This window comes from Copidosoma floridanum, unplaced genomic scaffold (genome assembly GCF_036245765.1).
Source record: "Copidosoma floridanum isolate Cflo_tuat_1 unplaced genomic scaffold, Cflo_Japanese_pri ptg000028l, whole genome shotgun sequence".
NCBI lineage: Eukaryota > Metazoa > Arthropoda > Insecta > Hymenoptera > Encyrtidae > Copidosoma > Copidosoma floridanum.
The window spans coordinates 7,683,605-7,755,693 of record NW_028321905.1 but is presented as its reverse complement, the minus strand read 5'-3'; the positions used below and the strand labels follow the sequence as shown (position 1 = coordinate 7,755,693).

The 72,089-nt window shown below is 35.2% G+C and overlaps 3 protein-coding genes across 3 annotated transcripts; 2 read left to right on the top strand and 1 right to left on the bottom strand.

Annotated features, from left to right (window-relative positions):
- Positions 1-5,595: 5,595 nt before the first annotated feature.
- Positions 5,596-9,076, top strand: LOC106637989 (uncharacterized). Its single transcript, XM_089595794.1, has 7 exons — positions 5,596-5,794; positions 5,843-5,953; positions 6,041-6,372; positions 6,464-6,734; positions 6,825-7,985; positions 8,442-8,587; positions 8,687-9,076. The coding sequence occupies exons 1-7, from the start codon at positions 5,596-5,598 to the stop codon at positions 9,074-9,076; spliced, it is 2,610 nt and encodes an 869-aa protein (XP_089451920.1).
- Positions 9,077-30,343: 21,267 nt separating this feature from the next.
- On the top strand, positions 30,344-37,718 carry LOC149373745 (uncharacterized). The gene is made up of 3 exons (XM_089595793.1): positions 30,344-30,578; positions 36,005-36,655; positions 37,633-37,718. The coding sequence occupies exons 1-3, from the start codon at positions 30,344-30,346 to the stop codon at positions 37,716-37,718; spliced, it is 972 nt and encodes a 323-aa protein (XP_089451919.1).
- Positions 37,719-51,065: 13,347 nt separating this feature from the next.
- On the bottom strand, positions 51,066-53,076 carry LOC149373744 (uncharacterized). The gene is made up of 2 exons (XM_089595792.1): positions 51,279-53,076; positions 51,066-51,205 (listed from the first exon to the last, which is right to left on the bottom strand). The coding sequence occupies exons 1-2, from the start codon at positions 53,074-53,076 to the stop codon at positions 51,066-51,068; spliced, it is 1,938 nt and encodes a 645-aa protein (XP_089451918.1).
- Positions 53,077-72,089: the final 19,013 nt, after the last annotated feature.

Sequence of the window (72,089 nt, the reverse complement as noted above, 5' to 3'; positions counted from 1 at the left end):
CTGTGGCACGAATCACACTTTTTGATGGACCCATCACATCGCAAAGAGGAGATTGCAAACGCTTGTAGCATTTTTTGGAGCATCTGTGATCCTCGATACGCCAATAAATCTTATTGCACGGTATACCGTATCCTCAACTAGTATAGATATTAAATTGCAATTTAGTAGATGCAAACTACTAATAGAACAGAAGTTTTATACATTACTAAGGAGGCTCTTTATTCAAACATATGTATTTTTTAGAATCAATTAATATTGTGGTATATTGGGATATGCATCAAGTAAAACAATATTATAATATGAAAGCCGATTTCATGATGTAAGAAATATTTGTGTTAATAATTGTGCTATACTTGATAAAAAAACTCGCTGCCAAGTTATTGGCAAAAAGCTTTTTTATTTTTTGTTTTAGTGACTTCATTTTGTCAGCTTATTTTATTGTATGTATAATGTTGTTATCAAATTATAAAAGTATGGAACAAAATCATCAATACCTAACATTACTCACCCACATAATTTGTTTTGAGTTCTACCATACTTGTTCTTTCATAGAAAATTTTTACAATCTAAGAGTTTCTGTCATAGGATATCCTTCAACAAAATAAATAATTCTTTAAAGTCGATTAAATCTTAATGATAACAAAACAATAGTCGAAACTTTAATGAGATGTAATACTTACTTAGCTTTACTCTACATGGTAATTGTAAAACCCACTAAGATTTTTTACAAGATTGTCACTTAATACGTACACTGTTACACTACTACGCACAAGTATAGTTTTGCTACAAGCGTTAAATTTATTCTTGGCGCTTATCAATTTAACGCTTGCAGAAAAGTTGTACTTGTGCGTAGTAGTGTAACAGTGTGCGTATTAAGTGATAATCTTGTAAATAATCTTAATAGCTCTATTGAAAATAACCACGTGGTTTTACCACGTGGTAAACCACATAGTTTTACCACGTGGTTTACCACGTAGTTTTTGTCTCAAATTGACCACATAGTTTTTACAACCAGGTGGTTTTTTAAAACCACGTGGTTTTTTTACCAAGAAGCTCGATAGTTTTCATAAATATTACCTTTTTCTTCCTAGTTCCATTGATGAATTTTTTTCTTGTCTTGTTATATACTATCGTAATTAATACTTTTACAAACAGTTTTCTGAGTGATTTCTGTATATGGAGGCTCTTCCGCTCCAGCTTGCTCTATGGAGAGAGGGTGATTGCGCACTGCGCATGCGGCGAACTCCCGAAAATATGAAAGCCTTGGTGCCTATCACCCAATAACTCGAGTTGCTTACTGGCCTCTCTCTTAAAAAATAAAATATTCGTTACAAACTCAAGCGCCTATCACCCGATGACCTAGGGCGCTTACTGGCCACTCTGTTAAATAAATAACTATCAATAAATAACACAAGCACCTATCACCCAATGACTCAAGTTGCTTACTGGCCTCTCCCTTAAAAAATCAAATATTTGTTACAAACACAAGCACCTATCACCCGAAGACCTAGTGCGCTTACTGGCCACTCTGTTAAGTAAATAATTATCAATAACACAATCGCCTATCACCTCATGACCTGGGGCACTTACTGGCAATTCTGTTAAATAAATAATTAATCATAACCCATGCGCCTATGACTTTATGACCCGAGGTGCTTACTGGCAACTACGTTAAATAAAAAATTATAAATGAAACAAGCGCCTATCACTTAGTAACTTAGAACACTTACTAGCAACTCTGTTAAATAAATGATTATTGATAACACAAGCGCCTATCACCTCATGACCCAGGGAGCTTACGGGAAACTCTGCTAAATAGATAATTATTTATTAATAACACAAGCGCCTATCACCTTATGACCCAAGGCGCTTAATGACCACTCTTTTAAATAAATAATTAATAATAAATAACACAAGCGCCTATCACCTGATGACCTAGGGCGCTTACTGGCCACTCTGCTAATAATTAATTATTCAAATAACACAAGCAACTATCACCTCATGACTCGGGGCGCTTACTGGCAAAGTAGTTAAGGTGGCTCCAGTGGCCTCAATGTTAAAATTATAAATAACCCAACCTAGGTTAATGAAATTGAATTATATTCTTTGAATTCCCATCTTTCTATTCGTATAAAAAAAATTAAGGTTGACGATGAAAATTGTAAAAAAATAATGCTTACAAACTCGTAGTTTTAAGACGGGTTGGATAGGAAATGAGAGCTTACGCGATATACAACCTACTGCTGCACTTATATAAATAACCCGTACGGTGTAAAAAACATACTATCTTATATATATACTATTACGCAGTTTTCGATGACATGAGAAAAGTGTCTTGTTATCAAACAAAATCTTTAAATATTTGGAGACTAAGTATACAGTTGCAAGTGCAAGTCAGCTCTCAGCTGTCTGCATTCTGCAGAGTACATATATATAGGTATAACTACTCTTAAACTTAGGAGCGTACCGTAACAGTTCATCAATCAGGGCACCATAAAACTTTTTTGTTTTATTATATTAACTCACTAAAGTAACAGATAAAATGTAGAATATGGCTTACAACAGTCTCTACAATAATTTTATACCATATTTTGAAGAAAATAATGATTAATTTTTAGTCTTCCCATTTTGATACGGCACTAGGCGCTGGAGCCACCTTAAATAAATATGTTCATTTATGAATTTAAGTATCACTGGCAAGTGTCTTTGCGCTGTTGCTGCGAGTTTTCTTCTAATTTAACTCGCGGATTTTGCTGTGCGAGAGGTAGGGGGTCACACTCCCGCAAGGAGTGCGTATTTAATACACTTGTGCGAGTGTGTCTGTTCCCCCTTCCCGCGTATTGTATAAAACATTTGATGAGGCTTGCCGCGAGTAGGTCTGGCTCGAGCAGCACGCTTGCGGGACTCCCCTTGTCCAGACTTCGAGCGAAGTAGACGTACCTACGCAACAGCAATTATACTCAAGCAAGCAGTATAACGCAGCAAAGTCGTTTTTTGAGCTAAAGATGTGCCCAAGCAGCAGCAACACCGCAGAGATTTACTACTCCACGCTGGATTTGTAATTTTAAGTATCCTTATCTCTTAAATGCCTAAACAATAGAGGCAGCATTCACCTAGATAAGAACTGCACAAACGGCTAGCTACTCGTCGTGTCAAGGCAGTGATCTTGTTGAAGCGCTGTAAGTTTTATCTGCACGATCGACTCGCTATTCGTTAAATCAGCAGACAAATTTGAAGCGTAGACAGCTTACTTTGTGAAGCTAATCTAGTCTGAATTTCGAGTATTCTTTGATAGCGTCGCGATATTCTATTATCTCAGAAATTATTGTTAATCTCTTTCTCTTTGGTAAATATATTTGTTGATTGTATAAAGTAAAACAATTTTGTAAATTCTTTACTACACTTCGCAGAAGCTCAAATTTATTCTAAAAAATTAGACAACAAATTTTTACTGTCATTAATTCGGCAGCAGTCCGAATTTGCCCTGGGTTTTTCCATTCGAGGCTTTCGAAGCTTCTTGAGTCTCGAGAAAAGCCCACATATATATATAAATATACATTTTGGTAGCAGAGCGTGGTCGTTTTTCTGGAAAACAGATCTATCGTTATACGCGGCCATCATCAAGGCCACCGTGACGTTATCGAGCACGCAATAGTCTAAAATAAATCGCCACCATCGGAGAGAGAGAGAAAGAGAGAGAGGCATTTGGAGCGCACAAGAAAAGCTATCACCGTCTCCTGTTTGTGAGGATCTTCGTTCCAGTGACCAGGCTTTTTCCCTTCTTCGCAACCTTTACAGCCCCAAGTCAAGCTCGATTTTCGCAGGCCTGTATTCTTCGGTGTTGGACGAGACCAAGTAAAGGGGGAGAGTCGATTGGGACAGTAAGCCTGTGTATACATCGATTTTTTCAAAACAAATCAGCGATTGCTAACGCTACGTTGCTATACTACATAGTATTGAGTACCGTCCTATTCTCTTGAATTAGTCATCATGGAAGAGATTTTAAAATCTCAGCTCAGCGGGTACAAACATATCGTGAATTTTTTTGTAAATTCAACGGAAAAGGCAGGTGCAGGGGCACAAACTGCAGATCATTTCAATACGCGTCTAGAGTTGCTCGAGAGATATTGGTCAAGGTTTGAGGAAGGACACGATGATTTGCTCAAGTTCGAGGATCAATTGAAAGATAGAGAGTATTTTCGCAACGATCTCTATACTTCGGCCGAAGTTGAGTATTCGAGCGCGCGTGCTAGATCACGTGGTGACCTAGCAGAGCTAAATCCGCAACCCCCTCAACAGAACCCACCAGCTTCACAGCATTTTGTACAAAATTTTAACGCGTCTTCTTCTCGATTAACACTCTCAAGCATTTCGTTACCCACGTTCTCCGGCAGCCTAGGAGAATGGGAGAGCTTTAAACAGCGATTTTGCTCGCTAATTAAGGATAAGGTCGATATCCCGCGAGTAGAAAGACTACAACATTTGCTTAACGCAGTTCAAGGTCAAGCGGCGCACCGTTGAAAAGGTCTTGACGCGATTGAAACGAATTTTGATGTAGCGTGGGACAAGCTAGTACGGCGTCCGCAAATTCGCCTTTTTAATACTCTCGAGAACTTGATACAGCTACCGTTAGTCAAAGCTCGCAATGTTCAGGACTTGAATGATATGATATGGACCAAGTCAAGGAAGCTGTTTGAGCGCTTCGTGCCTGACTTGCCCCATTGAGCACTATGATAACTGGTTCGTGCATTGCATTATTAGAAAGCTCGATGTAAACTCTCGAGAAGCGTGGGAGGTTTCGCAGAGTGCAGTTGACGGTTTCTCAAATTATGACGTGTTATTACGTTTTTTAGAGAAGCGTATTCAAACGTTAGAGCAAGCACGCGCTACAACCGAGACCTGTGAATCGCGTGGCAAGAAAGCGAATAATTCGGCTTTTCGTTTTTCTAATCGTGTGACAGCCAATAATGCCCAGACTGTTGAGTTAACAGACTCGAAGTCCGGCCCTTCATGCAATCTTTGTAGAAACAATCACTGGCTGCATTATTGTAGTTAGTTTAATGCTAAAACGCCTTCTCAACGTTTAGAGTTCTGCAAAAAGGCAAAACTTTGTCTTAATTGTTTTAAGAAAGGGCATTTCGCTGACAAATGCACCTCAAAGCATCGGTGTTTTACATGCCGGGCAGCGCATCATAATAAGCTTCATCTGGCTATTTTCAAATTCAGGATTCAAGCAATCGTGGCTTTCCAAAATCGAATAATAATAATAATGCCACACAGATCACTGGCACTGCTGCTACTTCTGCTGATTCAGGCGGTGAAATCGCATCACATAGTGCCTCTGTAGGAGCAACGATACTTCTGGCAACAGCCCGCGTTATAGTTGCCAATTCGGCCGGTTAATCTCTAGAAGTTCGCGCATTAATCGATCCCTGTGCAGAAAAATTATTTATTTCAAAGCGCACGGTGAATTTTCTTAAGCTTGATTCCGAGAAAACTTCGCTTTCGGTGATCGGTGTCGGAGCAGAGACTTCTTCTAGATGCTATTCTATTGCTCATGGTATCCTAAGGACGAACAAAAAACAAAATTTTGCAATGGCTTTTTCGGCTTTAGTTCCTAACGAGCTTACTAGGTGCTTGCCAAAGCAAAAGCTCACGCGAGGGAATTGGCCGCATGTCGAGGGCCTAGATCTAGCAGATCCAGACTATACTGATCCTGCAAAAATCGATGTAATTTTAGGGGCTGATGTTTATCCAGCTTTAATTATGGAAGGTTTGGTCAGGGGTCTGGCAGGTACTCCACTAGCTCAGCAATCGGTATTCGGTTGATTGCTAACTGGAGCTATCGATTCTGGTAATCCGCAAAGCTCGTCGATTCGCGCGTTTCACACGCACACGGAACCTTCGCTATCTCAACTTGTCTCAAGATTTTGGGAGATAGAAGAAGTTCCTCGTAAGTCCTTGTTGACCACTGACGAAGAAAAGTGTGAGGAGCTTTTCACAAATTCGTATTCTCGCAATGAAAATGGTCGTTTTGTAGTTCGTCTACCTTTCGCTAAGAGACCTAATTTTCTTGGCTCTCGTGATATTGCTGCAGCGTGTCTGGCTCGCTCTGAGCGGCGACTGCAGCACAATTCTCAACTTGCTGAGCGCTACAAGGCTTTCATGTGCGAGTATATTGAGCTGCAGCACATGGAGTCTGTTTCGGTATCACAAATCAACAGGCCCAGTTTTTATATGCCTCATCATGCAGTAGTAAGGCCCGACAATATAGAAAAAATCCACGTAGTCTTCGACGCGTCGCAAAAATCTCGCAATGGGATCGGCCTTAATGATTTGCTCTTGCCTGGCCCAAAGTTGCAGACCGATATCGCAATAGTCTTAACACTTTGGAGGCAATTAAGATATGTGCTTACTTCTGACGTTATCCGGATGTTTAGGCAAATACTGGCACATCCCAAAGATGCGGATTGGCAGTGAATTCTCTGGCGAGGATAGCAATCAGCCGTCGAAGGACTACAGATGCACCACCGTGACGTACGGCACTGCGTCTGCTCCATTTTTAGCTCTTCGCGTGATGAAGCAGCTGGCCATCGATGGAGCTGCCGACTATCCAGATGCCGCTGCAATCCTGCAACATACGCTCTATGTTGATGATCTCTTCGCCAGAGCAGACACGGTTGAAGAAGCGCTGCGACGACGTGACCAGCTGATTGCTCTGTTAGGGACTGCTGGTATGGCCCTTAGCAAATAGGCAGCGAATGAACCACAGCTGCTATCAGGTTTGATTTAAACGTCTACGGGTGTGGTAAATGTAAAAGCAGACGAGGTAATATCTACTCTTGGCCTTAAGTGGCTCCCCCAAGAAGATAAATTCATGTTTTCGGTCACCGAAACGCACTCACCATGCGAAGTAACAAAACGCTTAATCTTGTCTGATATTGCTCGTTTGTTCGACCCTCTAGGATGGCTAGTACCAATGATTATCGTTGCCAAAATCATTATGCAAGATTTGTGGATCGATAAGGTGGACAGGGACGCGCCTACAACGCAGTCTCTGCAAGCTCGATGGTTGCAATTCCGAGCCAATCTTTCAGACGTACCAAGGATCCAAATTCCAAGGTGGATAAACATGAAGGAGAATGACGACTGGCAGCTGCACGGATTTGCCGATGCCTCACAAAGGGCTTATGCTGCAGCAGTTTACTTAGTGGTGCCTGGGTCTACGCCTATGCTGCTTGTAGCGAAAACCAAGGTCGCGCCTACGAAGGTGCAGTCGCTGCCAAGGCTGGAGCTCTGTGCTGCTACACTGTTATCTCGACTGACTTCGTATCTCCTTAATTCGTTGCATCGTCCACTGACAGCGATCCACTGCTGGTCAGACTCACGAGTTGTACTGAAGTGGTTGAAGGATCACCCGTCCAGGTGGCAAACCTTTATTGCCAACTGTACAAGCGAGATCATCACTCGGATTCCATCAGCTATTTGGAGGCATGTGAGATCTGCTGACAACGCTGCGGACTGTGCAACGCGAGGCCTCAGTCCCGCAGACCTTGCTACATTTCGGCTCTGGTGGCACGGACCCGCTTGGCTTCCGCTACCAGAAGCAGCCTGGCCGTCATCCGTCCCTTTAAGCGCTCAAGCCATTGAGGAGACGCATGCTCTTGCAGCCAAGGAGAGGAATGACGAGGAAGCCAGTTTGGTCGCAGGTTGCATCTGTTTGCCGTCGCTGCAAAAGTTTTCTAATTTTGAGAAAATACTGCGCATCTTGGGCTACTGTGGGCGCTGGCTTCGGAAACCAGATGATAAGCCACGAGAAAGTAACAAATTCATCTCACTACGGGAGAGGGCTTTTGCCCAAAATTTTTGTTACAGAGCCATCCAGCAACAACATTATAAGGAGGAGCGAAAGAAATTGCTAGCGAATAAGCCACTTTCTAAGCGTAGTCCGCTGGCTCGTCTCAGTTCTTTTATCTGCGAACGGGGTTTGATCTAAGTGGGAGGTCGACTACATTATTCGCCGATACCTTACAACGAGAAGCATCCAATTGTGCTACCAGGGGGATGCATTCTGGTCAAATGACTCGTCAAAGAAGTGCACAAGTTAACGCTTCATGGTGGTACGCAACTTATATTGTCCCATATCTACCGCTCGCTCTGGATCACTTGAGGCCCGGCCGTAGCAGCAGGAGTCTACAGGCAATGCGTCTGCTGCTCAAGATTTGATGGCAGATGCTCTGCCCAGCAGATGGGCCCCTTGCCTGCTGACCGAACGACGCCGTCTCGTGCATTTGCCATTACCGGACTGGATTACGCAGGGCCCATCCCTGTGCTGTTTTTCAGAGGCCGAGGGGCAAAATCTACAAAAGGCTACGTCGCAACATTTATTTGTTTATTTACGCTAGCTATACACATTGAAATTGTTTCGGATTAATTCACAGATGCTTTTCTTGCAGCCTATGCACGGTTCTGCGCTCGTAGAGGGGTTTGCAAGAAGCTTTATTCGGATAACGCAACAACCTTTAAAAAAGCTGATAAGGAGCTGCAACCGCTCTTCACCAAGTCGTCACCCTTTATGGACAGCGTGGTATCAACTTTGGCTACCCAATGCACCCAATGGTCGCTCATTCCGCCACGTTCCCCACATTTCGGCGGACTTTGAGAAGCGGCGGTGCGTATTTTCAAGCACCACTTCCGTAGAGTCATCGGAGATCACTCGCTTACCTTCGAGGAGCTGTCGACGTTGGCTGTGAAAATCGAGGCATGCCTTAATTCTAGGCCACTGTGCCCCCTCAGCACAGATCCCAAAAACACAGTCGCTCTCACTCCGGCGCATTTTTTGACGGGCTCATCTTTGCTGTCATCTCCGAAGCCGTACGACGAAGCAACTCAGCCCATTTCACTCAACGACCGGTGCAGGTTTCTGGGCAACCTTAGAGACTCCTTTTGGTCACGTTGGAGAAAGGAGGTCCTACAGTTTTTGCAGCGTCAAAATAAATGGTTGGACCCAGAGCCAAACTTGCAAAAGGGGGACGTCGTTTTGTTGACGGACGAGCTCTCGCCTCCAACTCAGTAGCGCCTTGGCTTGGTCATCAAAGCACATCCGGGGGCTGACGGGCTTGTGCAAGTTGTCACTGTCAAGACGGCAACATCCACGTTCACTCGTTTAGTAGTGAAGCTTGTGAAACAACCTACTGAGCCAGAGCTTGTCAACTTTTACGACCAACTGCCGACAAAATCCGCTTCGGCTACAGAAAAAAAAAAAAATAAATAAAAATGATTGTAAAAAATCCAAAGAAGTAAGGTAGCTTTCGCGGCTAGTGTAGTTAATTGAATCTTTTGTAATTTTGTTATTTCTCTATTTTTTTTTTTTTTTTTCTTTCTTATTTACTATAATGTTTTTGTTTCTTTAGCCTCCATGCATTCTAATGCTACTCAATCTCGATAAATAACATAGGGATAGCTTCTAATCCACACATAGGATTTCCTGTCCCGTTAAAATTAAAAGCTTTTTTTTTTCTTTCCTTTTTCAATTTATTTTGATTTTTTTTGATGCTTGTTGTGTCAAGGCGGGCGATATGTTCATTAATAAATTTAAGTATCGCTGGCGAGTGTCTTTGCACTGTTGCTGCGAGATTTCTTTTAATTTAACTCGCGGATTTTGCTGTGTGAAAGGTACAGGGTCACACTCCCGCAAGGAGTGCGTACTTAATACACTTGTGCGAGTGTGTCTGTTCCCCCTTCCCGCGTATTGTATAAAACATTTCATGAGGCTTGCCGCGAGTAGGTCTGGCTCGAGCAGCACGCTTGCAAGACTCTCCCCGTCCAGACTTCGAGCGAAGTAGACGTACCTACGCAACAGCAATTATACTCAAGCAAGCAGTATAACGCAGCAAAGTCGTTTTTCGGGCTAAAGATGTGCCCAAGCAGCAGCAACACCACAGAGATTTACTACTCCACGCTGGATTTGTAATTTTTTGTACCTTTATCTCTTAAAGGCCTATTAGCCTACTACTAAGCAATAGAGGCAGCATTCAACAAGATAAGAACTGCACGAACGGCTAGCTAATCGTTGTGTCGAGGCCGTGATCTTGTTAAAGCGTTGTAAATTTTATCTGCACGATCGACTTACTATTCGTCGAATCGGCAGACAAATTTGAAGCGTAGACAGCTTGCTTTGTAAAGCTGATCTACTCTCAATTTTGAGTATTCTTTGATAGCGTCGCGATTTTTCATTATCTCAGAAATTATTGTTAATCTCTTTCTCTTTGGTTAATATATTTGTTGATTGTTTAAAGTAAAACCATTTTGTAAATCCTTTTACTACTCCTCGCAGAAGCTCAAATTTATTCCAGAAAATTAGACAACAAATTTTCACTGTCTTTATATGTATATGTATATGTGTTTAGTGAAACTGACTTATGCAGACTTTGTGTGCTATTAAGGATAAATAATATGGACAAATTATGTGGGGATTTGCATACTCATAATATTTGCCCTCTAACTTCTCTGGTCATTGGCGTATTTTCTGCTGCAAAGATTAATGATGCCAGATATTTTCACCTGGCACACATTTATACACGTCTTCTAAATGTTTTTAAACTTTGTAAGATTTTTGAGCCCCTACCCATGCTGGTACGTTTGGCACTACGTAAATTTTGTAAAACTGCTATTTCATTTGGATCTTTTTAATTGTCCCTAATCTCACGTTCTTCATCTCTTATATTCTGAATGTAGTTTCTGAAAGGTTTGTTTTCACTATTTATGGAAGATTCCTTGTTAAAACCTACGGAATTAAATATGTTTCATTTAATAGATTTTGATCCACTGAATAGAACGGTGTCCTTGTTTATGCCCTAAGTGAAGCAAAATCTTGAGATATTAAAGATGAAAGTTGTACTTTTCACATGAGCTTAAATGGCAGAACATCGAAACATCAGCTTTACAGTCATTTTCCACCTCACAATAAAAAAGCTAAGCTAACAAATTATGATGTACTTGCAGAAAAATCTCTGTTCTTCTTAATCCGGTTATACAAAATGCTGGTAATGGGGATTTTTCAAAAATATTTGCCAAGAAAGACGTAAAACTGAGATTCATGGTTATAAAGGACAGACCGTAGCAAAATACCAACACTAATGTACGTATATACGTACACGTACATAAGTAAGACTCTCCTACTTAACTAGAGCAGTACGCAAGGAAGCAACCTTAATATGGCAATAGATTTAATTGCATGTCAAGAGGACTTTATCATCGCTTTAGGTACTGATATACAACTATCGTCTTGATTGCCATTTTTATTCACCATTCCTACCATTTAACTATTTTTCTTTGTGTTACTATTTTTATTTTTTTGTTCCTTTTTTTTGCTTTTTTTTTTAATTCATACTGCATTTTATCTGCGTTTGTAATATAAAAAATAATGAAGGGATCAGACAGCTATTTTTCTTTTAATTGGATTTATTTTTATACACAGAAATACTGATTGTTGCATTTTTATTTTATACTATTGTTTAAAAAAAGGCTTCATGATAAACTCTTACTAAGCGTCATAAAAGCCGTAAGCAATACAAGAATAGTCAAAGGCACACACTCTCTCTCTCTCTCACACACACACACATATATGTATATATGGTATATATCTCCCAATATTATATAGTTGTATTGACGAAAATGAGTCTGAGCCCCCCGCTCCCCCCCACTTCCCCTCAGCAGCCCCTCGTTTTACGTAGTTATTTGCTTGTTTTAACGTCATTTTTAATCAAATTATATTGGAGTGAGCTCACTCCCGCTCCCCCCCGCTCTTCCTCGCTTCCCCTCCACCTCTTCCAAATGAAATACTTATATATCTAATGTTTTACCATCATAAATGCTGAAAAATATCCGAAATTTAGAACCTAACTCGTACCTCGTTTTTAGAGTTTTTGTAAGTCACTGATCATAGGTCACCCTCTGTCTGTTCGCTTCCCCTTACTTACTATGTGTCTCTGAAGTGCCATTATTTGCGTAACTTAATTGACCCTTACGTTTGAAATCTCTTTTTGGTCCATGTCTACTTTACCCAAATATAAAATTTTTGATTACTTGAGGACTTTATTAAGTTAAAGACAGAATTCAAAAGGAGGTATAATTAAATAGACAAATACAATTAAGCTTTTAAAACAATAATTCATTGTGTTAGCTCAATGTTGTGACATTTTATGTGTCATTTTAACCCATCTGTTCTTTTAAAACCCTTTTCACATTTTTCACATATTTGTTTTTCATGGTTTTAATGAATTAACATACGTCTGTTTTAATGTGACCATCTTTAAAGTTACATATTTTTAAAGTACTGAAAAATTTCTAGCTAAACAACATTTTTAATTTCTGATTTAATTTTGGATGCAATTTGAATAAAAATTCTTTTTGGATTCTTGCGTCTTAATAAAGCAACGTATAATTGTCCGTACGAGAATAAAGGTTTTTTAATATACAATCTTAAAGAATCAAAACTCTGTTTTTCTGATTTTTTAATAAATATAGAACATGCTAATACAAAGGGAAACTGTTTATCATAGAAGACAAAAGGTAATGATGATAAGGTGCCAGTATTCAATGTTATTCTAGGAATATAAGCTTTGCTTTTTTTTTCTTCCGTTATTATTTCTGCTTCTATATTATACTTAAATAATTTTGTTATTTTTAATGTTGTGCCTCTAAAGAGACCGTCTGATATACTTAAAGTTCTTATTAACACTACTATAGCATTTATTTTTTATTTTAATTTGTGCTATGGAAGATCCTCTCTAATATTATTTTAAAATACTATTGGAAAATTGATATTCATCTTAATTTAATTATGTTAAGTTAATCATGTGTATTATCAACTCCTTTGTGAGTCACGTATTCTGCTGTTGTGAACTAATTTTGAGCCTGCATTGATGAATACATGAGTACTGTCGTTAATTTGTCTTCTCAATCTGATAGTGGAAGGTTGGCGCACGGAGCGCGCAGGGAGCGTTAGTCCCAATATTATACATATATATATATGTTTACACGTAGTGACTTATGCGGAGTTTACGTGCTTTTAACATACATATTGATAACGTGTTAGAATTCTGCGGACGTCCACATAATTCCACTTTTGTCCTCATAATAACCCTTACATACACGTGATTATCCGCATGAGTCACTATTCATAAACACACACACACACACACACATACAAGACTGGAGCTTCGCCTCCCTGCACAATTTGCGTGCCAACCCCACAGAATATTTGAAACTTAAAAATTAAAAAACAACATATAACGACAATAAAGATAATATAGATCTCATACATATTAAAAAAAATTTAGAATTAGAAGATAAATCATGTTAATGCTTTTATTAATCTACACCAAAAAAATGAAGAATCAAACAAGACGTGTGGCACTTGGGGACTACCATGGTAAAGCTATTGCATAAGATTTTTTTTCGACCTGATATTTTCTAAACATCTGGAAAACACCACGTCAATGGTTTGCTTAAAATTACTGCATTTCTGATGTTAATAATATGTATGTATAAAGAGTACCTACTCATTTTCTTTAACCATTTTTCCATCACTTTCTTCATCAATTAATGCACTTTGTTTATGCATATTTAAAACACTTAATACACAAATTTTACGCGTACAGCTATTAACCAGCAGCTGCTATTGACTTATGTACATAAGTACACCAATGTATACATATATTCTTACATGTATACTAACGGAGTGCACACGTGATGAGTGTGGCATTATTAAGATATAATAGATACCTATACACCTATATATCTATATACCTTCTCACAAACAGCTGCCTACGCATTCATCCAATTTTAGAACAGCACCTTTCGATCCGTTCGAGCTTCATACAGTTGTACCATATACATGTACGCGTTAAGCAAATGCTCGGCCAAACTACATGGAAGGTGGAGTGGGGAGTGTTAGGTTTTGTTTTCGTTACGCAATTTCTTGATTTGGTCGCTGCGCTTAAAGCCCGTGATAAAGTCTATGCAATAACTTTAAAAAAAGACATAAATAAAGAAATACGATTTCATAAAGAAATAATGAACTCGATGTATTAACAAATAAATAATGACCAAAAAAAAAAACGTTTCATATTGCTTGCGAACAAAAAATTAATATATTTTTCAAGATGGTCCTAGGGGGTCAGGAAATACTCATTTATATATAACGTTAATTTATTTTCTTATTTCTAAAAATAAAAGAATTTTGTTTATGGCATGGACTGGCATAGCATCAATTCCGCTTATAAAGGGGATGACAAGTGATTAAACCTTTAGACTTCTTTTCGATCTTAATAGTATAAAAAGTCCCTTTTTAGAATGTGAGTCTGATAAAAAAAAAATGAAGATAAGTTAACTAAATTATTTGGCATGAGGCTTTAATGATTCCAATAAAAAACATTGGAAATAGTAGACAGATCGTAAAGAGATTCATGTTATACTAAAAAATGTTTTGGAAATAAATTTATTATCTTAAAAGGTCATTTTCGGCAGATTCTCTCAGTTATAAAAAACGGCAATAGAAAAATTGTAACTCAACCAACTAACAAATTTTTATATTTATGGAACTCATTCCGAATTTTAAGACAAGAAATTAATATTCGTTCTAACAATAAAGAATTTTCAAAATTATCATTGGAAATCGCGGAAGGGGGAATAAAAACTCTTAACATTTTTCAAAACTGGATATTAAATAATGTATGTCTGTAATTATTTTCTAATATCTATAATTGTTCGATGAATAGTGTTATACTCATATCACATAACGAGTACACCGGTTATTAAGATAATAAAATACTTTAAAAATTAGCTGGAGAAATTAAAACTAACTATAAAATAGATAACGCAGCTTATTGAGTCTTTTTTTTTAGTTTTGGAAATAAGCTTTATTAAGACCTTAAAGGCTTTTATAGCTACAGCTGCTTATTAAAGAGTTGATAAATCAGACGATAATATTTACTTATATTCTCTAGTGAAAATATTAAACAATATTCGTGACAGATTATCACCTCATAAACTAAATTTAAGAATTGGTATAATAGTGATGCTACTTAGAAATTCAAGTGCAGCAGATAGACTGTGTAATAGAACGTGTTTACGAATGACGAAATTATTATAGTATAATATAGAAGGAAAAATAGTAACTGAAGAAAAAATTGGAAATATAGTCTTTCTTCCAAAAATATCTTTAGACACAGAAAACAACTCAACATTACCTTTTATTTTGTGTCATATTTAATTTCCAAACATTGTGGCATTTGCTATGACAATAAACAAATTTCAAGGTCAAAGTTACGATAATGTAGGTTTGTATTTAAACAAAACTCTTATTTTCTTATGGTCAATTATACATTGCCTTATCGAGATGCAAAAATGAAAATCATTAATTTATTTAAGTAGAAAAAGAAAAAAATACAAAAATAGAAAATATTGTTTAGAAAGAAATTTTACATTTATAATTGACTTTACTTGATCATTCTCATAGATGAATAATAAGTCTTATTGAATCGAGAAAATTGATGGCAATTATTGAAAAGTGATTATATTTATGAATATTTCATCATTTAACAATAATGCATGACGTAATGTATTCTTTTTTTATGATGGTACTTTTTTGTCAAAAAAATTGAATCTTTAATTTTTCAGAATAAATAATCTGTAATTATTATGACAAAATTTATTGTCATTTATTAAGCTTAGCATACATGTTATGAAAAAATTATTATTTATAACTATTATTAGCAATAAGGTAAATGTGTAAATTGACAATATTTATAAATAGTCACTGATTTTCCTAACATAAAATTAGGTACTGTGAGTTCTGTCTCTTTGTGGTTATGATATAGCTGTATTAATTAGGTTATTTACTGAACCTCCATAAATTAGGGGATACTTTTACAGTTTACGTTATTAAATAAATATTGAAAGTTTTGATTTGTATATGTATCGTGTCATATATGTATATTTAAGAAATAATAAATGTTACGTTATTCTTAAATAATAATAACACAAAAAAAGTTAAATGCACTGAAAACTTTATAATTATTTATGAATCAAAACAATTTTATGATAATTATATGACAACATACTATTAATAAATATTAATACATAATTAAACATGAGTTTTATATATCATTAATCTGTATAAAGTTCATTTATTTGCCTTCTTGGTAGTGTGGAAAAATAGATGACAATTATTTTTTTTATGTTTACAAATAAAAATGGTGTTGGGGGCTATGGAGGGATCAGAGAAATGGTATGAAGGGCTGTGGGGGCTTTCAGGAAAAAAATGAAAATGTCAAATTAACAGGAAACACGGTCGAATTCGAGCTTATATATATGTGGAAGGGCTGTTGTGGGGGCTGGGGTGAGGACATGTGGAATACCCCACACAAATAGCCATATAATATAGGGATGTATATATACATATAAATGTATTCGTCAGTTTGAGGGCCTCAGATACAAGTGATGTGAGATCTCATGACACTTTGTGTACAAAAAACGGTATATACTAGCAGTATTAAAACATAAAAGTGTCGCTGATTCTGACTCTGACGAAACATTTAATAGTTTTTGTTTTTCGAAAGACGAAGAAAGTGCACTGTTATTTTCATTACAAACGATAACGAAACCAATGACAATTGGACTTGTAAAAAGAAAAATGTCTCGAGCAAGGATAAATTTTCGTTATGTCAGCTCAAATATTATAATTAAAATAGAAAGAAAGGACGAAAGTGGTGTTATTATAATGGTTTCAATGGGTGGTTATGCAGTCTCTGCATTTAAATATTCGAATAAGTGGATCGCAATAATAGTAATCAACGTCATCATCGTTATCATCATTTTGTATGGTTATCAAAGTAATTAATAAAATATTTCAATAAATTCTTTCAGTTATGTTTTGAAACTGTTCTCATTATTCTTTCTGTCAAAATGATTATAAATATATAAAAATACATATTGTATATGTTTGATCGTAATTTTATTAATAAAGAAATATGTAAAAAGTATTTTGTCTAAAAGATATTTACTTTTTCTAATTACTCATGAATACTTTGTCATTATTTTAAATAAATCAAGTTTAAGACCATTGGGATCCTCAGTTGGTATGAATACTTTATAAGGATAGAAATGCTTAATAAATATCTCTATTATTTTTGAAATCAAAATAATTTACTTATTTTTATAAGATTGACCATATGATTTAAATTTTGTAAGCCAAACTTAAAAACAAAATATGTTTTATTGGTAAGTTCAATAAAAACGAAAAAATTTTTTTTTATAAACTAAATACTTTTTTATTTAAACTAAAAATGCACTAAAATTTAAATAGTAAACAATATATTAGAATGAATAACATTTATTCATTATCCATAACATTTATCTGAAATGTCAATCTTGACTTATTTATCACCTCATTTTGAATTTTGTATCCATTTTGTAAGTGCATAAGTACTACGTAAGGTGCACTGGGCTAGCATATAGTTGCATACTTTATGATAAGCACAAAATATTGATCCATCATACAAAGTGTTTAGCGCTGGGCACCCAAAATCTTCGAGATTATGAATGAAGCTAAAAAAATAATTTCATTAGTTTAATAATTTGTTTGCAAATCTAAGACTTAAAAACTTACCATTCAGGCAAAATTCTAGCTAACCAATTAGTTTGTTCTAATCCCTTAACATATACCTCATCACTCATGTTGATGACTGACTGTATTATATGCTGCACTTTATTATAAGATATTTTTTTCGATCTCCAAAGTATTCCGTGAAAGTTAGTTTTCAACCATGATACTTGGTACATGTTTGTCTTAGATAAAAATATCCAGGGATAAGGAGGTTTAATAAGAAATACTAATGGTTTCGCATCGGTCTACATGTTTAATATAGCTACCTCTTTGAAAATGAAGTTGTTTTTGTTAATTTGGTAACTTTGAACATCGACTATAAATTTTTTTTTGTCACTAGTATCTGCAGTCGTTTTCAGATTATACATCAAACAATCTCTTTTCATTGGTGCAGGGCCATCAATTTGATCTCTTTCTGTATCAAAATGATCATAACAACGTAAATGTTCTTTAATATCAGAGTCGTCTTTAAGTTTTCACTTAGAGCTTCATATATAGTATCTATTTGAGCGCCAAAGCATTTAACAAGAACTTTCTTTGGCAACATATGCAGATTCAAGGAGTTTTTATAAGGTAACATGTCATTGATGGCAACCATCACCTTACTGACTAAAATCATACATTTGCGAGTGTATTTAAACAATTGCGACATAGAATATAGTGCTATAGGAACAGTAGAGAAGGGTACATTTAAAAATTAGCACTATACACCCTCCCCACTATTAATACTGTTGATGTTATGATCAACACTTTTAATTTCTTATGGAGCTGGCAAGCTCAGCTTAGAGGGCGCAAAAGAGAAGAACCTTCAGCCCATGAGAATTTACCATATATAGTATAGGATAGTAGACATAAGCAGTAGATGACATATATATATTTTGCAAGTATATAGAAATACTATGATAACTCCCATTGGCTGGACTCTCTCTTTTACGCCCTCTGCTAAGTTTGCCAACTCAGTAGTCTGATATGCGTAAACATAAAACCCACTTCGTAGCATGAACCGTTCAGTTTCTTGAAAATTATCAAAGAGAATCAGACTTGTCTACTAAAAAATGGAATCATGTTTACTGCTCAGTATTTTAAAGATGAGGCAATAAGCATACGTAAATCATATCAAGAAGTTATAAGAAGTGAGAGTGATATATACACAAATAAAATGTTAAGTTATTGCTACACAGTTCTTAAAAATGCTGATATTTTTTGCAAACGTCAAGATTTAACAATATCAGATAAACGGAAATTTCAAGCTGCTGTGGCTCTGATTAAAACTCTGATGCAACGACTTTACGATCGATTAGAAATAATAGAAGTGGTCAAATTATTTGAGAATGAACCTGATTTTTTTGAACACTCTTAGCTAGTAAAAAGTGATTACCATAAAGTAACACAAGGAGTAGGAATCTTAACAGCGACGCCAGATACTATAGCCACAACATCCTTTAAAGATGCATCAGTGGATTGGGAGGTTATTAATAGTGCTCTCGAAAATCGAATAAACACTGCTTTAATCGTGAATCGCAAACATTAAGATCTCCTCACAATTATGGAAGATGCTCGATAACAATTTGTTATGCAAATAAAACAAACTCTTGACGAACATCAAGCGTTAAAAGTGAATACAGTGCTCGCTGCAGAGTATGTGAAAGTGAAAGATAAAAATAATATTGTTGATTTTATATATTTTAATACAAAGTCACAAGCTGTTTTTCAAACAACTGATTTGAATTAATGGTTTATGATGTATTTACAATAACCAATTGAAAAATATATGAAAGATTTTTAAGACAAAGGATCTGGTTGGTCATTACGTTCTATACTAAATTTATTTGTAAATATTAATAAACTTAATCTTATGAGAGTTAGTTCTTATATTGAATTGCCAAATTATATTTGAAAAAAAACAGGCTTGCATAAATGTGATGAATAATAATAATGAATGCTTTAAATGGGCTATCAACGTTGCATCCAGTGCAGAATCATGCATATCGTATCTCCAACTACACTCAGTATGAAAATGAATTCAATTTTAATGATATTGAATTTCCAGTACATCCAAAGGCAACTAAAAAATTTAAAAGACAGAATAATGTTTCAATAAATTAATATTTTTTGAAAAAAAAAGGAATGTATATGATGTCTACCCTTGTCATGCAACTTCTCAGAAAAAAGATAAACATGTAAATCTTTTGTTGGTTGAAAGCTTTTATTTTGATGAAAATGAAGAAACAGAACATCAAGAAAATATTGTACATGTATCCAAAAAATAACACTACGTGTGGATTAAAAATCTTTCTCGATTGGTACACAGAACATTCTCTGAAAAATGAGTATCATTCATATGTGATCGTTGTCTTTATCATTTTTGGAAAGCGCAAAAATTACTAGCACATGAAACTGAGTGTAAGAGTATAAATAAATCTTAAATCACACTTCCTAAAAACAATAATTATAAAAACATACTTAAATTTAAAAACTTTACTTATAAAAATTGGATATGTATGTAGTATACGCAGACTTAAAATGCTTGTTACAACCTGTTAAGCGTGATCATGTTTTTTAAGAGCACAAGGCATTTAGCATTGGATATTTTATTAAGTGTAGTAATGATAATCGTAAATCACAGTAGAAGAGTTACAGACAGAATTGTGAAGAAGATGAAGCACCTGCTACGTGGTTTGTAAAGAGTTTACATGCTTTAGCATTTTAATTACAGTATTTTCACGATAATCTATGCAAAATGATAAATTTGACAACTCAAGAACACGATGAATTTAGTAATGCCCTGCTGTGTCATATTTGTAATGAGTCTTTCAGATCAAAAGCAGATAAGGTTTGAGATTATTGTCACTTTACTGGAAAGTAAATATCAAACAATAAAATATTACTTTATGGTACTATTTCTATTATGTAGACACTTTATTATGTATAAAATATATTTCAGGTATCGAGATCCTGCACACAATAAGTGTAACCTTAATTACAAATACTCAAGAATAATCCCTATAATCTTTCATAACTTAAGTGGTTATGATTCACATTTGTTTATAAAAGAACTTTCAATGAGCTTTTTAGGGCAGGTGCAACTTCTTCCACAAACAAAAGAAAAATACATATCTTTGACTAAGTATGTTGAAGGGACCAACATAAATCTTCGTTTTATCGACTCCTTTAAATTTAGGGGTTCTTTCTTAGATAAGTTATCATTATATCTGAATAGTTTTGAAATGTTAAAAAAAAATACTCATGAACGATGATCAATACAGTAATGAGCAAATGAGATTATTAAAGAGAAAAGATGTATTTCCTTATGACTATGTTTCTTTATTTGAAAAGGTCCAAGAAAACAGTCTTCCCTCGAAAAATGATTTTTATAGCAGCTTATACGAAGCACATATTTCTGATCAAGAGTATGAACATGCCATAAATGTATGGAACACATTCAATATTAGGATAATCGGACAATATTCCGATTTATATTTGACGACAGATGTTTTGCTACTTGCAGAAGTATTTGAAAATTTTCGAAACAATTGTCTTAAAGCATATAAATTGGACCCAGCTCATTATCATACTTCACCTGGGTTAACCTGGGATGCAATGTTAAAGTATACAAAGGTAGTGATTGTGCTTTTAAATACGTAAATTTTTTATCGATAAATTTTATAAATTAAGACATTTTTCAGATTCAATTGGAATTATTAACAGATATTGATATGCTTATGTTCATTGAGCTAGAAATACGAGGAGGCATTAGTCAATGTAGCAATCGTTATACCAAAGCTAATAACCAGTATATGAAAAAAGGTTATCAACCTAACGAAGATGAGAAATATCTTATGTATTATAACATAAATAATTTATATGGGTAGGCTATGACTAAACCATAACCTTATAGTAGTTTTAAATTGACACAAAATATGAATCCGGTGGGTATCACGAACGTGAAAGATGATGCTGAAATTGGTTACATTCTCGAAGTAGATCTTGAGTATCCCGAAACGCTACACAATGCACATAAGGACTTATTATTTTGTGCTAAACATAAAACACCTGTAGGATCCAAACAGAAAAAATTAATGACTACTTTATACGACAAAAATCGCTACGTCATACATTATCGAGCACTTAACCAAGCATTAAAGCATGGTATCTACTTGAAAAAAATTTATCGAGTATTGGAATTTGAACTAAGTACATGGTTAAAGAAGTATATAAACTTGAATAGTTCAAAACGCCAAAATGCGAAAAACGAGTTCGAGAAGATGTTATTAAAACTGTTTAACAACGCAGTTTATGGAAACACGATGGAAAGTGAGCGAGAACATGTTGATGTAAAGCTCGTTAATAAGTGGGAAGGACGATATGGTGCAGAAGCACTTATTGCTAGACTAAACTTTCATAGTTGTGATATTTTTGACAATCAGCTTGTTGCAGTACAGTTGTTATGTACTGAAATCTGCATTAAAAAACCTATGTACGTTGGATTATGTGTCTTAGACTTATCAAAAATACGTGTTAATAGATTTCACTATGACTTTATAAAAAATTATGTAGGACATCAATCCAAACTACTCTATTCTGATACTGATAGTCTTTTATGTGAAGTAACTGACACTTATATGTATAAAGTCATGAGTGATAATCTTGAAGAATTCGATACATGGGATTATGCTGAAAACAATCCATTCAACATTAAACGAGGCAATAATAAAATTGTTGGCCTCATGAAAGATAAATGTAATGAATAAATCATATTAGAATTCGTAAGATTAGGGAGCAAGATGTATAGTATAAAAATACAAAATTAAAAGCCATTTAAAAAAGCAAAAGGTGTAAAAAACAATGTGGTACAGGCTAAAATCACTTTTGGAGATTATATCCAATGTCTATGTGAAAATATAAGCATCTCTCAAGAGCAGACAAGTATCCGATCACGTCATCAATAACTCTACTCAGAAAAAGAAAATAAAATAACTTTAAGTGCCTATGACGATAAGCGTTATCTATAGTATGGTCAAACAGATACCCTACCCTGGGGCCACTACAGCATCATCCCAAGACTTATCAATGAAGAAGGAACCACCTATCAGAGAAGTAAACCTGGAGGGGAGCCTACCATTCAACAAGTCGAATTCCTGTCGAACAAAGGGGGGAAAGCCATATATGAGGAACTGCAACAACCAACTGAGCTTAATCTGTCGACAACTCCAAAGAGGATTAACATTAAAAATTTTACAGACTAGACAGTGCGTTCTAGTAGGATTGCACACTCATCTAACTTTGAAGGTTGTGACACCATCTTAATTAAAAAGCCTAAATAAACTAAGGGTAAGTAAAAAATTTAATAAATTTTTTTTTGTTGAATTAACGCATGCACTGATAATTCCTTAAATGCTTCAAGCTGCACAGTTCATACACTATCAATTAATCCCTTTTTATTTTACACAAGCTTTTAAATATTTTGTTTTGTGGTACAGATGGATCTTAATAAATTTAATCGTATTGCCAGTGGTCAGTATCTCTCCACTAAAAAAACTGAGAGCAGTGGAAAATGATCGCATTTTCCTGCTCACAAAAGTAAAGAAAGTCAATATGCAGTATCGGATGAAGATTGTTGCCGAATTGGACGATGAATTCTAAATGTTTCTTCCAAAAATGATTGTAGATGCGTGACTAGAAGATAAATATTATTTAATAAAATTGCAAGAACATGCGAATAAAATGAAATTCATGTGTGTTAAGGGAAGTAAAGTTATATTTTCATATGCATAATTATTGAATAATCTTAGTGTAAAATAAAAAACAAGTTCAATGTAAATTTGTGCCTTTTATTTATTTACTTTTGATACAATCAACACTAATAATTTTAATTCTCTGCAAATTTTTTTATATTAACATCAAGTTTTGAAAAAACTCAAGATAAATCTTATTATCAATCTAACTATTATGAATATTGTCGAAACCCAACCATTTAACAAGAAGGCAATTTTTTCGATGACTCATAATTTTTTCGATAAGATAAGTATCTGGGTATTTGGTTTTCTGGAGTTCCTGTTCATAGAAACCTCCAGAGATTGGTTGCTCTTGATAATCTTTTAAATGTTAAGTTGGTAGGCTAGTAAGAGCTACTCGTCCTATTGTGAAAATCTCAGTAAACTAGTTTGGTGTATATCCTTTTTCAAACATTTGCTTGATATTGCTCACTTGTACTTTATCACCCAACTTTAATTTAGATTTTTTCCTTTCTCATTATTTTTTAGATATAAAAATTTTAATAACATTATTCGAATTAGCAGCTGATACATCTTTAGGTTTCATAGCTATCGTTCAGTGCTTGCTATCATTGTAGTCTGCCAATAACTTAGGTAAAATATCAATCCACTTATAAATACCTTGTAAACTGAATTTTCTCCACATAGCATGCTTCAGTATACGATTAAATCGCTCACATATAGATGCTTTGAGATGGCTATAAGAAGAGTACAAATTCGTTTTGTACTTTTGCGTTAGACTTTGAAAATTCGCATTGTAGAACTCTTTACCACGTTCTGCTTGTAAATTAGTTGGAACTCTCCCCCTGTTAATATTGACTTCATAGCTGCAGTGACATTTTGACCACTTTTATTCTTTACAGGCACATCCCATGCAAAACTTTGAAAATTCATCAATGACTGTAAGCATATATTTATAACCTACATTTTCTCGAGCATGAGGTATCATCTCTACAACATCAGCTTGCCATGTTTTATCCAAGCCACGGACATCAAACTCTCGACGGAGATAGTTGCGTCTGGCAGGTTTATGAAGTTTTTTCACTACTTCTTCCATCTCTTCTAAATGTCTTCTCGAGTTGTATTAGATGTTTGCGCCACAATCTGCTTAATTGTGTGTATTTCACGCTGCAAATTTAGTACTGTTTCTCAGAAAGCATCACTCAAATTACTCAATAGTAGACTTATTTTCTCTTGTTCATCCAAAATGAAACTTTTTTTCTTCTGTGAAGTAGTAAGATTTACAGGCTCGTAAGGTTGAACAGCTGATGCAACATTGCACAATCTTTCATTTTCCAAATCAAATTGACCATCTGTGGTAAGCTTATATCCTAATACTCGAGGACCTCGACAACCACTTTTAAACTTAGCTAATCCACGTCCGAATACGTCGATGTTAATTTTGATACTGAAGTCAAATTGATAACCAAGCTCGATATATCATATTAGTTTCACGAAGCTCCTCAAAAATTGAATTTATTTCACTTATATGACTAAGATTACCAGCTGACTTTTCTGCCATTAGTAATCTAAGTCGATTGACCAGTTCGTTAGGGTCGTCCCAAAAAACGGAGTCCATTTGCGTGTTGAGCTTAGCAATTTTGAACAAAGGTATGGATCCACCTTCCTTCTTTACTTGTGTGAGATTAAATAAAGGGTCAATAACATTATTAAATTTGTTACTGTTGCATGGGCAAATCGTCTCATTTTTGTCAAATTTTCTTTCATGCGCACTTGAAGTTTCCAAGATGTGTTTGTATTGAGCTAAATTATCTGGTGTCATGTGCTTTTTATCAGGATGTTTTTTTATGAGTTACTCCGTTAATCCATCAGTCACTGGGTATCTTAGATCTTTTATGTGAATTTGACTTTCTTTGAAATTTATGGGTGAATCACCAAATGTATATCATCCGTCTCTTTCTTTTCTTATCACATAAATTCGACCCAATTCCGGCTCATTTCTATCAAGAATTTGTAAGTGTGGGTGTATGGATAAATTTTCGTCGATATCATGCGCTGAATCATCATCACTTTTTTCAACAACGGTATCATAGTTCTTGATAGTATCATTCAACGAAGAAGTATCATCGTCATCATTACTAGTACTATTTGCTGACTGGAACGTTGATGTGTCAATATTCTTAATTTTTGGCTTAAAAGACTTGAAAGGCTCTCCAGGCGGAGATTCAAAGCTTGGTAAAAGGGTTTTTTCCTTATTTTTGTCATAGATGATTTTATTAAGTGAATTAGTAATAGGCTTGAAAGTCTCCCCTATTTGTTTTTCAAAATTTTCTCTGCCTGACATTAATAATCGATGCTTCGTCTAACAGCTTCTCTTGCTTTTTAACTTGACGAAAAATGTGTTTTTTCTTACGAAAATCATCCATGTTGTCCGCTTGATGGTTAACAATAGACTAATACACACTAAATGAGCATGAGTAATATTTATAGCAAAAGCGTCAAAAACTTTTCTGTATCTACCATCATCCACATCTCTTTCCTTGTCTATTACAATAAATCCATGTTTTTCAACTCCCCAACAGCTTACGCATAATTTTTTTAATTCATTATACATCATGTCGGTATTAACATGATCATTATAGATATGCTTCAAATTCATATTATCTTGTCGAAATATTACTAACAGATTTAAATTATCTCTGACCAAATGCTTTGGAACTTAAACATATAATTGACAAAGATAGAAGCAATCAATACTTTTGTAATGTCCCATGCAGAAGAAGGCTCTTACATTATCTTGTTTCTTACAGGCAACGTCGTCGAATAACATTTTAGAGTTGGGTAGTGCCTTATCGGGAGATATGACTGATTCATGATCACTAAATGAAAAATACTTTACACCATTTAAGCTCCAACAGTTGTTTTAGAAACTTATACTTTGGCTGATTCAGCGATTTTGAGAATAGATAAACATTCTCAAATCTCAATCCGTTGGGATGAGTAATTAAAGCACGTAAACTGTTTATTTTACCACAGTTTGATGGACCAGACAGAATAGCTTTTATAGTATCGGGTAGCAGATCACCATGGCGTTTTATTTTCTTATCTTGCTTAACGATTTCGTCGAAATTCATGACAGGAAGCTTAAGATTCTGTTCTACGAAGCTCATGTTTGTTGTATGCTGACTCAACTAAAACTGAAATATAATACTATGAAAAATATGCCTTTATATTTTCAAGCTCATGCGTCATCGTATTTTCAAATCTTGCTGATCAGTTAGTTGAAATTAATGAAAGGAAGTTTAAAATTATGTTCTCCGGGGCTCGAGTTGATTGAATACTGACTCAGTTGAAATATAAAACTATAAATAGTGCTCTACTTATACTTTCATGCTCATTCATGATTAGGCACTTGAAAAGTGATGATTATTTATAATCGTAAGGGCTGTGGGGTTATAAACACACTTATCAACAAACTGCCTGTAGAATTGCACAGAAACAGGATATCAAAATTGCGGATCAGGAACTAAATTAGCCAAGAGATTAGCTCGTAGGGATCCAGGTATCAACCCATTAGATAAAGCTTGTAAACAACACGATATAGCCTATTCCCAGAATCGAGAAAACATCGCGGCAAGAAACACTGCTGACAAGATTCTCGCTGAATACGCGTGGCAAAGATTAAAAGCCAAAGACGCTAGTTTAGGGGAAAAAGCTGCTGCTTTATCATCACTAACGCCAGGAAATTTAAATCTAAGCTTCGCATGGGATCGTTTCGTAATACGAGTTCTAGTAAAGTAAGTAAGAATAAAATGAAGAAGAAGAAGAAAATTACTTTAAAAAGCTTGATTCGAAGTGCCTTGAAGTCTATGGTTCCAAGTAGTTGTGCTCGAAAAGTTATAAGTTCAGCGTTAAAGGGAGCGCGGGAGGCTGTGAAAAAAGTTGGTGGCAAAAAAAATATTGTAATGCCTCGAGTATTTCCTATACCACGAAAAACTGGTGGCTATTACCATATATTATTCCTGCGTTTGCTGGCTTGAGTGCTTTATGTGCTATTATTTATGGTGTAACTGGAGTTATCAAGGCTATTCATGATGCTAAAGTCGCTCGAAAACAGCTAGATGAAAGTAAAAGGCATAATAAAGAAATGAAAGCTCTCTTACTTGAAAAAGGGCTCTTTTTAAAACCATAAAAGAACGGCTTAGGACTACATTTAAAACCTGAAAAAGGCTTAAAAGATAAAAAAAAATAAGTTCCTATGTAAAACTGTCTTACCAAGCTGTCACAGACTATGATCTCATCAAGTATGCAAAAATTTTGAAAATCCTACATTTTCGTGGAGTTTTTATAAAAAATGCTTTGCCAGCCGATGGCCCATGTTTTTCTGAATTAGCAATAGTCAATCTCGATGATAAAGATGGTCCTGGTACTTACTGGGTTGCCTATAGAAAACGAGGCAATAACGTGACGTATTTCGACAGTTTTGACCTGCAGCCATCAATTGATCTAATGCTATATCTTGATGTTAATAATGTTAAATATAATTATCAGACGTACCAAGATTTTGGTACATACAATTGCTACCATCTTTCCTTAAGCTTTCTTTGTAAAAAACTCTATCGTCAGCCTATATAAACGTATCTCAATACTCAAGTAACATTAGTCATTGAAAAACCACCATGGGAGAATCATTGACATTAAGTTTATTAGAAACATCATCTATTTTCGAAGCGTAAAATTTTCCACGTATCGAGTTGTCATCAGCACATAACTACGTTTTTGGTCTAGTAGAACTTCTAACTTTCAATTCAATTCTGAATATTGATGAAGGTAACAAAAAACTTTACGTAGGCGATCAAGTATTAGTTTTTACAACCGGCAGCTACGCAATTAAAGATATTAAGTCATTTCTGATCGATGTATTACAACCCGAGAATATAGCTATTAGCATCAAACCAAACAATAATACTTTTCACAGCGTAATAACGTGTAGTCATGCTATAGATTTCAGACCAAAAGATTCTATCGGCCATCTCTTAGGCTTTATTGAAAGAGTTCTTAGAGATATAACTAATTATAACTTGGATTTACCTGTTGCTCTTCTAAAGGTTAATACATAGAGAGTTAAGCGCAATATCAAATATCACTACTGGAGCCTATATAAACGGAAAAAAAGTTCATACCATCCACGAATTTTTTCCAGCCGCACCACCAGGATACAAGATTGTCGAAGTTCCATCGCAAATAATTTATTTACCCGTTGCTGTAAAAATAATAGATCATCTTGAAGTGCGAATTATCGATCAGGATGGTAACTTGATTATTTTCGTGGTAAAGTTATAAATATACGACTACACTTAAAGCAACTTGATTAAAAAATGGGCATAGTGTACAACAACAACAACAACATAAGTAAAGTTGAACGAGGTTATGAAAAAAAATTAACGAGGGTAAGAACAATTTGTCATTCACGAGCCATCAAAATTAGACGAAGCTATAAAACTCAACGAAAATGGATAAGACGGATTAGTTGTCAACAAATGCCCAAAGCGTTAACACGTCAAAGTGTGCCATTCTTAAAAAGCTTAGGCCTAAAAGTAACAGCTCCTGGTGGCCAATAACTTGTGCTTTCTTTTGCTATATGCAAAAGAACGATCCGAGATGGAAGAGATTCTCAGCATTTATCAGGTGTCATATTCGATGAGTCGGTTGCACACTACAAAATTCATGCACATTGACCCCACATTGCATCAGCATTTCATAACAGTGATGAGGTTTGAATCTTGATTCAACATCAAGATTTATGTCTCTTACCTTCTCAAAGTTCCCTACGTATTGCTGGACGTATAAAAAATGAAAAAGATGTTGCTTTGTTAAGAACAACACTAGTTAACAACGCCATCTGCCATATGTTGAAGAAATACGGTATGAACTGAATGGTATAGAAATTGACAAGTGTAAAAATGTTGGATTAACAACTTTAATAAAAGGTTGGATATCTTTCTCTCCCAGTCAGAGTTTAATGCTTGAAAATGCTGGTTGGATTAAAATCAAAGAGAAAAAAATCCATTATCAATGATCATTCATATTTTGAAATATTTTAAAGTGTCAATACCTTTGAGTATGATATTTGGTTTTGCTGAGAACTATCGCAAAGTTGTGGTTAATGCAAAACATTAAGTAATTCTTACAAAAACAAGAGATGATGTTAGCGCCGTTATACAAGTAGCTAACAATCAAAATTTGGAAAAGTATAAGCTTACATTGACTAAGATTGAGTGACTTGTGCCTCACATAACTGCATTAGATAGACGAAAAATTCGTTTGCTTGATATTTTTGCAAAATACAAGCCTATTTCTATAAGTTTTCGCAATTAGGAGTTGCATGAGTACCCTCTATTACCAATAACTTCTAGACATGTTTGGACTGTCAAAACGTCCAATCAGTTGGAAAAGCCTCGTTTTGTCATTTTGGGCTTCTAAAAAAAAACGAAAAAATGAGCTTGTTTCTAATTCCAGTCTCTTTGATCATTGTAATATTAGCAATGTTGAACTTTTATTTAACTCACACTATTATCCTTACGGAAATCTTAATCTTAATTTTATTAAAAATCAGTTTTCAATATTATACGATACGTACAAGAATTTTCAAGCAGCCTATTACGGGAAAGAACCAGAACCTATGTTAAATAAAACACATTTTATAACACGCATGCCTCTTATTGTAATTGACTGTTCTAAGCAAAATGCAGCTTCGAAAAGCGTGCCAGTGGACGTACGCTTGGAGTTTAAAGCACGAGATAATTTCCCGAAAACTGTATCTGCTTACTATCTTATTCTACATGTTCGTATCGTAGAGTACAATCCTATCAGTGGTGACGTAAGAAAACTTTTTTAATCACGTCTATGAAATCGAAAAATATTCGCAGTCTTCAACATGATGAAGTACGTGGTAAATATGCAGGGCTTTAAGAACCCTGGCAATTATTACGTGCTTAAAGAGTTGGCGATTTTTTCACTCCATGGGGATGATGAACCACAAGTATTTCACTCCAAGCCACCATTTTCTTGGCGCAAACTAAATGATAAATACAAACGTGAAAATTTATGGCTTGAGCTATCCTATCATGGATTAGATTGGAAATCAAGTGATATTGACTACATGGAAATTGGTAATGTGCTTCGTGAAAGTCTCAAAGATGCAAAAAAGATTTTTGTAATTGGAGAATTAAAGAAAAAGTGGCTTGAAAGATTCAATTTGCAAGTAATTGATATGACTAATTACTCACCATTTGAGCTTCTAACATTGGCTACTGCATGCCCCTACCATAAAGGTGCACATAGATCCATGTGTGCTGTCCAGAATGTAATTCGAATCAAAAATTCTACTTCCGTATGGAGTGGAAGGATGTCACTGACTCTGACGAAGAGATGAAATGATAAAACCTAAATAGAAATTTGCTTTCTTATTAAATTAATAAAAATTATATGAAGCTTCATTTGAAGTGTATCCATTGAGCAGTCAACATCAAAATGGGTCCGTACTCTAATAAACCGAATAAGTTGGAGGAAAGCAGCAAGAGTTTTCATACCAAAGACGATGAAGATAGCCGGAAACCTTTTTTAGAGAAGCACGTTGAGGTATCTCAGCCAAAAGTCGAAAAGAATTATTATTTTAAAAATATTTGCTCATGCCCCAAAAAAAAGGATATGAAATGATTGAAAATATGTTATATTATTTTGTAAAACAATGGGCCCTTACAAGAGCCATAAATTTTTTTTATATTTATTTAAATTTTAAATAAATGTATTAAATTTGAAGACTTTATTATTATATAAGTAACCTTTCCTCATGCTATCCTTACGATTAAAACCTACGAATTATTCAGTACTATACGCAGAAAATTTATTTAGTGGATAAATGGTAAACAGTTATTAATTATATCAACAGCAACTTGTTGCAAATAGTAAAGCAATTAGAGATCACATTATCGAGTCAAGCACGTTTATTCTTTCATCTCTTTCGAGTAACGTATGCGTGCTATGGACAACTTCCGTCAACGATAGTGTGTATAAATTCGCAAGTGAGTGAATCACGTCCACACCGGTGAGATCAAAAGTATGATATTACATTGCACTTGATATCTGCGTTTGTGACTCAATATTTTCTGCAGCAGAGTCATACGTAAATAGAGCCTTATTTCGCAGCTCATTCATGTATGCATTGTAAAGCAAGACGCATCGAGTTGAGCATGGTCCGGCGATAGTAGGTATGACTGACTGACTCCGTAGGGAGATACGAGGCCAGAGTGGCTTCGTATCCGTAGGGGGATGCGAGGCCACAGTGGCTCCGTATCCTAGGGAGAACCTGGCCTCGTATCCCCCTAGCTATACTACTCATGGTATTCTAATACTATGTTGTAGTTTTGTGCGAATGAAAAACTATTGTTTTATTATTCTTTTTTTCTTCACTATAAGACGTGAAAACCAACTTCTTTGACTGATTTCATGATTAATAATGATAATAAAAATACCATTACTTTAGACTATGACCAATTGATAAGAAATCCTAAAAAAGGGAAAAAAGCTTGTTCCCACGAAGACTTTCTTTTTGTGAAAAGTTTTTTGTTCAACTTAAAAGAATCTTGGGCACTGCACCTAAGCCATAAAACAATGATCTGATCGAGCAATGCCTAACTACTTGCTTGACTGCTGCCTCACCTCTTGCCTCTATCCTCACACCAATAGATGTACTCTGCCTACCTGCTACATGTGGGTGGAGAGCAAGGAGTGGGGGTGGCTTGCCTTATTTGTTGCCACTGCTTGCAGTGGCCACTCTTTCTTTGTCACTTTCTCTTACAGTAACTGTTAAAAATGCATTTCTTAATTATTTTGCAGAATTTTTTGAGTGTCAAAAGATAAGTTCAAAATGTTATTAATAAGAAAATTTTCGTGCTACATACCTGTACTTTTATTTTTTTGGTATCTTATACAGCTCACAATATATTAATAAAATACACTTGTAGTTGTGACTTTAGTAGTTACTTACTAGTGTTAAAAACTTTTTAATTAATTTTTTTTTTCGTAATTAGTGTACTAAATACGTACATATAGTATCAAAAAAGCCAGCTTACTCATCAACTGTCTAATTCAGAAGCTTAGCAAGTAATCTACACACCATCAGAGACTATCTTTGTCCACCATAATGCCGAAATATCCTTATGCACAAAATTATGTCTATATTTACTTAGTTTACGACAAATATTAAATGTAAACATGAGTGGGTTCTGGTATATTTTTCTATATATACATATTTTTCGATGATTCGGGTGCAGATCATTATCGTGTTAAGTCGTGAGTGTTTGTCTTCGTTGACTTTGTAATAGAGAAAGATTTTTTTTTAGGAGAAAAATTTAGTACCGAGAAAACATGCCAGAAACATATGTTTTCTGACGTTTACAACCGAAGTACACGTTTCTACTACAAATATTTGTGTGTGTAATACAAATATGTATTGGTGCGAGTGTAATCGTAATATTTCAGGATTCTCTCAGTCGAGGATACTCCAACAACAGTTATTTTTTCTTTCAAGATCCTTATCAGCGTCAAAAAAACATTAAAGTTTTGCTGTTTAATTTTTTTTACTTTATTGGTTTTTGACAATTGAACTTTTGATTATATGGATTTTTTTTTCTATGTAATAGTTTGTACAGTTGTATTGTAAAGTATTGTACAATTACTTTAGTTGGACAATGTCAAAAATTGGCAAGTTTTCAGTGAAATACGGTTATAAAATTTTAAAAAATGGGGGTTGGTTGTCATGTATATCTGCGTGTGAATGTAAATAGCCCTACCTGATTATTTCCTCGACAGATTTTTATCAAGCAACAGTTACTTTTATTGTTGACAAGTTGTTATTACCGTCAAGAAGCTAAATTGAGTTAAAAGTAAAATTTTTTTGGCTTACTCTACAAGAAGCTTCGTTTTAGGCAAGAAAATACTTAGAAGAAAATACAAAAAATATGGTTTCTAAAGCTCACAGTAACAATATACAATTGTGGGAAAAACATATGTCCATGTATATGACTGATTCCGCCGTAACTGACTCAGACGATGTCTCAGGCTCATACGCGCGTAATGCAGTTTTATGTATTAATGTAAAGGTAATAATTTACGTGAAAAGTAGTGTTCTTTCTGCTCCTTTAATAAAAAACAACATTCAAAGTCGTTTTGGTTGTCAAATTTACGAAAAAAGGGTCAAAATGTCCCTTCCGTCCACTGGCACTTTTCAGTTTTTTCACCTTTCGACTCTCTGTGGGCGAACATGAAGCTCGTATATCCCAAATGCGGAGGCACGTCCAAAACTTTAGGGTATTATCTACCTATCGCCACCTGTATCTAAACCAAATTTGATCATAAACAGTCCGAGAGGTCTTAATACATTTTGGCACTAAAATATCGTCGAAAGTAGTGCATCGCACTGTAGGCCTTGACAACCAGCCTCAGTGTATTGATGGTGCCACGCAACGGTTGATATTTAAACTATACTATATAGGTTAGCAATCGACTGCGCCGTTATCAGTCTGTATTTAAAACTCTGGTGTCACCAAGCGCTCAAACTTTGGAACTCCGCGAGGATAAAAGTCTCGGACCTTTTTCATCCGCACTGGCACGTGACTTGTGGATCATAAAAAGGTACGTAGTGCAGATTGTTTATAAAACACAATGGGCTCAAATGTTTTATGCGCGGAAAAAGCTTAATATTACACCTGCGAGCTGTGAGAATACTTGAAAGTCGAAATGTCCGTTCCGTCCATGTCTCTTCCGTCCACCCTAATACAAAAATAAAGAATACTATACTTTGAACGGTATTTTTACTCAGGTAAACTTTCAAAATGGCTCCAGTCACGCATGGAAATTCAACGACATCAAGACAACATAAAGTTGAACAGGCTACCATGTCTCGATTGAAATCACAAAGGGCACACAAGAAGAAAGGTTCACTGCTTCGAACATCAAAAGAGGTAATGTAAATAAGATGATTTCAAGTTCTAAGTTAGATTGTATTTCTATCCTCTCTTCTCTGATTATGTACATATAACATGTACCGTCATTATGCCGGTCATACTTTTCGCATTGCTAGTCCTACCTCTATCCTGTATGTATACATTTCAGATCAAAACAAAAAAAAAGAGGTTAGAGTGGGACAGAGAGAGAAAGAAACGGCAACGATTGAAACTGAAAGAAGATCCCGAAGCATACAATGAGTATTGTGAAAAAGAAAGAAGAAGAAAGCAGGCGGCCAAAGAGCAATCAAATGTAAAATCAGTCAATGATTTATCCAGCAGAGCACAAAGAGCAATTCGAAAAAAGTGGCGTCTGGCGAGAAGAGTGACACGAGCAAAAAAAAAGGCACAAATCGCAGAAATTTTGTTGACATTTTCTTAGTTGTCTGTCCAGGAAGATAAAACACCTACAGTTACAGGTATACCAAGTAGTGGCGGTGCTTGTAGTAAACAAAAAGTCTCTGGTGAAAATCGAGCAAAAACGATGAAAAAGTTATGCTATAAAAATAATAGTATATTAAAAAGGAAAATCATCACTTTGTCTGCCAAGTACAAAAATCTTAGAAAAAAAGTTAAAAGAATGAATAAAAGGCTTGTTCTACCCCAAAGTAATTCACCTTTATCCCGTGTGCAAAGTTTCTTACATGATAAAACTACTTCATATAAGGATATCCAAGAAAAATTAGTTAGTAGATACATAATTTTTTTGTTTTACCAACTTTATACTAAGCATAAACTATTTCAGGTCTTAGCTGAAAGTCTACGATTGCAGTTCAGAGAGTCATACATTTCACAAAGGGATCAGAAAGCCAAGCTGTTTCTTCGTTCAGTGATTATGGGAAAAATAATGAAAAAGTATAAGCTTTTGAATCGTGCAAGAAATATTGTACCCCAGTTTAGAAATATTAAGTCTATTAGTGAGCCGTTGAACACTCGAAGAAAACTGAAAAGCTACAGTAAAATTGTGCAGAAAGAAGTGCAAGATTTTTTTGTCAATAACAGTGCTACTGACCCGAGTAAAAGTAAATTTGTCCTGATTAATGGAGAAAAAGTTTCTAAACAATATTTGAATTTTAGTCTTAGTGATCTGTACTCGAAATACTGCACAGAAAAGTCTACTGCTATTAGTTTTTCTACTTTTTGTAAATATCGTCCAAAGTTTTGTTTTATGCCTACATTAGACGCTCGAGAGACATGTGCTTGTATAATTCATTTAAATTTTGCTTTATAAGTCCAAGCACTACATACTCACAATGTGATACAATACAATTCGACGTACAAAATTATACAAGCACTAGTTTGTTCGAATAAAAATGATGATTGTTTATCTAGAATATGCAAAGATTGTTGCGATAAAAAAATTGATTTTCATCTTTCTGCAGCGAAAATAAGCAATAAGGTAACATATTTTAAGTGGGTCAGTGTAAAAGAAACAAAGAAAAGTGCTAAATCGAATAACAATATAGTTGTAACTATCGCTCGGAAGATTTCAATTGAGATTAATTTAAGAGAACTCATCACATTTTTTGAAGATGAACTAAGTAGTATATTTATTCATGAGTTGAGAGTATTACATCAAGGAACGTCATGGAAAACATTGATTGACTCATTGTCTGAAGACGAGTGTGGTCTCCTGATTGATTTCAGTGAAAATTACTCATGCAAATATCATACAGAGGTCCAATCTGTTCACTTTGGTGCAAGTCGACAACAAATAGCATTACATACAGGAGTATTTTATCGCAAAAACACAACTCAAAGTTTTGTCACTATATCTGATTGCCTTCACCACGACGCTCCTGCGGCTTTGGCACATGTAAAAAATGTTTTATCTACGTTTTTAAGAGAATATCCAAATATCCATACACTTCATTTTAAAAGTGATGGAGCAATTAATCAATACAAAAATAAGACTATGTTTTTCATTATTACTCAATTGCTTCCTCAACTATTTCCTCAAGTTGAGAACATCACTTACAATTTTAGCGAAACTGGTCATGGAAAAGGACCTGCCGATGGAATCGGGGGTACAGTGAAAAGAATAGCAGATGATAAAATTAGGTACGGTGTTGACGTTGCTAATTTCGAAAGCTTTTTTAAAATAATTAATGAAAACGTAAAAAAAATTCATGTATCTAAAATAACGTTAGAGGAAGTAAATGCTTGTGAAGCTCTACTACCAGGTAATATGAAACCTTTTACAGGCAGACGGAAGATTTTTCAGTGTACCTGGAATAGAAATTTTTCTAACTGTATTCGATTTAATAGTTTAAGTTGTTTTGACTGCGATCTTAGCGAAAATCGTAAGTATTATCATAAAGGACTATTATGTTGTGATGACATAGCTCAAGCCTCACATGAAGAGGTAAATAATAACCACCGAAAATCAGAACAATTAATAAAAAAAGCAACAGTGAGGAGAAGTGGACGAGCTCCTGTAGCGAAAAATTTGTACAAAGATCTTCAATGGTATTAAAATGACCAGTTTTACTGTTTTAGATTAATTACTAACTAGTCATTTCTTTGTAAATAATTTATTCTTTTATCAATACTGAATTAATTAGAATATCTCATTAGATATTTGATGGTACTCTACAGTGATAATATGTACCAAATTATTATTAAATACATTTATTTTTCTTTTTAAACAGTCATTATTATTTTAGTGAGAGTGATCCATAAAATTGTCCTTTTCGTCCACCTCAAAAATCATAAAATGTTAAATAATTATTGATAGGAGTAACTTGTAGTTAAATCGTTCCAACAAGTTTTTTGAAACATGAACACGAGCCGTAATACGTAGAAAAAAAAATTTTTCATGCAACTATTACTTGGGTCCATATATGAAGTTATTTTGAGTCAGTTACGGCGGAATCAGTCATATATGTTTTTGTAAATATATTTGTAATTATTAACATTTCAGGACTTTCTTAGATGATTGTGAAAAAACAAGATTTATTTTTTCCCCATTGAATATTGTAAACACATTTGTAAAAAAAGTACCATTTTGCATTTCTTTTCAATTGGTTGTAATAGACTTTTAAAAATAGTATTCCTTTTAAAAAAATTAATTGTTAAGTACGGCTGCTCTAGTTAGACAAGGGTTCAATTCTTTGTCAGTTCAACATTTCAAAAAATGAATCTTATGACATGTTCGCAGCGAATTTGATGCGTAGTCTAGCAACTGCCTTTGCTGCTCAGGGAGATCCAATGATAAGCTCAATGGGCGCTCTGAGTATGAAGTAGGAAAAGCATCAGTGTGGATCATGGTAAAAAAGGAGGGTCAGTTACTCGAAGTTGGTTTGGAAAGTTGGGATAGGATTTATGGGTGAATGAGCGGTGATTAATGAAAGACGAAATAGTGGTGTTCCAAACGGGTTTTATGAGCAGCACTCTCCTCCCTGAAGTGGTAAAAGTAAGTGAGAGTAAGTTTGCAGAGCCTGTAAATAATCATTTAAGTAATGTACGAGCTAGAAAACTACTAAAAAGAAAAAAAAATTCTTTTTACTGATAAATATGTGCAAGACAAAAATCTTATATGGAAACTCTTACTTTTTATTTTAGATTTTAAGAAAGGCGAAAAGCTTTACGTCGAAAATGTTACATAAAAAAATTATAATACCTCATGCGTTCTTAAAAGGTTTGTGTACCTCGGTAGGAAAAATAGGATATGCCACAAAAGCGCAAGTCCATGCTTTGCACGTCCTTTGGGCCGCAAAATAGCCCCAGAAACGATGGCATTTATCTGATGAAAACTACTATTTCTAACCTTGAGTTCAATGTGCATCTGCCATTTTCCACTCTCAGTGTAATAAATATTGTTTGCAACTTAGCTACAAACATAAATAAATATGTAAAACAAAAGAACTTGTACTTTGTGCCCTATATACAAAATACTGTTTTTCTGCCTTGGGTATTTTTTGGGACCATTAAAGCCTTTATTAGAGAGTTTGCCGTGCCCTCAGTAAAAAGCTGATGACTCGCCACTTATAGTATGATAGAGTAACGTAAGATCCTATGGATATTGAAGAAACAGTTATTAGGACGGTAAATAAAGTTAAAACACTGCATTTCAAACATCGTACCAAATTAAACTACTTTTTTAATAGCGAAGGTCAGACAAGGCCCCCAAAAAAAGTAAAATCTAACTACACTGTGCTTGTGCAGTGTTGTGTGTGTGTATGTGTACATGTATATAGGTATAAGCTAGAGATACGTCACGTTTATATCTGGTTGTACTAAATTTTCGTGTGTAAATTTATAACAAAAATATATACGTATCCACAATTTAGTAATATCAATCACGACACCACCTAATAATTTGCTTAAAATCGGGTACATACATACATATAACGGCGGTTTTTGGCACTTAGCGAAAAAATGGCTAAGACTATTTGAACTCTGTGTCTCCTTTTGTTCATTGTAAAATTATATATTTTTTATATGAACCTTTTTTTCTACAATTCTTTGGTTTTTTTCTTGACATGAAAAAACTGTTTTGGCAATTTTTTTTATTTAGTTCAGTACTTTGCCTGAAATTTTCAACACTAGGAAAGTATTTTACTTTGGTATACAGCTCTAAGCGTTTTAAATTATTTTTTTCATAATAATTTCATTACATAATTAACAACAATTTTTACGTTAAAAATGTTGGACCATGTTAGTAAAACCATGAGTGTTCCAAAATATCAAAGATTAGTGTCTGGTTAAGCAAGTAGAGATACTGCTTCACGGACATGGCTCATTGCCGTTACGCATAGGGGCGATTGTGAGAGAAAAAAAGGGTGACGTCAAGACTGATTGGTTAGCCAATTTCCGATAGCCCGTGTAGAATTGTCTATAACTACAAGTATGTTTAGAGCATGTATTTTGGTTGTGTTGGATTTTTCAAGTCATCCAGCCTCAAGCTATTTGGCCTCCACGAAAAAGCCACATCAAGAAGCAGCACTGAAAGGGAGCGTCATGTGAAAGCCATGTCCTTTCTTGTACACTTTGGCGTTGCCGTCAAAAAAGACCTTTACATGACCAAATTTTACGTTCTGTACTTTAATTCTTTCTGCTGCAGCAAAATCGACGAGCTTTTTCCCAACTATACGTAACTTCCTAGTAAGTTCGCCAGAAAGTGATAGGGTGCTGCCAGTAAGCATTTTCTTTCTGGGCAGAATTAAATGCTTGTCTTTTACTACAGTGAGTTAAATTATAAGGATGCTGGCACTCTTAAGCCCAATTCATGTTATTTCTGCTACATCAACATTGAGTTCCAGTTTCTGGTGTATAAGGTTGTGAATCACCTCTGTACAATTGCCTGATTTTGTTTTCAATCCTTCAAGAACTAAATTATTTATTCTCTCACGCTTTCAACACGCTTCTTCGTTCATTTCAAGAGCTTTGAAGAAGTTGCATACGTCAGATTTTTCTGACTCCAATACGGTTTCTCTAATGTTGAGTTACTTGGCTACTACCTCCTGATACCCTACCATGAAAGTATCCCTTATATTTGTAATGTCGGACTTTAATACACGCACACTGGTTGACAGATCGTCCAGCTAACTGAAAATACGGTCAAGTTTGTCTTGACCATCAGATTTCTGTTTTTTAGTTTTTTGTAATTAAGGGCAAGTAATCTTGTTGCGTTCCCCATCTCTTTTCTTGATGACTTCAAAGGCGTCCCTGCACAGAAAGAAAAATCATGGAACAAACGCATAGTGGCTGTGAAAATAGCCTTATTCTCATAAACCTATGCGATTGGATCATAATGTTTTTGCCTTAAACGCTAGGGAAAGTTGCAATAATTCCATGACTAGTGACTTTAAAAATAGCGTATACAAAGTGATGCGATATCTACATGCAGTCTGTAGCTTGAATGCTAGTACTTTAATGAAGTAAAGGCGTACCTGCTAGCCACAAAGCAAACGCATAAGGGCCGCTGGCTTTTTTCTATCAGACTCTTGCGTTTTCTAATGCAGTGTAAAGAGTTTGTGTATAGTAAGTAGTAGTACATATACAGTTTAGAGACACACATCTGTGTGGGTATACTATACTATACATTGTGTGCTGGAGGTACATGTGTTAATGTACATATGGATATATAAGCGAGGAGATGTCAAATCTCCAATAAATTACGTTAAAAATCAATGATTATTGGATAAATAAATAATTTCCAAAGATTCACTTGTATATGGAATAACTGGAAAATGCAACTGCAATACTTAAGACAGTTATTGTTAGGTTCAGAAAATTAATTCATGCATTTTTTATATTATTGTTTATTAAACTTATTTGAAATCTTATATATCATATCTAGTTGCGATAAATCTCGTACTATTCTTAAAAATACTGAGACATTTAACAGTTTTTATAATTTGCGAAACATTAATCAGTTAAAATGGTTTATTTTCTTTTAAATTTACTTTAAACGCATAATAACAATTATTAAACTACAACGTATGCAATTTTTCAGCTTGAAAATACACATTGTGCCCACAACATAGTATGTTATCAATATACTTGCACTATCAAAAAGTTAACTAAAAATTAAAATGTTTTTTAATGTATAAACTTTTACGCGTTTTCAGCGACCTGGTAAACCATATTGTTACATAGAAGAGGCATTCTTTTTATGTACTGGTACAGGTTTATATTCGACATTAAAATTATTTAGAGACACAAAGGAACTGCATAACATTAACTGATGCCTAATAGCAATTGTTATCGATGAATAAACATGAGTGGTCGTTTTAACAACAATTTGCTCCAACATTCTACTTTTTCTTTTGAATTTATTAGCCAAAAAATGGATAGGTGGTCCGTTAGCCAACAATATTCGCACGTAAGCAAAAGAAAATTCATTTTAGGCTTTAATTTGTTTGTAAGTTGAAAATACGTTTTATTGTGCTTCATAATAAGTTTTTTCAATTCAAATTTTGTCCTCCTATGACAATAGAAGATGTCAGTACACCAATTATCTTTCTCAAATGCAGATACTATTTCCAACATTTATTACTAATCGGAACTGAATCTCCAATCATCAAATCTAAATATCGACTAAGACATAACATTTTGGCTGCAGATTGCTTAATCTTCAATTTTTCCTTTTCTTATTTACTTCTAATAAAAGCAAGAAGCTACGTCTTTTTTTTTAAGCGTTGCTCTGTTGAAAAGTTTTTTTACCATTGTTAATTCCTTTCAAGGTCACTATTTTGTTTTGTAAACAGCCCTTTTATATGTTACCTATACTATAACTTGCCACATCTGTTCATTTATCGTGCATCAAATCTACTGTAACGTTTTTTGTTAAATTCAAATTCTTGATGCGATCGAAGACTCAAACTTTTTTCATCCCGATACTTGCTAAATTGTTTTCTTTAATAGCTTTTTTCAATTATTCTATGGGTCTTAAATAATTTTTTTTTTTCTGTTATTATCGCTTTGCATTAAATATTTAGGGCAGTGCTTATTCTACACTATTGCTTAGCTAAAAAACTACGTTAGAACCCGCACAAGGTATGGAGGCCTCAATTGTTTACCAAAATCAGAATACTTTAAAAATGAATTTTCAATTCCTTCCCGTTCAATGATATGGTAATACCACATTCAGATGAATAAACTGATTTTATCAATTATATGTTTAAAAGTAGGTTGATTGACAAATTCTTTTTAATGCTTGGAATAAAATAAAATTGCCATAAATATATTATACAATTTTGCACTTTACTCGGGTGGTAAATAAGCGAGGGCTGCATAAACGTCACATTATTTTTGATTGCCTGCTCGACTTTCTCAAGGATTTCTGCACTTAAATTCATCTACGTACAAGAAAAGAGCGTAAACTATTTTATCGTTGCTACAATATTTTTTATCCACAATTCTCCCTGAATAATGTTCGATATTTTTACTTTTTCTCGTAATAGTTGGTTCTTATACTTAATAATACGGTTGAACACGTGTGGAATCTTAAAAAATGCCTTAAAACTGTAACACAATGGTACGTGAGCAGCAGAAACAGATTTCATTTGGATTTTTACTTCACATTAGTACCAATGAAAGATACTGATTCAAATTCTTGTAAAGAAAACATTATTAATTATAAGAAACATTACAGACTGATTTAAACAAATTTACAAAATATTGATTACGAGGATTTCAATAATTTTTATAGTAACAATGGCATCATGTCTGACGAAAATAATTATATCATTATCCGTGCTGACATTAATCGACCGAAGTTGATTATCACCGAACGCTGTCGGAAAAATGGTACAATACATTTAATCCGTTTGCATCATTTAAAATCTAATATGGATTTTCAAATTATTTAAGATAAATATTCTTGTGCCACTTACGGTGACAAGTACGTTAACAAACACAATCAAGTTGTAAGTAATTGACAACGACAAATTATTGAAATTGTGGATGAAAATCCTAAGTTTAATACAGTTAAAATTACAAGAAAAATGAGTGTTGACGCTCTTCATTCTGTTGAAATGTTAGCACAGAAAGCTGCTTGGTACTTATTGCCAGAACCAATGGCTAAATCATCTTTAGCCGTCGTTTATATACTTACTGTTTATCCTACAGAACGTATAAGAATGAAAAAACTATGAAAGAACTTAATAAAATGAATGGCGATTGTGTCGATATTTGGAAAGAAAATGTATTTGATGAATACAAAAAAAGACCTGACAGTCTCAAAGACGTTGCGTATGACTGTAAATATTAAAACATTTGTAACGATGGTTAATGTTTCCTTTGACTTTAAATATTAATTAATGAATCATATTGATCACATCATCGTCAGTTTTTAATAAATTTGCAGGTGCATTATCTAACCATTAAAGAATATGAGCATTAGGACTACCTCAATGTTAAAATTCTATTCTTTGAAAATAATCCATTACTTGATATTTTTCAAATGTACTGTTTGTTTAATTTTTCAAAATGTTCATCAAACAATTTACTAATTTATTAAAATTAATTGCACAAGTAATATCATCGTCATTGATTAGTTTGGCTTTTCTGACGTAATGTAGCTCTGCAAGAAATTCGTTAGAAACGTCTGTTTCATTATGTTTTAATTTATACAATAATATAAATAAATTGTTTCATCCAACTTTATTTGTACTCATAGTCATGAAAGCTGTTGATGCACCTAATTTTCTATCAATGGTAAAAGGATTATTTTTTCGATCATCCCAATACCAAGCAGGATTAGGTATACATCAAAGAAAAGCGAGGGTACCTTCAATAAACCTGTTATATAACTTTCCGATTAAATTTGCTCTTTTGTAATATTAGTATATTATCCAATATAATTAAAAGCTACAGTAACAGGATCTTGAACTCGTGGTCTTATGATTTGAACAGCCAATTACAAAAGACGTTTTTGATCTGCACCCTGACGATTGGTACGTTGAAGTTTACTAGTAGATTGCATAAATAAAGTAACAATCACTCCTTCCTTGTTATTTCTAAACTGTCCACCATAAATGGTTGGAAATGAAAGCTCTTCCACGTGTTAATTAAACAAAATACTAATAGTCACATTATTTCCGCTGGGTGCAGTTATAACATTTTATCTTTATTTTACAATAGAGTTTGTTGTTGAGCTGTCAGATTATGTTTTGTTCGATTTTGTTCACTTACTTTATTATTATCAATCTCAGCATCACCCAAATTATTATGTAAGGTTTTCTCTTCAATGAGGATATTATAAAATAAATACAGTGGTGTCTGCACTAAATATATCAACCAGTCCTTAATATACTTTTTTTACAAGACCATGAACGTAACTAGATTTACCTGTTAACTTTTTCCTAATGTGTACATGAAAGGAATGGTCATCTTGAATATTTGTTGAAAGTTTACTGACTGTTCTTTTAAAATTAATTGGAACATTAATAATTTGTCCATAAATACCTAATTGGCCGTAAACATGTGCCTGACTCTTCTTATTTGCGTAAGGGGGATTCTTGGAGAAATAAGCCACTGTTTAGTAAGATTTAACTTTGGTAAATGTTATAAAATGACTGGATATAAGAATCCGTTGTATGTGGATAATAATGAAATTTTTTGTTCGTCCAAAGATTTTTTACACGTAAAACAAATTGCCACTACAATTATGATGCTTACAAAATTCTACTGAAATACAAATAATAATTAAATATAAGAATTTTTTTAAGAGTAAAAATAAAAAAAATTTTCATTTACCGGTACAATTGTTTTTTAATAATTTTTATGTGCTGCAGATAACGATTTCAAATCTTTTTTCCACCAAAGTTTTAAGCAAATTGCCAAAGAATGACCAAAAGTATCATTCAGAAAATTGTTTCAAAAATTTGAATGTGCTTGTGCATGTTGATCGTAGTTTCTAGATATCGCCACAATTTTATTATTATCTATTTTCGAGTCAACGTCAGTTTCCAAAACATTATCTGAAGGCTCACGAATCTTTTCAATATTAATTCTGTTTTATAAAATAATGTTGGAAACGGTAATTAATGGTATGAAATGCAAGCTTGTTAAATGCAAAAAAAAGAAATTCGGAGAATCATTTACTTTAAAATTAGCGAGGATTCGCTTTTCCATGCTTATATTTATAACAATAAAGTAATAATGTATGCATGTATATATTCGTATCATATTATCTTGCAAGTATATATATATATGCAGTCCATGTCTATATATACATGTGTGTGCGTGTGTGCATGTGTGTGTGTTTGTGTGTGCTTATAAGTAGTGACTTATGCAGACTTCACGTGCTTTTAACATATATAATAATAACATGGTAGAATTATACGGACGTCCACATAATTCTACTTTTGTTCTCATAATAATCCTTACATATATGATTGTCTGCATAAGTCAACTCTTGATAGACATATATATATATTTGTCTATCGGGATTCGTGGTGCCCAGCTCTATATTCAATAAACAAGGTATATATTGGTTATTTATGATAGGCTCATTAAATATATACCATTAATTTCTACGTTAGTGTCTCCTTTTAGCCATATATTTAAAAACAAAAAAATATTTTTTAACGAGGTTTATGGTACCTTGTATTATTACAACGCAGTTTATGTTACCCACTAGTTTTAAGTACCTGAATTTTATGGGAAGCTCATGGAGTTCAATAATTTGTACTTTTAGTTATTGGTTGTTCCAATAATACTATCAGTTATGTTTCATTTTTTAGTTTGTATCATCCATAATAATTACCTTTTAACGAAAATTAAGAGTTAAGCTAGTTTTATAAAGTGGAATACAATATATATAGTAATTTTTTGGTACTTTTTTCAGAATCCCAAATTAGAAATGAGGCTTTAAACTTTTTAATGAATAAAATAATTAACTCACGCATTATTCTAAACCTTAGTTCTTACTAGAAAATATTTTTAAAATTAAATTGTATGAATGTGTACAATTTAAAAACTTTCATAGTAGATGCGCTCTTACAAAATGCACATGTAACGTTACATTGGAAAAATATTAGATTTTTTAACAATTTTTAACAGACTTTTCTCGGTTGGGGTAATTGACTAAAGGTAAGGAGATTTTATAAAGGTAACCTTAAAAATGTTAAAATTTAAATCAAAAATATAAAAGGAAAGCTATTCTAAAAAGCAATTTTAACTTTATAAAAATTATTTCTCTTTTAATTTTTCTTGTGATATTGATTTCAGCACGGTTTCATACTAAACGCTGACTTACACATAAAGAAAGGCGTAGGCCCACTGAATGGAGAGTGTAATCCTGGATAACGTAAAATGTTCTAAATATACGATATTGGCTTTTGAAACTATGACTAAATCATTTTTAGTAAAAGAGAGTGTGCATTTGTAAAACATGCCTTTAGTGTGTTAAACCTCGAACAAGCCGTTTACTCTATAATTTACTTAATCATAGGATAAACTATTGAAGTATTTTTTATTACAACTGTAAAATAATTCTTTTAGTCCTTTAGAACAGTGAGTTCATAACAACTTATTTATTCAAGTAGATCACTGATTTGAGAATATAGATATTTTAATAGAAAAATAGTCTACGTAACGATATATTTAAAAAAATATTTCATCAAGTTATTCCAAAACAGTCTTATGTATTTAATAGTTGTTAAGATCTCATATAACAAAAGGCAACATCTGATTTGTAAGCATAATTTCAACTGCTTATTCTTCTTATACTTGTTAGGAAAATACTTAAAAATAATAGGCATAGAAATAAAAGAGATAGAACGATAAATAGATTCCAAATATTGAGAAACAATATAGAAAACAGGAATTAACGACAGTGGTAGAGAAGAAAAAGACGCCAATGTAAAAACAGAAGTAAGGGTCAAAGAAGACGATGACGACCTATTTGTGTGCAACTATAGTAGAAATAAATGATCAAAGCAAGGTAATAATTAGTTTTTCAAGCACACAGTTACGGGCTGACACAGCAAGTCTAGGTTGATTTTCCAGATAGCATTAACATAATAGAAAGTATTATAATAATATATACATAAGGTTGCGGTACTTTGATTATTTTAATCATTTACAAATGCATTTTCGAATTTTGCTGGAAATAAATTGAAAAATCATGGTCAACAATTACGCTTAGTAATCTACTAGATTAGACTTAGTTTACTTAAAAAAAAGGAAAAACGTTAGTAAAAAAAGTATGTTCTAAGAATATTGCAAAGTCTAAAAGAATTTAGAAATAGAAGTTGCCTCAAAGTTTTTTAGTAATAGATACCACTGGATAAAATTGTAAAACAATTCCTACAAATGAAAAGTCCTCAAAATGGTTTTCTATCATTTCAATTAAATAATTACCTATTTCACTGCATATGTCAGAACAAAATCAAGGCTCAAAAGAAAAGCTGGTAATTCGTTCCAAGCCAACGCAGAAGCTGCGCCCTCTGTATCAGATATTTATAGTGTATAAATTAACATGAACGTATTCTTATACCATCGAAATGAACGAACCTGTCACTACTGAACTGACAAAAATGTTTACAAATGATGTTTGAAAATGACTTTGTCTTCCTAATCTCATAAAAAATAAAACACACTGCATTTATTAAAAAAATATTATAATTTAATAAAATATTTTTTCATAACTATGCACTTCAGTTTCAAATGTCATATGTCATTTCATGTATGTGTGGTACTTAAGAAGAATAATATTATAATAATAAAGAATAATACCTCTTTTATTTCAGTACAAAAATGTTCTATTGAATTTAGCTTAGCAAGCAGGTTACCAGTTGCAGGTATACAAAAAATTAAATGCTTTCCAGATTAAATTTCTTTATTACCAAGATATATTAGTTGACGTTGATGAAAATCTTATTTTATATGCGAGTAAAAAAGTACAATAAAAAAGTTTGTTTTTATGATGCTCATGAATTTTTTAACATTGTGTTTTAATTTGATTGCAAAATTAATATCGTAATTAACTAAGTAAGTATTTCTTTAGAATGAGCTGAATTGAAATATCAAGCTATTATAACTTATCTCTGTAACTTGTGGTGATCGTTGAAGAGCGATAAGATATGGGGATCAAAGTGTTGTCTGATAAATACAACTCTTGTTTTGATTCGTAACAATTTACACAGCATGATAGAGTTATTACGTTACATTTGTTTTTATTGTCATAACAGACATAAAAATAATTATGAATCAACATTTCCCAGGGTGTTATACTAGATCAAGTAATATATTCCTAGTAGTCTAATACTAAATAATAGCAGTTTGAGGTTGCATGTTTGTGCACTCCTCAGAACTGCAGGTGAAAAGAGCATCATAGTTTGCTATCAAAATTAACATTTTTTATTTTAATTTATTTTAACAGGAAATGACTGCGACTTATTAGTTAATAATAGCTTTTGCAATAAATGTACTTATAAATAAAACTTGTCAGCTAGGTCACTAACGACTTAAGTGAAAACTTAACAATAAAGAAATATATTTGGCTCTGATTTTCTGAAGAATTAGAGCATTAAAAATCAAAATATAATTAGTAATATTAAATGATTATAATTAAAGTAGTTTTCATATTTCTCGGCATAACAAGCAGTATTCATACAATCATGTATGTTATACATGTTAGGGTGTCCGTCATTTATCAAATAAAATTTTTTCATCATCTACCCTTTGAAATCTTTTTCTTTGTTTCTCAAAATTAAAATTCATAACCTCAAAATTTAAAAACTGTTGTGTTAACACGTGCTTCATTACATAAGACCATTTTTTATTTTAATAGTATGAGTATCAAATTTGTCAACTTTGTTAAATTTTTTACCACTTCAGATTTCTTTTGTAGATGCTTAAGTCATCAAACTATGCTATATATTGCATTAACGAGATACTCATTTGTTTATCTTAAAACAATGAAGCTAATAGAATTCAATATTTCGGAGTTTTTTTTTCGAAGACTTCGCAGACAAAAATAAAACTTTTGAGCTAAAAAAGTTTGTATCATGATCAAGGAATATGTAACATTGTTCCAAGGACTCAAAATTCAGAAAAAATATGTCAAGTTTTAAAAAAAATTAATCTGAAATAAATCAAATCTCCCGAAACCACTTGCTCATTTATTCATAGAAATAACATCAATCAAGATACTACACTCGATATTTTGAGCAGAATCTTTTTTTTTGCGTGTGTATGTGTGCAAATTATATTGCACCCATACATGCATACGCACTTTTCTCCATGCCAAGCAAGTTTAACCTACTGTTAAAATTCGTACTTGGTGACTCTATTTTAGAGCGTGGAGTCATTTGAAAGGGGCCAACACGGAATAATAGGAAAAGGAAGGGAATCGTTTCGTCCTCAATCGCCAGCTGGAACTCATCAGGGTGGCTTGCTAGCTTGCTTGCTTGCATATATGGGTGCAATATAATTTGCACACATACACACGCCAAAAAATTATTCTGCTCAAAATATCGAGTGTAGTATCTTGATTGATGTTATTTCTATGGATAAATGAGCAAGTGGTTTCGGGAGATTTGATTAATTTAATTTATTATAGGCATATGACTGAAAATACATGCCAGTCTTCCAACTTACTATGTTAATCTCGCCTTCGTTATAATAATACGTGTCAGTACAAGTGCTAGTTAAGTTCGTCTGTGGCTAGATTATTGTGTCTCGTTTTTAACCGAATTATACTTTCAATAATAAATTAAAAGTGATGATTATTGAGTATACAGTATGTTATTTGGTTAATGAAAACGAGAAACAAATAATGAAGTACGCAAGCAGTAATTTGTTAAAAATATCGTAAGGTTTAATCATAAAAATACAAGATGTACCAATGCAAATGTTATAAAAACAAACGAAAGTATTCGAATTCCATGTACAAATTAAATCACTCAATTAAAATTTGCCCCTTGTATTGTATTGGATATGTGAATGTAGCACCTGAGCTTACATGGGTACAAAACTCGTGTGTATGCATGTCCAAAAAAAAATTAAAAAGTGCTCACATTTCTTTGCAGAAGCTTGGATTTCAAAAATTGTTGTTGCATTGTATTCGTCGTCGAATTCTCTTTAATTTAATTTTTTTTTTTTAGCCAGCAGAAATGGGATTTCACACTTTTGCATTAAGCCTTCTAACTGATAGGTTCCTACACTGGCTGTGTGTGTGTGCTCGTGTAGTGTTGCTACTTTGAGTGTCCCCCCACCCTTCGGGTATTTCCCCCATTGCCGCCGATTTCTTATAGGTTATGTTAATGTGCCGCCGCCTTCGCTTCTTTGGGCACGACCGTCGTGTGTGTGCATTTCACCAAAAAAAGTGCTTCCATTTCTGAAAAGTAGCTCGGATTTCAAAAAATTTTTTTGCATTCCATTCGTAATGAAATTATTTTCAATTAAGCTTTTTTTTTTTTTTTTTTTTTTTTCTTTAGCCAGCAAAATGTGACTTTACTCTTTTTTTTTACGCTTTCTGGCTGATGGGTCCGTGCGCTATCTGGCACTCTCTCTCTGTGTTGCTGCTGCTACTTTGCGGTATCCCCCTCTCTCAAATTTCACGCGTTATTCTTACACTTTCTGGCTGATTGGTCCCTGCTCTGGCTGCAATTCTGTTTCTCTGCTTCCGCTGCTTCGCTTTGTCCCCCCCCCCCCAAAAAAAAAGTGCACGCTTTTTTCTTACGCCTTCTGGCTGCTGAGTCTCTGCGCTGGCTGGCGCTTTCTCTGAGTTGCTGCTGTTACTCCATGCTCTCCCCTCCCTTACCGCCCTAACAGTGCACGCGTTTCTCTTACGCTTTCTGGCTGGCAGGTCTCTGCGCTGACTGGCACTATCTCTCTCCGCTGTATTCCCCCTCTAAAAGTGCACGCTTTTTTCTTACACTTTCTTGCAGATGGGCCCCCGTTCTCAGCCGTCCTTTAACACAGGAAATACACAGCAAGTCTATATCCCGACGTAACCCGCTATAAAGAACTTCGTTCTAATAATTATTAGGATAGTATTAAGGGCAATCCGAGAATTCATAGCCTAACTATTAAAACCTTGTGTAGGTAAAGAAATGTGGTTTTGTATACGGAGAAAGCAAAAGATAAGAAAGAGAAAGTGATTGCTGCGTGGTGCCTCAAACATCAAGGACCTCATTTGGGGACGTTAGGAACTGATAACAAAGAACGTGCCGTGTTGGACGTGGTAAGGAAGCTGGATCTCATCATCGTGAACTCTGGAATTTCAGTAATGTTGAGGCTGCCCAGTGATAGGGTGTACTCAAATGCGTTTACTTTACCACAAAAAAGAAAGTTGTAAGAATTATTTTGGAAAAATATACAATTAAAAATATATTTAACACTTACCTTCGTCATGTACTGCTTCGTCTTCCGTTCTGACATTAAGATTTTGTTTCTCATCAGTTGACTGAGCTAAAATTGATTTTTCTAAACCTATTATGTTATCGCCCATGTCTGCTTCGATAAATTGTAAAAACTGTGGTATGTCTTTTTCAATTCTGTTTTTTCTGTATACAGCTTTGTGGATTTCAACATCGTGCTCCATAAATCCTGCTATATCGATAAGCTCATTGTCGTTTAGATCAAGTTTAATACAGTTAGTAGCAAGATGTTTTCTTAGTCGAGTGGTAGTTATCAGCTTCGGTTTTTGTAGATTTAAGGTATTTGCAATTCTATGAAGCAACACATAGGCCGAAGGATAACGAATTTTAGATGTCGGTAATCTCGGAAGTGCAAAAAGATAACTATTTTTATCACTCATATCTAGTAGGGGCCTTAGTTTAACTACCAAATCCATGCATATTTTCACATCAGAAGGAACTAACAGTTTTATATCGTTATTTAGCTTACCTCTAGTAGCAAACATGGAAAACTCTAATGATAAGTCTGGGAGACCCTTATTAAGTTTTTGAAATTGTTGTTGGTCAACTGTATCAAGTCTTTGCAAGTTAAGATAATCTATCAAATGAATGCGCTCTACATCACCCGGTCTATTCCTATTGTAGACTTGAATAGATGTGACAGTAATTTTAATTAGATCGAGGTGCACGTTTTGTTTGTATTTTTTTGTTAGTGCGTTGTAAAGAGACATTCTTTGTTTTTTCAGAAAGTTATACAATACTTGAAAATCTTTCAATTCAGGCAGGCTTCTGTCTTTCAACCTTTTATTATGCAAATGCGACTCTGCAGCTATACGTGAAAATCGCCTTTTAAAATCATTTTTGAAACATACTTGAAAATCCTTAACACACTCAGATAGCTCTTTGTTGTTGGCTTTGATATTCAAAATCCGGTAGGTATTACTAACAGATATCACTATAGTTCTTAAGTTTTGTGCCACAGTTGGAAATCCAATGATGTCTGGATTATAAGGTACCATTCGATTTTGAGACAACTTCTCGATAGCTTCCACAATTGCTAAACTTTTACAAGGAAATAGTATATCGGAGAACTCAGCTACTCCTAACTCTAGCTTTAATCGACCGCATCTTCGCAATTGTGTTGAAACGTTTCCTTGGTGTTGCTCTCCACGTAAATGGCTGCATAGTTCATTTCTGTATTCAATTAAAAGTTCATCATACTTGATAACTCTGGTAACTTTGTCATTGCGCATACGAAAAAGTATACGCTTCTTTAATGCTAAACAAGCTTTAGGAGAACACTTGTTTCGGTAGTTTCGTCCAAGTTGGGCCAAGTTCCTGCAAAACTTTCCAGAGATTTGCATGCAAGTGGTTACGTGATTTCTAAAGGTTTCCTCCATGAAAGTTCCCTTGCACTTAGGACACACTGTGACGTTATCAACCGTTTTTTCTTTCATAGGAGCTCTTACAACACGTATATCTCTTTTATTTACAGAGGCATCAGAATTATATATAAGATCTGCTATCTTGTAAATTTTGTCCATTGGCTTTTTACTTGAAGGTCTAGCTTTACTATCAATCATCATTTTTGCTACATCTGGTTGGTGGGCATGCTTTCTTTCTAAATGCTGTTTTAATTTCGTTTGGTCTACACCACACCAGGGACATCGGTGCAATTTCCTTTGTCTTTTTCCAGCATCATTTTTTTGTGAGGCCAAAACTTTGACTTGATTGATATCGGGCCCTATCACATTTGATTCATCATTTGTTAATCGTTGTAACATAGCATCTAGTGTAAGTATAGGTCTTTTTTGGATTTCTAATCATCATTATTTTCATGATCTGACAAATTAGGTAATCTGAGGCTAAAGCCCTCTGGCAGATTATAATCAGGATCTGCTGATGGAACATCTAAAAAGTAGCAAAAATCGACTTATTGTAATATTTTGTATTACCAAAATTAAACTTAGAATACAATCAGATTGATATAAGCTATTAAAAATTTATAAATAAACTATAACTCAAATGAAGTTTATGTATGTAGTCTAACAGGCTTAAGATAATTCGGTATTCGATTTAAAGATCTTATCGTGCTCATAACCTAACATTGTTAAAAATACATCATTAATCATTTGAAGGCATTTAGTACATCATCTGGAATTTCTACTTTACTGACCTTCCTATTTTAAGAAATTATCCTGAAAAACTTATTATTTATCTATTTAAACACAAAATAAGAAGAACATCATCCAACCTCGTACTCTGAAGAATCAATGTAGCCAAAATTCAATGCAATTCGTTGCGGATTAGGAGAGAAAAATTATATTTCATGATTATAAAAAAGTGCTTCAGAGTAGGTAATTTAAAATATTACTTCTTTGAAAAAGTAATGCATTTAATTACTTGAAATTTGCAGAAGACATCAAAAACAAAAAAAAAAAGAAAAACAACTCTTCTCTCATAGTTTTTGTAAACGTACAGTTAGGGTTGCTTGGGCCATTTTTATCGGCTTGGTTAAAACTTTTGAAATTCTGGACTCATGTAAATTAGGTATGCCCAATTCATTTGTGATAAGAAAATACTGAGGTCAACGGCTTAATTCTTTCGCAAAGTGCTACTGAAAACTCACCAATTTAACACCTGCATTTATAGACAAAGGTCCCAATATCGACTATATCTTCATAAATCATTGATTAACCTCAAAAATTTAAAATAGTTCTAGTGTATTTTCTTACAAAGAATCTATTTAATTCCTATAAATATAGGATCAAAGACTTAACTTAAGAGAAAATCAGAAGATAAGTATGAAATATTAATCTGGCTTGCCTTGCAACATCTCCCAACTTTCACAATTATAACTTCACGGTTCTTTTCTGGCAATTTCTTGATCTTGTACTTTGGTTTTATTGTAATAACTATATTTATTAAAAAATTTACAGTCAAAAAGCGTTGATTTTTTAGGGGCCCTTATGGCACCCTACCCTAGATACGGTACCAACCCTCCAAGCCACCTTAAAAATGTAAACCTGTTTAATATGCCCAGATGTATAGTTTATGTTGTGCCGTTCAATATAAAAATAAATTTTCAAAATCAGTAGAAGCAAAACTATGGGAAGAGCAATGTTGGACTGTTTATTAAGGATGCCTTGTCTTAACTTCAGGCAATTCAATGCATTACTGTTTGAGAATGTTTACTTTTTAGAATATGAATACGAAAACTCTTTCATGATCACGAGAAGTAACTTTTCTCTCCTACTTGACAACGGATTGAATTGAATTTGGGCTTGATTTATTCATTCCTTGATGTATCAGTTCAGGACTCTTCTCATTATCTTGAGTTTAAACAGTTGAATAATTAGTTATTGAGAATAATTTCTCAAAATAGAGAAGTTGGTAAAGTAAAAATTCAAGATGATATACTGATTACCCTCAAACGGTAGTGTTTTTGTAAAGTGATCAAAAGAGCAGATGAGCTGGTAGTTAAACGATATAATCGATCCAAGATTTGTTTCAATTCAATTGTAATGGATATGTTATATCTGACCATCTTTGAAGAGCAAATTAATGTATTGACCAGTTAATGCATAACTTAAGGGCAGGCCTGAGAAAATGGTAGTTTCCTACCTTATCGTTGAGGTTACTTTTATTTCATAGCTTTGAAACATTATTTATTTAGCAGCTAGCTATTTTATTGAAAAAATAAGAGTAGACGGACATTCTTGACACATCAAAAAACAAATCAAGCCCACACTTGGCAAAATTGATTAAGAATTCAAGGCAAAAAGTTTCTTATTTGTTTTAATAATTAGTGAACAAGTTTAAGCGAGTGTGTATTTTTCACTCGACACTGATTCCTTTCCCGAAAGTATTCTTTAAGTGGTGACCCGGACTTTGAACATTTTCCTGACGTGAGTTGTTTATAATAATACTTTTCGGTCGCGGAGAATCAGTGCACGCGGTTCACTACATTAAAATGTAAAAACTCATCGGCTTTCGTAAGACACATAAACTTTTAACTCGCGAGTGCAGTGCCACGTGGACGCTCTCAAGACGGAGACACGCAGCCAGGCACGCCTTCGAAACCGTGGCCGTCCCCCCCCGCTCGAGCTCGACGAACATCAAGACCCAGACCACCCTCCCGGTAACCGCGCCCGCAGCTGGTCTCCTAGACGCGGCAGAGGGAGAGGTCGCGCTGCTGGGTCCCGCCGAAGCAACAGCGAGAACAACAGGCCTCTACGCGGTTTTGATCTCGCCCTCATGCCAGGCAGCCCAGACGACCCGCTGCTAGGTTTCGCCGTCCTACCCTTTGCTGACAGCAACTACATCGACAGCGAAGAAGAGTCGCTTTCGTCGAGAGGATCACCTCGTAATTCTCCCAAGGTAGGCGGTATCCAACATAACCTCACAGAAAATCCGACAGAGACAGAGCAGACCATGTCGGCACAAAAGACACTTCAGCCATTTTGGCGTGAAATGTCCACGTTGTGGTTTATACAGGCGGAAGCGCTTTTCCATACCAATAACATTACCGACGGTGCGGCTAAATTTTACGCTGTTTTTGGCGCGTTGGACCGAGAGACAACATCAGAGCTCGAGGACATTGTTAGTGCACCCCCGGCATCAGACAAAAACAAGACGCTAAAGGAGGCAATTTTAAAGTGCACTACAGAGTCCGAGGAGCAGAGGCTTCACAGCCTTCTCATCGACCTGAGGCTGGACAACATGAAGCCTTCGCAATTGTGGAGGAAGATGAAGGGCCTTGCGGGTACTCAAATATCCGACGAGACACTCAAAGTTAAATGGCGTTCTCTTCTTCCAATGCACACACAAAACCTTCTTAAGATCTTTAAGGCTGAAGACACGGAGGATCTTATACAAGCAGCAGACGAAATTACCAGCTCTGCATGGCCAACAGTGTATGCAATCAACAGGGACCCGATGATCAAGAGGCTCGCTGCCCTCGAAGCAGCCATGCTCCAGTTCATCGCAAGCCACAAGGTCCCTCAACAAAAACAGCAGCAGCAGGCACGAGGCCGCTCACGCAGCAGGTCACGGTCCAGGAAGCGCAGCCAATCAACAGGGGGAGATCAATCCTGGTGCTGGTAATATGACAAATTCGGGGACAAGGCACGCGCTTGCCAGCTACCCTGCTCGCATCCAAACGCGACGAAGGGCCCCCAGGGAAACCAGTAGAGCCACCTCTGGGCCAGGCGGCAGAAGTCGGTTTGCAACCCGAAATCCGCCTACACTTACACGATGCGCAATCTTCCATGAGGTTCCTGGTGGACACAGGCTCGGCTGTTTCCTTGCTGCCTCTCTCAGGAGCCACTAGAGGTTTGCAGCAACAAAAGCTGGTGCTCTACGCAGCCAATGCAACGCCGATTAACACCTATGGCCAACGTCAACAAATTCTCAGTATCGGTCTTCGACGAGAATTGGCTTGTGACCTCGTCATCGCCGACGTGCCCCACGCCATCCTGGAAGCAGATTTTTTGGCGAGGCACGGCCTGCTGGTCGACATGAAGAACGGCTGCATCATCGATCCACTGACACGGCTGACTTCCAAGGGGACGCTCGCCCGTGCGGTTCTCCTTTCAGTTTTCTTGGTAGCGCCAACTACGTCCAGACTCAGCGATACCCCGGCAGCCAGGTACGCAGCTTTGCGCCAGGAGTTCGCAAGCATCTTCGAGCCAAACACCAAGCCCAGCCCAGTGCCCGGACTCCCGGTAAGGCACACTATCAACACCACAGGGCCGCCCGTTTTCGAACGCCCTCGCAGGTAAGTCGGCGACAAGCTGGCAGCTGCGAAGAAAACTTTTACAGGTCTCCTGGAAAAAGGCATCGTCCGACCGTCGGCCAGTCAATGGGCAAGTCCACTACACATGGTGCCCAACAAGGATTCGTGGCGCGTCACAGGTGATTACCGTCGCTTGAACGCCTGCACCCTCCCGGACCGCTACCCGCTGCCCATTATCGAAGACCTCCTCCAGGAGAGCCAGGGCAACGTATTCTCAACGATAGATCTGCGCAAAGCTTTCTACCAAATCCCAATAGCAGAGGAGGACGTGAAGAAAACGGCCGTAGCAACACCTTTTGGCCTGTTCGAGTTTCTGGGGACCCCCCTAGGACTGCGCAACGCCGCGCAATTAATGCAGAGGACCATCGACTACGTGCTGCGCCAACTCCCGTTCGCCAAGGCCTACATTGACGATATAATCGTCGTCTTGAAGGACCATGAGGAGCATCTTGTCCACTTGCGGCAGCTTTTCAAGACGCTACGCGTAAATAAACTTCATGTTAATGAAGCCAAATGCGCTCTAGGGCAAGATGACGTCATTTATCTTGGTTACCAGGTTTCTTCGAAGGGTTTTCAGCCACCACCAGCAAAAATTGATGCCATCAAGGCCTACCCCAAGCCCACCACAACTACAGAGCTGCGCCGGTTCCTAGGGATAGTCAACTACTATCGACGCTGCACTTCACATGCCGCGGAAGCCCAAGCGCCACTCCACGACCTGCTCAAAGGCCTACCCAAGAAAGCCAAGCTGACTTGGACTGTCGAGGCTGACCAGGCTTCCCAGAATTGTAAGAGTGACATCATCAATGCCACCTGCACTACCTTTTTCCTGCCCAGCGCTCCACTAGCGCTCTGGACCAATGCTTCTCAAACAGCCCTTGGAGCAGCGCTGGAACAACAACAACGAGACGGCACGTGGAAACCTCTGGGTTTCTTCTCAAAGAAGCTGGATGCCACGCAGCAAAAATACAGCGCATACGACAGAGAGCTGCTGGCAATATTCTCAGCGGTCAAACACTTTGAGAGGATCCTCGAAGCCCATCCTTTTACTGTTTCCACAGATCACTGTCCACTAGTCCATGCGCCTCAACAGCGCTCGGACAAAGCTTCACCAAGACAAGCTCGACAGCTTGAATACCTGATGCGATTCAACGCCAAATTCGAGCACACACGAGGCGCTGACAACGTCGTTGCAGACGCCCTATCCAGGACGTGCGCCATCGCGCAGTCACTCAACAACGAGCCAACAGCTGACCAGGACAAAGAAGAGAAGGCCCTCGAGATCGCCACAGTCTCCATGCCTTCCTCCCTAAACGCAGCAACCATTTCCGAGGCACAAGCCCTTGATGCTGAGCTACCGACGCTGTTGGACTCAGCACTTCAACTGCAGAAACTTCCAATGGATGGACACGAGATATTCTGCAACATCAACAACAACATCGTGCGACCGTATTTGCCAGCCCCTCTGCGGCGCCTGGCTTTCAACATCTTCCACGGTTTGTCCCATCCAAGCGGCAAGGCCACAGCCAAAACCTTGTCACACAAGTTCGTGTGGCCAGGAGTTCGCAAGGACGCCAACAACTGGGCTCGTCACTGCGAAGCCTGCCAGAAGTCAAAAGTCGGTCGGCACAACAGAGCAGAGTTTGGTCGATTCACAGAACCAGACAATCGATTTGAGCATATTCATATCAATTCAATCAAACTACCCTTAGTGCAAGGTATGCAATACTGTCTCACAATTATAGACAGGTTTACTCGCTGGCCCATGGCAATTCCACTGCCGAACATCAAAGCTGATACAGTCGCTAAAGCCTTCACAAATCATTAGATCAGCGTATTTGGCACACCTCTCCAGATCACTTCTGACAGAGGAGCTCAGTTCGAGTCTGAACCTTTTACTGAACTCGCCAAAGCCATCGGTGCCAATGTAGTTCATACCGTTGCATACCACCCGCAGTCGAACGGGATGGTAGAACGCTTTCACCGTACTTTAAAAGCAGCCCTCAGGTGCTGCCCGCACTCTTGGATTGACTGCCTGCCTACTGTTTTGTTGGGACTCAGGACAGCTTTCAAGCACGACCTGGAAGCATCACTTTCAGAGTTGCTCTTTGGAACGACACCCAGAATTCCAGGCGAATTCTTTGTCACTGACTCCATCCAGGCCGACAAAACAGCTTTCGTCCAAAGTCTTCGCCAGCTCGTCCAAGCAATTCATCCAGTTCCTGCATCCAGGCATAGCTCAGCCCACCCATTTATCTTCAAAGACTTACAATCATGCACTCACGTTTTCAAGAGAGTTGACAGCATTAGGAAGCCGCTAGAAGCCCCATACACTGGCCCACATCGCGTCATTAGACGCACAGAACAGCGGACGTTTGTCATCGACGTCAATGGCCAAGAGAAGGTCGTCTCTATAGACCAGCTGTAGCCAGCGTACCTGGAAGTAGCAGAGTCTATTCCCGAAGAAAATCCAGCTCAGCGGTTACCTCCAGGCCCAGCTCAGTCTCAGCAGGCCAACCAACATCAACGACAGACACCTCCTCTGGCGTTTCCAGCAGATGACCTACCAACTTCATCTCCAGTCGCTCAGCCTAAGAAGCCCGAGCGTCATGTCACGTTCCCAGCACTACCCGCGCCAGTCACTGGAGGGGGAGTAGCTGTAGCGCCACAACCTGACGCACAATCTTCGCGCCGAGCACGCAAGCAGAAGCTGGAGCAAAAACAAGAGTTTGACTAGCCAAGTCAAGCGCCTTGTCGCCCGCGCAAGCCAGCAGACAGCAAGCAGAGCCGCGCCTGATCAACGGGGTTCAGCTGCTGTCTCTCTCGCTCGCATTTCACCTGCAGACAACTAAAGCTGAGGCGACGGAAGCTAGCTCGCCGTCTCCTCCATTAATCCAGCGTCCAGCCTTCCAGCTGCTCTAAGCCGCGCGCACGGTGCTCTATACTAAAGCACGTGCGGGAAAAGACTTTCTTTTATAATCTGAGTTTTCCTTATCAATCAAGTATTTTGTAATTAATTTATTTTTTTATTTGTTTTAATAATTAGTGAACAAGTTTAAGCGAGTGTGTATTTTTCACTCGACACTGATTCCTCTCCCGAAAGTATTCTATAGACATACTATCTGAAGTGATTGTTGCTCCTAACTTGTTTGTATAAGATACAAAGCCATCTTTATTATTACTTCTAGGTAATTCGGATAAGCTATTGTATTTTTCGCGATAAGGACTTGGCTGAGCAGGTTCTAGAGTACAATTAAATGTTTCTTGAACTAACTTCGAATTCTCCGAGACTAAACTGATCTGAATATCTGTATGATCAACAGCATGTGATTTTTTCAAAGATCCATTTAACATATTGCCTTTTTCTAGAATATCCTTACCTAATACTTTTGAATCAATCACATCTGAAAATAGCAGTGTATCTCAAAAATTTTGTATTTGTAACTTAATTTGCCATTTCTAATTGATTAACTGATAGCTACGAAGTAATTTCAACGAAAAGTTATCTCTAGCATTATTATTTAAACTACCTTGCTTAGGGTGACGTTCATCAGAATCATCAGTATGAGCCGTGATTTGAATTGTCTCAATACTTGTATCGATAATGCGTTCTATTGTTGGTTTCCGTTGAACTCTTGACGTGATTAAAAAATGACTAGCGTAACATTTATTAGGAGATAAGAAATGGTCGCTAATGATATTTATTATAGTTTAAAGATCTCTTCTTGACAAATCTAAAAAATTAAGAAACAATTTTTTTTTTCTTGAAAATATATATTTAACACACGTGTTTGATAAATAAAAAGTAACTTACAGATTACAAGGATAAATTCATTAATTAACCGTAAAATAGTTAGAATAATAAATATTTAAAGATACCTTTAACAGAAGTAGATTTTTTTGTGACTTTAGAGATTCCTTGACTAACTTCTGATTGTAGACTTTTAGAATCTAAAAAGTGCGTTATTGAATTATTGCCACTTAAATTTCAAAATTGCTTAAACTACTAGACGTGCTACAGTAAGAATACTGTAACAGCTGAAAGTGAGAATAATTAACTTCATTTTAAATTGTGAAAAAATCTACATTGTACGTAAATTAAAGAATTTAAATATAGTTTCGTGTTTTACAATCATGGTACGAAATTATCCTGACAAGTCCGTAAGCTTTTGAATTTCCCGATTAGTAACTTTAAACTGGCCAACACTGCTTATGTTACCTGCTATTTATTGTAAGACTTATATAAAATTTAAGCAATCTACTTATAAATATCATTTAGTTTATGTTTGACGAACATTAAAAGCATCAATTTTTACAAATACGATAAAAAGTTAATATCGTGTTCTAGTTAGAAAGTACTCAATGAGTATGAACACTATTACAGAAACCTATACCTTTATTACCTTATTTCCTTAACTGACCATGATACTTGCCTGTCTCTTAGTAAAACACTCATGATAATACGAGAGCGATGTTATACTAAGCTGATGTATCCGAGATTTTTCATCTTTTACAATATATAATGATCAAGTGCTGTTAAATAAGGGCAGTGGAAGTCTGTGAATCCAGCTAAACTATCGGTAAAACACTAAATACCAATGTCTAAGCCTTCAGTGCGGAATAACCATATCACTTTTACACTGAAGCCAGCATCTGATGGAAATTGCTATAGCTGCATGCTCAAGGTTTTATTTAATGTTAACTTAAGCCGTGATAATTTATTTTGATGTTCTCATTGACCAACCTATGGTTTCTTGACTGAGTCTACATTTGCCAATAGTTAATTTCTTCACTGAGTCAAGTCACATATGAATATGTAATCTTGTACTTTGAGCCTAGTAATTTAACTTTATAGTATTACAACGAATGAAATCCAAAATTAACGAAAGATTAAAATAAAATTCGTGAGTAACTTAGTACTTCGAAAAGAAGTTACGTACGTGACTTGCTACTAAATATTTAAGGAATAAGCCGTCTTACAGCCATGAAGCTTATATCAATTTGTGACAACTAACATGAATAATGAAATAATATTCAACTCAACATTCAACGGTAAAGACTAAGTGACTTAATTAGTCTGCTGCTTGCTCACCATCGTAGAGAAGAGGATGTTCAAATGGTTCTTCACCAGATTTTCATTCTCAAGTTTTCGATCAATGTTTACGTTCTTAATTACAGGAACTTCTGCCACATGTAACTTATCACAATCGATTTTAGTCTAAAAATTTGTTTTCGCATCTAGTTCTGAGTGAGGATCGTGAAAATTTGATCTATAACTTGAATCTACTACAAAACTAAAAAAATTTAACAATAATAAAGTACAAAAATAAAAAAAACATCTGAAAATAGCAGTGTATCTCAAAAATGGTGTATTTGTAACTTAATTTGCCATTTCTAATTGATTAACTAATATCTGCGAAGTAATTTTAACGAAAAGTTATCTCTAGCATTATTATTTAAACTACCTTGCTCAGGGTGAGGTTCATCAGAATCATCAGTATGAGCCGTGATTTGAATTGTCTCAATACTTGAATCGATAATGCGTTTTATCGTTGGTTTCTGTTAAACTCTTGACTGGATTAAAAAATGACTAGTGTTACGTTTATTAGGAGATAAAAAATCGTTGTTGATGATTTTGATTTTAGTTAGACGATTCCTTGTAACATATCTTTTCTTTAAATATGGCATATCTAATGATTTACAAATAGTAATTTTTTTTCTTAAAGATTTGTTTTTCAACATATGTATTTGATAAATAAAAAATTATTTAAAGGTAGTAACAAGGATCAAATTAGTTAATAAAGCGTACAATAGTTAGATTGATAATTATTTAAAAGTACCTTTAACAGAAATAGATGTTTCTGTGACTTCAGAGGTTCCTTGACTAGCTTCTGATTGTAGACTTGTACAATCTAAAAAATGTGTTATTAAATTATTTCCACTCAAATTACAAAATAGCTTTTACGACAAGACGTGCTACAGTAAGAATACTGTTACAGCTGAAAGTGAGAACAATTAACTACATTTCAATTGTAGAAAATCTACATTGCACGTAAATTAAAGAATTTTAATATAGTTTTGTGTTATACAAGCATGGTACGAGACTATTCTGACAATTCCGTAAGTTTTTAAATTTCCCGTTTAGTAACTCTAAAACTGGTCAACACAGCCTATGTTAACTGCTATTGAATGGAAGACTTATATAAATTTTGAGTAAACTACTTATGTATCATTTAGTTTATGTTTGACGAACATTTAAATCATCTAATTTTGTCAAGTAAGAGAACTCTTACAGTAACCAAGAGGAGGAAGCTTGATGAATACTGTAGAAATTTTACTGTTAATTGTAATTATTACAAAGCTATTTAACGAGCTCCTTTTGGGCCACACTTGCACATGTGGTGTTAAACGTTCAGGACCAAAAAAAGTTGTTACGTCAGAAATCATAAATAAAATTTAGAGAACAGTGTTGCAAGATAAAAGATTCCAAAAAAAATCAAACGATGATAACTCTTATCAGCTGGAAACTCTTCCATGAGCTGAGCATGACACTCGCCTGTCTCTGAGTAAAGCACTCATGATATTACTAGACCGATGTTATACTAAGCGAAGGTATTTAAGTCGTAATGTGATGTTTTACGTAATGTAAAAATTTGGTGTAGAAAAGTGGTACGACATTTTACCTGGGACCATAATATCGTGTTAACCTAGTGCTGTTAAATAAGGGCAGTGAGAGTCTGCGAGATAGGTTAAACTATCGTTAGAAAACTAATTACCGATTTTTACACGAATTTACGGCATTGACTTCTGGGTGTTTTCCTCATTCGCGTTGTTTCGGGGCAATTATAGACCCTGCAAAGTGCTGTTTTATTGCATTATGTGGCGTATTCTATTTGATTGTAATTATTTTATTGCTGGGATTTAATTTTTATGTGTTAAAAAAGACTTATCATTATTCAATATGTTTAAATTTAACTTTATATATGTATAACTAATTTTGTTGTTTGTTTATTATTTATTTATTCATATGAGATGTAGCATAAGATATTTGATTGTACATTTATAATCAAATTAATATGGGCGAATGTGATTACGTTTGGCTGATAGAGTATAAATCAGCATATTGTGTTATTACGATTGCTTGGCCAATTTCACAGATTCCTACTACCCAAGCTTGAATATGATACTTGGTGAAATGTACCTTTATCTAAACTACGAGGTTCGGCAATAAATATTTGTGGCTAATCAAAATTAGATGGAAAATTTAAATATTTATTGGTGGCTTTAATTAGTATTAACATAGCACCAAACTGATATGCTATTTAAGATATGGCAAGATAATTTTGACATACTAGCTTAGTGTACTTATTCACTGCGTGCACAATTTTGAAGCAGCGCCGACAAGGAAAAAATAAGATTTATTGGCCTCACACAGTAGAAGGTAATATTCGTGATACGTACTTGATACGTAGGAAGACATTACTTCGATACATGTTTTGTCTTTGTCTTCAGAGTCAGAACCTCTGCATCTTTGCAGATTACTTCAGCTATGAGCTCTAAAAAGTGCACGGTATAGAATTGACTTCATTGCATATTCATCAAGATATTCTAATAAACATGCATTTCTAAAATGTATGCTTACTACTCTTAATTTTATAAAATATTTTATTTTTAGAATAATTGTGACTGTATGAAAATAGAACATTCTTTGTATTAGTAATGTTTTGCAGTCTGCTAGCAAAAGACGAGCAGTATATGTTAGTTTCACATTCTAGCACAGGTATTGCTGTGATTGATTTTCAGATTGTGCACAAAGCGGTGCACATACAGCAAGTACTTTGTGCATTTAAAATTTATGGACTTTTTTGTAAAATTAATTACCCGTAATACTTCTTCTTATAAGTTTAAAAAATATTGAAAGGCTTCGTGTTGTAGTTTCCGAAGTATGAACGTTGTAAAGCTAGATTAGTGAGGTAGATAATCAGAAAATTTTCTGTAGGATCATCACCGTAATGACTAGTACTTCTTGAATACGTCTTGCTATTATAAGAATAATAAGAATATTACTATAAATATTGTTAGTGTTCTCCAATTAGAAAAAATCGGTTATTGGAGACAAATCAGAGAATTCGTATGCCAATACTTAACATGCACTGTGTCGTATCTTATTACTGACATAATTCTATGATCACCAAAAGTGTTTATTCGTTGGTGATTTAAGGAACATACCTGTTCTTCGTTTCAAAAATTTAAGATCTTGCAATACGACAAATGGAAATTTGTTCTCCAATAAACTTGGTTTTTGATTTTTTACAATAACATTCTTCTTGATATTGTGAACAGATGAAAGACGCTTTAGCAAAACCTTTGAAACTTTTGGACAATCTAGCTGTTTTTTAGCAATAGCTTGTGTACGATTATTTGTAACTGTGAACATAAATATAATTCGACGATAACTGTAATTCTAAATAATGAAAAATTTTAAAGTTCTATAAAGTATTATTCCATAGTAAAAAGATTGTTTAATTATACAATTTTCTTTGTATTTTTTGAAAAACATTCTACTAATTAACTATGATTATATGTAATGATTATAACCCATTTTCTGAATTAAAATAAGATTATTTAAGTTCAATCGTGAGCTTTAAATGGTAGTTTTCGTACCTGGTGGCACATGTTACCAGGGCAATGTCCTTGTGCTTGCCCTGGTTGGATGCGCACCAGGTGCAAACCCTAATTTTCCTACCGAGGGCACACCAGACCCTTAAAAACGCCCAAGGTAGGAAAATAATCTTTTCCGCCCTTGGATGGTTTTGGGAGGCTGGTACTTCATCGGGCAAAAAAGCAGTTTTATGATACTCGTTCGAAAAGTCTCCTTTACGAACCTTGTCACGGACCTCGCCTTCGGCTCGGGCCACTAACCTCTTGGTTTGCAAACAAAGACTTTTTAAACTCGTAGGAAAAGTACTATTTTGTCCCTCAGGTGGAGTGCTTTCCGCCCTAGGGCATACTTTCCGCCCGCCAATAACTTTCCACCCACGGGTGGAAAAAAACCTTGTGGCCCTGCCGGGCCCAAAGTTTGTTCCCGCCCTAGGGCGAAAGTAATTAGCAGGTGGAAAATGTTTCCACGGGCAGAACGTTGCACTTTCCGCCCTTGATACAAAAAATGTCGTTCTCACCATGGGCAGAAACATAAACAACCACGCCCTCCAGGTACGCAAGTTGTACTTTCCGCCCTAGGTAAGAAATATAATATTTCCTACTTTGGGCGTTTTTTTAACATTTGGACGTTTAGTGCACCCTCAGTAGAAAAAATAGGGTTCGCACCTGGTGGAGTTAATATAATTTCCATATACTGAACAAGGATAAAAATAAAGTTTTACTGATGTTGCTTATATTCACACAAAAATTATTTTTGTAATATCACAGCTTAAAAACTTAGAAATTTATTGGCAAATTTATTTAAAAAAACACTACAATATTATTGAATATCTTACAATCTAGTTATATGAGATTTTTGAATAAGGGCGGTATCATATAAATAGTTAAGACTGAATTTTGCCGTCGTCTGACTTTATTACTCAATTCGCTTTTTCAGAGTCTGCTACACGTTCATCTGGATTGCTTTTGTCAGTGTCACTTTCCCTATACTTCTGTTCCCTTTTTTTATCCAAAATCTAAAATCATGGGTAGTTGGTTATAAAAATCTGATTTTCTATTCTATTGATATTACAATTGGGTTACGTAATCACTCAGTTATTGCTCTTGCGAGTGTTGACTGATACAAGAATACGGCACAGTTACTTTGGCTGCGATGCCACTTAGATAACCTACAGGCTAGGTCTTCTCGATACCCAAACATATTCTGCTTGGCAGTGCCAGGCTGATGTGAAGTATAACACACAAGTCTTAGCATTTGCCTCGGGTATAGTAGCCAAGCAGAATTTGCTTGGGTCTCAAGTATACCTAACCCGTTAGTACCTGCTTGGGCCGCTAGGCTAGAGTGGTAGTGCAATCAAGCTATCTCTGCCATATTTTGCTATCGGTATATATGTTATGTATTGGTTAATAATAATAATCATATTGATGAGCAACGGTTATGTCAAAGTTAGAAGCAACATAAGAAACAAAGTAAGAAAGTATGCATAATTTAAAAAGTCTTTTATAGTATATTTTGAATATTACGTTTCGCTTAAGTTTAAAGAAAAAAAATTTGATTGAATTTCCGAAAGTGAGTCACTGTGATAGTTATTTAAATACCGATAATATTAAAAAGCACGATGATAATACTAATCTAAACACATTAAAAAGTTCTGCTTCTTCGTATTCAATGACTGAAGGGTGGGTTGCAGAGTTTAAAGTGTATAACATACGAGCACGATTAATGAGCCTTACTATGAACGCTTTAGGAAAGTTACTACTCCAGAAATAAGTGAAAAAATGAAATGCATTGTACTGGAAGGCTGCACATTAAAGTCGTTTAAAATATAATAGGGGGAATACAGTTAGCCGAAAAAGTTATGGCTAGTGTGTTCTGGAATGCAGAGGAAATTGCCTTTATTGATAGCTTCGAAAAGGGTTAAAATATGTTGTTTTTTTTATTAAAATGAAGTTCTTTATGGCGGGTTACGTCGGGATATATACTTGCCATGTATTTCCTGTGTTAAAGGACGGCTGGGAACGGGGACCAATCGCCCAGAAAGTGTAAGAAATAAGCATGCAGTGTTAAGAAGGGGGGAACACAGAGTAGCAGTGGCGACTGGCAACGCACAGAGAGAGAGAGAGATAGAGAGAGAGCGTCCGCCAGCGCAGAAACCTATCAGTTAAAAAGCGTAAGGAAAAAGCAAGCGCCTTGGGGTGGGGGGACACTGCGTAGTAGCGGCAGCAAAGAGAAAGACAGAGCTGCAGCCAGAGCAGGGATCAATCAGCGGGAAAGTGTAAAAATAACGCGTGCACCTTGAGAGAGGGGATATCGCAAAGTAGCAGCGTTGACACAGAGGGAGAGAGCCAGGCAGCACACAGACCCATCAGCCAGAAAGCGTAAGAAAAAAGCATAAATTAACAGGCTTGCTGGCTAAAGGAAAAAATCCAAATTAAAGAAAATTGATGACGAATCAAATGCATGAAGAATTTTCGAAATCCGAGCTCCTGCACATAAATGAGAGCACTGTTTGGTCCAAAATGCACACCCATGACTTTAGTGCCCAAGAAAGCGCAGGCGCCACATTCACGTAACCCTACGTGACGAACGTCGTGAAGCACTCGAAGGGAGGGGGGGGGCTACAACTGATGAGACATCTTTACATCATTAAAGATTTATTTTTTTTAGTTGAGTCCACATTTTACGTTTATAAGTGAAGAAGGATAATGAGTATTATTTCTCTTACGAAACCATCCTGCAGCAAATTCTGCAAAAAATGCTGCAGGTAATTTTACAAGAATCCTGCATGCGAACCTGCAGTGATTCCTGCAGAGTTATTGCGCTTATTTTCTGCAGAACCTTCTGCAGCTTTATCTGCAGACACTCCTGCAGCCTGGGCTACCTCAAGTTTTAAAAAAGAAAATTTTGTCGAGATTGAATTTATTGACGGTGTATCAGCCATAATAGACGTTATCATGCTAATGCTAACACCAAAACTGGGGAGTGAAAGTGTTTTTGAACAATTTTTGAAAAACTGTAAATTATGAAAAAAAAATTATTTGTAAAGAATTGTTTAAAAAAACATCCGGATAATAACGCCTAATATGGCTGATACACCTTTAATAAATTCGATCTGGACACAATTTCTCTTTTGGCAATTCGAGATAGCCCAGTCCGCAGGAGTTCTTACAGACAAAGCTGCAGGCGATCCTGCAGGAAATAGGTGCAATAACACTGCAGGAATTACTGCAGATTCGCCTGCATCATTTTCTGCAGGATGGTTTCGTAAGAGATATTATTTATTTAGTTGATTATTCATTACTTAGTGATACGTACATATAAAGTTTCTATACATTTATAATAAACAGATCGACAGATATAACATAATGTTTAATTTTATCTTATACAAAAATGTATCTTACAAGTGGTCAATAAGCAATAATTAATATCCATTACTCATTAAAATTTATTAACATTAGATGTGGCCATAAATAAGGAAACAAGCACTTGTCATAGTTCTAGTTTATAGGGATGTAAACTCGTATCCTACACTGGAATTGTCTATGGCCCAGTGGATATTACTTTTGAACCTTATAAGCCCAGGTTCAAGTCCTAGAGCTGAATACTCTAGTATTGTTTTTTTTTTTTTTTTTTTTTTTTTTGTTTCTTTAATAATTATTTTGTTTTTATAGATATTCTTATCATTCATACCCTAAAAAAATTTGGAATCACTGAAATAACTTGTACGACTTTGCCATTCACAAAAGCTGTTTTTTATAAATAAGGATTAAATGCATTAAGTAAGCAAGCAGCTCCTTTACATGATCCAAAAGTACATGTTACTTTAAAGTTTGCCAAAAACTTTGAATTACATAATGTTGTGGACATTTATCTATTTTCATCCTAAAAAACACAAATAATAAAAACTTCAAATTGTAAAAGCAAAATATATAGCATTGTAGAAAATCCCAGTCTTTCAGATATGTTAACAATAAGAAAGTATACTGCATTTTCAGAAGAAAGAAAAATGAGTCCTTAATTCAAAGAAATCAGCGATTTCGATCACAATTTAACCATGGGAATTTGGATATATGACTAATTGTATGCGTTTACACGTATAAGCCAACACAAACCTTACTATTTTTTTTTTCATCCAAAAAATACCTTTTTATAGATATGCATTTTACACATTCTAATATACATTATGTCCCCAAATAACAAGAGATAGCTAAGAATTTTTTTTCTAATACACATAAAAACGATAATTTTTTTGCTCAAAAAATATTGATTAATACCGTTGTGTAGAAAATATCCTTGGGACTTGTTATCTCGATGTGCAATTTTTGTTTCATCGCAAGCTTAAATATACATGGATATATCTTGACTAACATAATATATTTGACCAAGTTTTGGATTGTTATATAAGTCGGCTATAAATATTTGTAAGCAAAAAGTATATTTTTGAGTGAACACATATATTTTTGTAACCAACACTATTCTCAGTCTAAAAAATCCACATCAATTTGGATACTGATTTGTAATATAGAAAAACCATATAAGAAATCCATATTCAAATGGATTTTTTGACGGAGTAGTCTTAAATTATTTTGGGGATTTAGATTTATATTATAAGCAACAAAATGTGTTATTCAGAAGTAGTTGGATTATTTACAGAAATTTCAACTGACGTGTCAAATAGTATTATGTTCGCAAAGGTCGCTAAAAAACTGGTACTTGGTGTGGAAATTACTATTTGGCTCAAAAGTCGTTGTTTTATATACCTGAAATCGTTCTCATGTAGTACGGAGAAGTCATAGGTGGCACTATCGATTTACGTAGCATTTTGTAATTAAAGAGGGCGCTTTTGGCTAAAGTAGTAATTTTCCCTCGTACACGTTAATTCCCGAATTTAAACTACTTGAATTAAAAAACTGGGCGTTGCAGAGGGCGCACTTTGCAAGATTCAATTTTGTGCATCTGGGACAAGCTGACGTGGCCAAAGAAATCCAAGCTCAGTTATTGGCGTAGTACGACTGCACTAAAGAATTTCTTTTTTACCGTTAAAAGTGGTGCTGTAGGTGATTATCACAAGACTCTAGAAGGTGTTAACAGATTTTTTTTGGGGATTCAGATTTATATTATATGCAACATAATGTGTTATTCAGAATTAGTTGGATTATTTACAGAAATTCTAACTGACGTGTCAAATAGTATTATGTTTTCGTAGGTCACCAAAAAACTGGTACTTTGTGTGGAAATTACTATTTGGCACAAAAGTCGTTGTTTTATGTACCTGGAATGGTTCTCATGTAGTACGAAGAAGTCATAGGTCGCACTACCAATTCACGTAGTATTTTGCAATAAAAGAGGGCGCTTTTGGCTAAAGTAGTAATTTTGCCTCATACACGTTAATTCCTGAATTTAAACTACTGGAATTAAAAAACTGGGCATTGCTAAGGGCGCCCTTGGCCAGATTTATTGTTTTGCATCCGAGATAAGCTGACAAGGCTAAAGGAGTCCAAGTTTAGTTATTGGCGTAGAACGACAGTGCTGTAGGTCCATTTTTTAGAACGTTGATTGTGGCGCTGTGGATGGATATTATTGAAGTTCTATATTCTGTAATCAGCTTAAATCCGCAATTGACCATTTCTGCCCCGGAACGCTCCAATTAAACTACTGCAAGTTTGTTTTCTTGGTTACACATTGGGTTTTTGGTAAGAAAATCATTATTTGTGACCAGCGTTGCTTTTACATAAATCTCCTATGGTTTTTAGTTCATGACTGTTTGAATTCTGCGCTTTTTTGCGGTTTTATGCGGAAGCTGCAACCCCTTAATTGAGATTACCGGTTTGTTGCTTCCGAATGAAACCACAACACGTCGCTGCATGCGAACAGTCATGAACTAACAACCGTATAGAAGACATTGAGGGTATTCCAAAAGGCAGGGCGCATGGGCGCACACTTTATAAAACCAACCCTGTTCATGACTCAGGCACCATCTATGTTCGGGCACCAACATACAAAAACCACCTATTCTGGTACTTATGTTTGTACTTTGTGCCATCGACGTCATGTACCTTTTTTCATGTTTTTAATAAGATCAGAACTAATAAATTCTTGCAGTGATTAATAAAAAAGGGATTAGGTCAAGTTGTGTCATCCGTATTTTTTTAATTTTATTAGGTTTCTATAATAATTTTTTTTGTGATGTTGTCATTAGATTATTGTCATGTTTAATAATGAATTTCAGCTAGAATTTTGATTTAGCCGTTATTTTGTTCTTACGGATGAGATAAAATTAGCTATCATTGACTTAAATAAAGAAAAACTTATGAGTTGTATCGGCACTGTATTTATTA

Excerpts from the sequence above, each read along its gene's own strand:
- LOC149373744 (XM_089595792.1), bottom strand. The coding sequence starts at position 53,076 with ATGTTACAACGATTAACAAATGATGAATCAAATGTGATAGGGCCCGAT. Across the intron at positions 51,206-51,278 it reads CGAAGCAGTACATGACGAAG|TAAACGCATTTGAGTACACC; the intron begins GTAAGTGTTAAA and ends TTTGTGGTAAAG.
- LOC149373745 (XM_089595793.1), top strand. The coding sequence starts at position 30,344 with ATGATGAAGTACGTGGTAAATATGCAGGGCTTTAAGAACCCTGGCAAT. Across the intron at positions 30,579-36,004 it reads TATTGACTACATGGAAATTG|ATGAACTAAGTAGTATATTT; the intron begins GTAATGTGCTTC and ends CATTTTTTGAAG. Across the intron at positions 36,656-37,632 it reads TTGTGAAGCTCTACTACCAG|CGAATTTGATGCGTAGTCTA; the intron begins GTAATATGAAAC and ends ACATGTTCGCAG.
- LOC106637989 (XM_089595794.1), top strand. The coding sequence starts at position 5,596 with ATGGCTTTTTCGGCTTTAGTTCCTAACGAGCTTACTAGGTGCTTGCCA. Across the intron at positions 5,954-6,040 it reads GGAGATAGAAGAAGTTCCTC|TTCGTCTACCTTTCGCTAAG; the intron begins GTAAGTCCTTGT and ends GTCGTTTTGTAG. Across the intron at positions 8,588-8,686 it reads CACCCTTTATGGACAGCGTG|CACCACTTCCGTAGAGTCAT; the intron begins GTATCAACTTTG and ends CGTATTTTCAAG.